We start from the raw sequence: 72,089 nt of genomic DNA on the forward strand, positions 1-72,089 counted from the left end.
CGATTCCTCAGCACCACATAAGCAAAAAAAAGAAAAAAGCCGGAAGTGGTGCTGTGGCTCAAGTGGTAGAACGCTAGCCTTGAGCTGAAGAGCTGAGGGACAGCGCCCAGGCCCAGAGTTCAGGCCCCAAGACCGGACCCCCCCCAAAAAAAAAAATCATGTGCATATGTTTTTACATTGCTCTAGAAAATATGTCCTTTTTCCTATTTCCCATTCCAAATGTTCTGAGTCCCCTCTTCCCTCACCATCATTCTGCCAGGTCCTGTCTTTCCCATCCAAAACCACTTTCTTCTCACTAGTTAGTGCCTCTCTAGTTATTATTCTGATTTGCAGTGAGAATATCAGTAGTGATACATTAATGCAAAGATAGAAGGGACTGTTGAAATCCAATGCACTGACATACAAAATAGCTCTTCACTGGGCTATTCATTCTTTAACATTTGCCTTCATGGGGCGGTGACCGATCTGTTTTATTTCTTCACTCTCAAAACGATCCATTTTACTTCTTAACTCCTAAACCAGAGGCACTAAACATCTTGTGTTATTTGCATAGAAGCTAAAGAATTTATGGCTTTATGAGGTACAGATAGACTTTTAGATTTCAATAGACTTGACCATGGAATAGCATATGCACTCAGTTTTTTTGTTTGTTTTTTGTTTTTTTGGTTTTTTTTTGGTCAGTCATGGGGCCTGAACTCTGAGCCTGGGCACTGTCCCTCAGCTCTTCAGCTGTAGACTAGAGCTCTACCACTTGAACCTCAGCCTCACTTCCAGATTTTTCTGCTTATGTGGTGTTGAGGAATTGAACTCAGGGCCTCATGCATGCAAGGCAAGCACTCTACCACTGAGCCACTTTCCCAGTGCCTGCACTCAGCTTTTAAACAGCTTCTAAGTCCATGTAGCCAGAAAGAGAGAGAAGAGAGAAAAATTCCTTCATCTGTCTAGATGATTATAAATCTTGCAGCACATGAGACACCCCATATTTAGGTCCTTCCCTGAGAGTCCCTGAAAGAATCTTAGTTAGTCTAGCAAGTTGCCCATGCTGAAAGCTATCTGAGTTGTTCTGATGGACATCCTGAGTTGAGATACACTAAGTGAAGACAAAACTTCAATCATTGCTTCTCAAAACTGGCCATTCAATAGACTTTTCCTGAAGAACTTTTTACAAAATATTGATTCCAAGACTCAATTAAATCAAGATCTCTGTAAGTAGGATCTAGCCACGGGTAATTTTTAAAGCTCCACAGGTGATTTTTGACATAGAGTCAAAGTTTGAAAATCATGCCACTAAAACAGTTATGTGGTCTACAGTTTAGGAAAACCAAAGAAATAAACAACAAGCTCCAGAAAGTTTGCTCTAATTGAAGACTTTCGGATCCTATCCCAAAGTTATTGAGTCTGAATCTGAATTCCCAGGTCCAGAGCACGCACAGTGAAGTATGAGAAATTCTGTTTTGAGCTGCTTTATTGAAGAGCTGAGAACAGAGGAAACATTGCCAAATTCCTGAGTTTCTTTCTGTCCTTTGACTCCTTTCTCATTTTCCATGTGAACATGTTTTACTGAGTAGGGTAATTGAGGTGAATTACTACTGTGTTAATCTGATTTGCCACACAGTGGCAAGAAACAACTGCTGCCACACAATTATCACTAAAACAGGTATCTACTAAGCAACTTCTGAGCCTATAGAATCTAGTACCCCACATAATCTCAACTGAGTCAACCTTTTTCTTCCCAGCATTTTCCATTCATTCTTACCTGATTACAGAATGCTTTGTTCTTTCAAGCATGAAACACCCCTTCTGGCCTTTTCCATACATAGCCATCTCTACATGGGCATGTTTTCTTCCATTGTTCAAGAATAGCACTTAGAATGCAGGCATTATAATTGCCCAGTAAATATTTCTCTGATTCCACGTGATCTCAAAATTGTAATAATCTTTCATGGCACAGAATAGTCATAGCATCCTACCATTGGGGCCATTTTACATTTTTCCCCATGTCAGTTTTCTAGGTTTGTTTTATATTCAGTGTCAGATAATAAGGTATAGTAGGAAACGATTCGTGCATAATTCACTTCTGCAAAGTTCACGCAGACCTTGTCAGAGTCATGTGTACAGTAGGGAAATTTTTATCTTTCCTCATATAAATTTTTAAGCTTAACTGGTTCAAGTCATTCTTAGCTAAACCAGTCTACTCATAAGCTTTCGGTCTTAGAGAGATTTAGATCAACATTTCCCAACCTGTGGTCTTCACAGAAATTGAACTGCAGTTCAAAAATATTTTTTTAAGCTCACCACAATCCTCATTGCTTTGCACACGATAAGCTAGGGGATAATGATAAATCATCCAAGACAATTTCAAGATGATAATGGCTTTGAGGCTTATCTGATACTATCAATAACATTTCCTCCTTTGCAATGAGAACATGAGAGTCTTGGCCAAGAAATAGAATACCATACAGCAATAGTCTCAGGCTTGACCGTACCAAGCCTTATCATAGGAAGAAAGCAAAATATAAAACCAAAACACTTTTTATTGTTTGGGAAACTACTGTATTATAGGTTAACTGGGGAGTCCTGATAAACAATCAAATATGCTAGAAAAATAAGGAAACACCTCTTTAGCCCCAGTTAATCTAGGAAAAACTTGCAATGGATATAATTTATTTTACTTGATTTCATAAAAATAAGAAAAATAGAAGTGAAAGTATACATATGTATATATAAATATAATATTTATAATTATATTTAAATAATATGTGTAAAATCATCTATAAGTACAATTAAAAGTATATTTAGATATTTATTTTGTATAAATGTAAATTTGAATAGTATATTTATATATACTTATATAGATATATGTGTGTATATAAGTATGTATACATGTTATATATGTGTATGCATATATGTGTATATAATTGTAATATAGACACACATACATATAATTATTTCCTCCAGAAGTTTAGAAGTCTTTCAGAGAAACAAAATAAGAAAGCCACAGAACCGACTTTAACAGATGGTACTAATTAATGTCTTAGAATTCATTGGGAACTATGTCAAAGGTGATTGGCTATTTGGGAAAATATTCAGGACCAAATGTCCTAAAAGTTCTTTTATAAGTATCTTAAGAGGCTCTTCATTTTGTCAATGTTTGAGTAATACAAAACAATGAGACATGGTGACCCAGGCAATTTTTTTATTATTTCCAGCAGTGTTGTATGCAGCACCCTTTACTTTTACTTCGTAGCTTCAGAATGGAATGGAGGGGATAAATAGTTTGGACTTTGCACCTGAATGTTAACAAGATGTCTTGTCTGTACATTCATATCTTTCCAACATTTTTAGCTTTGTAGTTCACATATTTCAGACAATCTCATTGGCTACACTCTTTGATTTCTGTTTTCTACATAAAAGATAAAAAGATACATCTACAATCTCTCTTCTTGGTGGTTACAAAAATCACACACGTATTAAAGTTATAGTATTCTTGGTATACTGACTTACTTGTGCATCATTGAATAAAAAAAAATAATAAAACCCTATAGTTCCATCTACTCTATAACACTGAAAAAAGTCTCACCTATAACAAAATTATCCCCAGACATAAATTGTTTAAGTATTCATAAATATCTTGAATATTTCATTGAATTTTCAGAGTATTTAACAACATTTTATCATTAGTCTAAATTATTTTAATTTTTTTCTCCTTAATATGGTTTATTTATTATATATATATATATATATATATCATTGTAAAAATACTGTATAGAGGAGTTATAGTGACATGAGTAAGGTAATGAGTACATTTCCTATAGAGCATTATTACCTCCTCCTTTGGTTTTCCCCTACCATCCCTTCCCCCTCCAACTCTCCAAATCCTCCCTTCTCCTTCCCTCTCACAAAATTATAAAGTTCATTTTCAACATAGTGTCTTATACATCTCATTGTTACCATGGGTCAACCTGTATCCTTATTTAATTACAATTTCTAAACTTGCCTGTATATAGAACTTACCTGATGTCTCACAAGAATACTGACTTGGGTTTTACCTTCAAGAGTAGATATGTAATTTATCTTATATATGGCCTGGGGATAAGTACTTTCAATCTAGTCCTACATACTTCTACCATGTAAATAGTATGGAATGTAAAAAGTTTTTACCAAACAAGTAATGAACGGATTTCAATAACCTTATACAGCTTCAGTGTAAGGACATCAACAATGACTCGCTCCCCATAGCCACTTTATTTTCATATGTCATAATCAGACACTCAAGTTCAGGATATCCTCTGAACATTAGACAACAAATCTAAATACATGAGCTTTCCCTAACAGGACTTTCATAAAGAATATTTACAAGCTTTTCTTAGGAAGGGAATGAAACAGAAAAGTACAGTTTTCATCACATAAATGATGATGCTACTCTTATTACCTCCCAAAGCTATCTTCAGGGCTAACTACTTCTTCCCATTTATGGTAGACAGAGCCTAATAGTCACCACTTGCCTCTATCATTAGTATTTTTTTGGCCTATTCTGGGGCTTGAACTCAGGGTGTGGGCACTATCCCTGAGCCTCTTTGTGCTCAAGGCTAGCATTCTACCACTTGAGCTACAGCACCACTTTTAGCTTTCTTTGATTAGTTTATTGGAGATAAGAGTTTGGTGAACATTCCTGCCCCAGCCAGACTCAAACTGTAATCCTCAGATCTCAGCCTCCTGAGTAGCTAGGATTACAGGTGTGCACTACCGGCACCTTACTTTCTGACACACCTGCCTGTGCTGCATACTATTATGAAGTACATATTTCCTTCTTTCCTTGCCTTATGTATTTCTACAGAAGTCATCTTGGTAAAAACTGGATTTGGATAACTGCATTGTAACTAATACAGGCATGAATTTGAAAATCAAATTGTAAAGCTTATTTATAAGGCTAATAAATTTTTTAAATGTATAAAACTGTAATTTAATGGCAAAATCAATTAGCTCAATGTCACATTCATGTAAATTCTTCTTCTGGACTCCATGTTCTCCATACATTAACTGTATTATACACCACATGGAAAATAGCCAAGGTAGATGTCATGTAAGAAATAGCTGTATCTGCCAGGAAATAACTCTCAATTGTTGAAACCAGTTCCAAAAAGTGAGAAAAGCCATTCATCAGATCTAGGAGAAATAACATAATGAGAACATAATCATGAAATAAGGTATTTCTTGTGCCTGAATATGCATCCATTCTCATGCTTAATTATTCTCTCCTTCACACTGTAGATGATGCTATTGTTAGCTCTCCTAAGCTTGTCTTTCTTACCCAAGTCCAGGGTCTCTCGTTAGTTAATAGTAGGTCCATAAACATTTACATTTGACAAGCTATCAGTCAATACTTGGATAACAACAATAAAGAAAAGTTCAAGCAAATTTTACCTACATAAAATATTTATTAACTAAATATTTATTAGCAAATTAACAGCAGATAAATTATTCAAGATGTTCTGGAGCTTAAGGAATTCCAGCCTTCTTGCTCATTTAGGTATTTATAAACCTCACTGCATTAAAAATTCACTAGAGATAATCATATCAAGATTCCAAAGAGGATATTTTTTAACCCTTAAGTTTGTGCCCTTATACTTTTTGGTGGTTAATCAGAAGTCAGAATTTACAACCAGATCCTGGACCTTTTAAACTTCAGCTAAATAGAGGTTTCTTTCTGGATTCTTAAATACTAGTTATCTAAGTATATGGAATACCTCAAGTATTTAGGCACTTTTTGGAACTGGTTTCAACAATTGAGAGTTATTTCATTATCTTGCCCATGTAATTGTAACCCCTCTGTACAGTATGTTCACAAAAAATAAATACAACAAAGCATAAAAAAAAACAATTGAGAGTTATTTCCTGGCAGATACAGCTATTTCTTACAGGGCCATCTACCTTGGCTATTGTCCATGTGGTATACAATACAGTTAATGTATGGAGAACATGGAGTCCAGAAGGAGAATTTACATGATGTGACATTGAGCTAATTGATTTTGCCATTACTTTCAGAAAGTTTAATTTTACCAATAAAGGACTATTAGTATTCCTGTGCTCATCCCATTAAGTAACTTCAATTATTTGTGTTCAGCTACTCACCTTATTAACTAACACCAACTTCATCAATAAAAATCTATTTCTGATGTTCAGAACAAAAATTAAGAAAAGTTGGACTATTTCTCAAGCTTATACCTCAAGTTAAAAGCTTCTGCTAGGGCTGGGAAGGTGGCTCAGTGGTAGAGCACCTGCCTTGCATGCATGAGGCCCTGGGTTCAATTCCTCAGCACCACATAAGCAAAAAGAAAAAAGCCAGAAGTGGTGCTGTGGCTCAAGTGGTAGAGCACTAGCCTTGAGCTGAGGAACAGTGCCCAGGCCCAGAGTTCAGGATCCACAACCGGATCCCCAAAAAAGCTTCTGATAAGAATCAGTGTCAAAACCACCATAATCAAGACCACTGCCACAAACAAAAGCTGGTGAGGAATTGGGAATTGAGATCCTTTATACATTGTTAATGGGAATGTAAACTGCTGTAACGACTATAGAAATCAGTATAGAGATTTCTTAAAGGAATACAAGAATTACCATGTGATCAAGAAAACTACTGTTGGGCAATACACCCAAAGAAATGTAAGCCAGGATACAATAAAGGTACCCTACACGCCATATTTATTACAGAATTATTGGCAAATAGATAAGCTAGGGAAGTAGGCTAGATGGTGTACAGCTAATGAGCAGAGAGAGAGAAAGTGATATATACAGTGAAGTAGAAGTAAAAAGAATATGTGTGTGTACATATTCATATATAGAGAGAAATATATGCATATATGTTTATGTATGTACATTTATACTTGTACATATGATCATTTTCTATATGGAATTATTTGAAATGTGTTAGTAATTACAATAATTCTGCTTTAAAATCCATTCTGGAAAGTAGTTTTCTTCTTTTTGGTATCAAGAAAAAAGGAGTGGGTAACAATGTTCCACAAGAAATGCACTCATTACCTTACTCATGCAACTGTAACCCCTCTGTACAGCACCTTTACAATAAAATAAAAATTTAAAAAACAATAATTTTACAAGCATTTTTCTGCTACTAAATTAAAAGATGCTTGAGGAAATGTGTTGCTTCTACGTTCTCCTCTACATTTTTAACTTGATATGTTATATGCAAATAATGTTAAATAACTATTTTGATAAAGTATTTTCCACAAGTTCTCATGTATGTAATATAATTTTAGATTTTTGTCTTTCAAAAAATTATCTTCATTGAAATTACTACTTGAAATTTTATCCAAAGGGAAACAAAAAGGACAGTAAATGTAGAATTGTTCATTTTATCTAAAAAAAAAAAGAAACTAGAAACAACTTTGAAGCCATTAGACTTTAGAAATTAAATTTATCACTCTACCTTTTTATGAAAAATAAATGCAAGCAACTTCACATGATCCAAGAATCCAATATGTAATTCATTTCCAAACCTAGACCATACTGTTGTCATCTCTAACAAACAACCCCATGGTAATCTCGATTCTAGCCACTTTGTGAGGAAAATAAAAGATGAATTGGAAGGATGCAATGGTCATTTCTCATCTACTTTGCCAGGGTTTGCATCTTCTTTTGCTTTCATTTCTTCCTTGCCCACATGTGGGAAGATAGATGAGAGATGGTTTGCTTGATTCATTTTGAGAATTCACTGATTGGGAGATGAAAACTGACATTTTTGCTTTCATAAAATAAAACCCAGAAATACCTAATCATTAAGCTATGTGAAAAGGATAACTCCTAAATGTCCCTGACCATTTGTGAGGCTCATTGTGTCACCCACCTTTTTACTCAGAACCTAAACTTGGCAAAGTAGACAGCTGTTCTCAGAAATATTCTAAAGAGACACAGAGTACCAATCATTAAGCATATGTGCGTGTGTGGTCATCCAAACTTCGCTGTAGGCCAACATTACTGGATAACTAGACAAGCGATGAGGACCTTGTTTCCGAATGCGGGATGGTCCCGTCTTCACATACCCTCACTGGGTGAGCAGTTGTTTCAGAGTTAGATTTCAAGGTCACTTTGTCAATAGTGTAAGTTATCTAGTTGTGCCTAAAGAGGAATGCATCGGGAACAAAAAGAGATAGCAAGTTTGGCTCAATATTTTGACTGTTTCTATTTCCAACAGGTAGGTTTTATTTCATCCTTGAAAACTGGAGGCTTCAAGCTCCCCAGGGTGGGCATGAAAATGAGCACCCTTGGGGCTGGGAAGATGGCTCAGTGGTAGAGCGCTTGCCTTGCATGCATGAGGCCCTGGGTTTGATTTCTCAGCACCACATAAGCAAAAAGAAAAAAGCCGAAAGTGGCGCTGTGGCTCAAGTGGTAGAGTGCTATCCTTGAGCTGAAGAGCTGAGGGACAGCACCCAGGCCCAGAGTTCAGGCCCCATACCGGACCCCCCAAAAAAAAGAAAATGAGCATCCTGAGGACTCAAGAAGTTAGCAAAATGATTAAATTTGTACTCTTTGTAAAGCTTCTGGAGTTTTTCATTATTGCTATGCACTATATGTAGAATCTCAGGCTCAGTTATTTAGATAGAACAATAAATGTGCCTGGAAATGACTTTCTGTGAATTATCCCCTGGTCTCATTTACCTTTCTAGAACATCTTCCTTCTGTTGATGTTTAAATACTATAACCCTAAAAGGTGTTGTATAGGAGACAAATTGATAGACCAAAGCAATCCTTCTAGTAGAAAAGATACAAACAGTTATAAAAAATTAAATGATTATGATGACATGCAGAAGAAGATAGGTGAAAATTTTGTAATCACCCTAATTATAGGACTCGCTATATAGAATCTCAAATAGATTATGACAATAAATATTAGAAAAGAAAAAATGATGATACTGGATAATCAAAGCTGTTATTCAGTTAGTTCTAAACAGATAATGCAGAGAAGCAGAGTGTTGTATATGTTCATTCAGGTCAAATATAATTGACTTCTGAAAACATTCAAACTGTTAAAACTGCTTTCAACTACTGAGTCATACCATACATGACTCATTTTGCAACACTTGTGAACTTTGTTGCAAGTAATTTGTGCACAATAATAACTAAAGTATAGGAGCTTTTTTGGTATGCCTTTATTTTATAAACTGGAGTAGATGCAAAGCTTCCCTTTTAGAAACTTCAGTCACACTTCCTGTCCTGGCCATTTGCTATGTCATATGAGAGTCAAAGGGAGAGCATCTTCCTGGAGGTTGTACAGCCTCATCTATCAGAGGTAGTAGAGCAAAACAAAGGAAGCAAACAAACCAATGAACCAGGAGAAAAGGTTGAAGACTCCTCCTTGTCAATACTCACTGAGGCAGAGACTAGACCTACTGGAGAGTAATTAGCAGTAGTGGTAGCTGTGTCTTGCATGCCCAATAGTTCAGGCCTATTCTCTCTTCAGAAACCTTGGTGGTGTTAATTTTTAGCCACAGAGTGGTGCTACAAATGATTCATCTTTAAAAACTAACTTAAGAAGCTAGTGTTTAAGAAATGAAGTACACACTAGGTACATTTTACTGAGCATTCTCACCCCCACCCCTCATCTGTACTAAATTCAGTTATGTTGGGCAATCATCGTGAAACTCCTGCTAGGATTATATGTTCTATGAATTAATGATGTTAGACTTTAAGAATTTGAGGACACTTACTTAATATTATGTAAATACTGGTCAGAGAATGGAGATTACATAGCAAATCTATCTAACATCCAAGCCAATGATATTTTCTGTATTGCTTCAGATAACAATAATGGAATTGGATGATGATAAAAATACCATGAGTGGATCATAAATTAAGAAATTTTGGGTTGAATGAAGAAGGAGGCCTCTCCAATATGGATCTGTGGAAAGCTTTAAAATATAGTTGTACATATGAGTATTTATATGTACTACTAAGAGTTCTGAGAGGGTATATAATACTTAGAGTTCTCCAATGATAAAGAACCAATTATCAATAGTATAAATAGGAGACAGGGAAATATATGTATACATATATGTATTTATTGGTTGTAAGGATTTGGTTCCCTGATCTACCAAAGAACAAGTTGGACTCCAGGACAAATAAGGAACAGTTCTAGTTTGAGCCCTGGATATAAATCACAGGCAAAGGACAGGAGTTGTCCTACCATCCAGCAGAGAAACTGAGTTCTTCCTCTCTACAACCCTTTGCTCTAGTGAGATCCTCCAAGAATTGGATGCTGCTCACCCACACAAGGGTTCACCTCAGTCTACAAATTCAAATGCTAACCTCATCTAGAAATTCTCACAGACAGTTCCAGAAATAATATTTAACCAAGTTTATAGTCTTTACCTGATTTCCCAGTCAAGTTAATGCATAAAATGTACCACTAAAGGTATAAGCCAAACAATCATAAACCACAGAATCTCTCTATGTATCATTAGGGAATTTTTTCCAATTCATCCAGCCTGTCTTTGGGCTGGCCAGATTACCAACTGAGTTATGAGTGTTGCACTGCCTCCGGGAATTACACACATTAGCTGAGAAGATAAAAACATTTTCTCCAAGAATGGCAAAAATCTGTAAATTTTATCTGAAACTCAGGAATCTATTTATAATGTGTTTTCCTACTCTCTTTGACTTGAAGGAACACTTCATTTGCATTATTGATCAGGATGTAATTTAAATGACCTCTGCACTAATGTGACTTTTGAGGGCAGTATAATTTTTTAAGATTGTCTTAAAAACACAAAATATCCTGGGATCCACACTGAGTTTTGCCGTTTTTCTGAGGGTGTTAAAATCTTTCTTATTTGTGAAGATTATGACTCATTCCATGATCAAAGTAAAATTAAACCCTATATTCTTTTACTTTTAGTTTATTTAAAGTTGAAGACTATACATATATATACATATATATACCTTATTTTATTCTCTCTACTTTAAATATATTGATCTATTTTTGTTTTCTTCTTGGATTTGGGTGCCTTTTCTTAACATTGACAACTTGAACTTGGTTTTTTAGAGTACACACAATAATTTTGTAATTTGATTTGTCACACAGTGACACTGTTTTCTAGGTCACTAAATAGATTTAATTATCATTTTAATGACAAGGGCTTATCATTTATTGAGTCACTTAATGTTTTACAGGAAGATTGTATTTAAATTTGTGTCAAGACAAATATAATATGCAATGTTATTACGGTATCAGATTTTTTTAATAATTATTCTATTTTAGTTCTCTATGTGATTTCTGGAACCTACATTGCTATTTATACTTCTTTCATATATATAGAGAGAGAGATAGATACATATATATATATATATATGAAATATGTACTTGAAGTAGTATTCTTAAATATTTCCTGAATGCTTGACAGACATACCCAGTTAATAAGATAATGAAAGAAATGTCCATTTCCTGAAGCTTGAGTTTTGTTTTAGTGGAAGGACAAGGAAAGAGGCAGACAAAATGTCAGAAAGGATCATTATTCTTTTCATTCTATAGTCTTCTCTCTAGTTTCATCTCCTGGTTTTCCTGTTCTCATTTGATCCTGAAACAAGTGTCTGCTTTAGCCTATAGTGCGAAGAGCAACTATGACAAAGGGTTGATTTCTTTTTTTTGGGGGGGTGGGGGAGGGTCCGGTCATGGGGCCTGAACTCTGGGCCTGGGTGCTGTTCCTCAGCTCTTCAGCTCAGGGCTAACGCTCTACCACTTGAGCCACAGCGCCACTTCCGGCTTTTTTTTTCTTTTTGCTTATGTGGTGCTGAGGAATCGAACCCAGGACCTCAGGCATGCAAGGCAAGCGCTCTACCACTGAGCCACCTTCCCAGCCCCAAAGGGTTGATTTCTAATAAAAAAAAAAATACCAACAAGATATTTTCATGAGAAAATCCTTTATGAGAAATTTTTTCCACCACTGAGATTTTGCAAAATATTTTGTGTGAATTACTCTTCAGGTGTCTTGGTATGAGGAGAACAGGAAGGTTTTCAAAGACTAGGCATTTCTCAAAACACAATTCTCAATGATACTCTGGTCTGCCTTATTTTTAGTCTAGCTGTAACAAGATGAAGTTCACATTAACTCTATTTACTTCTAGATTTTTTAAATAACATCCATTTATCTATTGCTCATGTCCAATATTTTCATCTACTATAAATGCATTTTCCATATCTTATTAATCATCTTCTAGTCATAGCTTTACACTACTTACCTGCTTATTCTCGCATTTAAACTATATCAGGGTTGGCCTACATTGTTCTCTTGAGCTTGGGTCACATTTACCTTTCCAAAAAATGTTGACACTTTTTCTTCAGAAGGCAAGTACTTGTGTAGGGAATTCTGGAGCTGAGCTGTGAGACCAGGAGAGGGGTAAGAGGTTGGAATGAGGCTCCTACAGTACTCAGAAGACTGAGTGAGAACCAGACCCTTGCCAAACAGGCAAGGGAAGATAAACCTGTAAGTTATAACTAACTGGACCCACTGGTGTGTAAGTCACAATTGATGGGCCCTTATGACGCTTGAGAAAATGGAAATACAAGGAATGTGTTACACTCACTGCTTTTCACTGCTTGCTAACTGTAGGGAGTTAGTCTTTATGATGTACATGGGTTATGTCTTATGTTAATGACTATAACCACAAGGTCGGCTGATACTCTGTTTTCTACATGTTTCTATAATAACCTTCCCTGTACTGAACTGGATACATACACTCACTTATGGGAGCTCGAGGTTTAGAAGCTGGTGACTGCTGGACCCCTTGCTACCCCATTTTTCTATCTTCTGTCTCTTTCTCATTTCCTCAGTGCAGATATTCCATTGTACTGTACCTGGTTGTGGTTAGAAAGAACTTAGTTGGATATAAGCAGTAAATTTTATCTCACATGCATTCATTTAGTTGTAGTTTATTTTGTCTGCTTTGAATTTGGCATGGTTCTGGGGTCATCCCAGGATCTGAACAAAGTTTATATACAGGTTTAGAGTCCTCCTCCATCCCAGGATTCTACTATCACCATCTAGAAGTTCTCATTATCCTCAACGTGGCCCACTGATTCTTCAGAAAGTGGAAATTATTACAGTTGTAGACTTTATTAATGACATTAAGTGATACTTAATATGTTGCCACTGGTAAAGTCACCTTGTGCATTTGGACTTATAATTCTCCTCAAGCGCATAGATTTTTGTTGTTGCAGTTGTTATCTGTGGGAAACGAATCCATCATGAGCTCACCTAATCATTTCAGAAGCAGAATTTTGCCTGACTGATAAAACAATTTGGCAGAAGAAAATTAGAATACCCAGAATGAAAAGTGGGTTATTCTTGGGTTCATTCCCAGTTTAGGAATGAGGAGGCTCCCCATAAACAAAAAGCAACATCTTGGATGGTAACTTGAAGACATTCTAAGAACTAACCACCTGTAGCCTGACTATGTTCTTCCAGAACATCCAGTGTAGATTACAGTCACAGTAACAGGGATTTCTGCAGTGGAATTCTAATTTATATCTCCTCTTACAGTATTTCCCACCTTCCAGTCCAAACTTAACATTAAGTTTCACTATTAATCTTTGCCCAAAATTTCAGTGGCCCGTTGTTTATTTAATTTCAAATCTCTTTCGCTCTTTTCACAATGATTCTTTCACTTTTCTTAATTTGTACTTTTTGTCTGTGTATGTGCCAGTACCAGGGCTTGAACTCAGGGTCTAAGTGTTATCCCTGAGCCTTTTCACTCCAAGCTAGCTGTCACTTGAAATATCTCTCCACTTCGGGATTTTTGCTGGTAAATTAGAGATAAGATTCACAAACTTTCCTGACCTGTCTGGGTTTTTAACATTAATACTCAGATCTCAGCCCCCTGATTAGATAGTTGTAAACTACTGGCACTCTACTATAATAGGTATTTTAAGAAGAAAAATGGCCAAAGACTAGAACTACAATAGAGTACTCTACATATATGAGTTCAGAGAACCAATTTATATAATAAAGGAATAGAGCCATCCAAGCCAGTTCAAATACGTTTTAACTAGAAAAGTAGTCAAGTTTTCTAATCTCAGTGTGTTTTATTTCCTGCTAAGGCTAATGTAGAATTTCTCCAGAAGGTTGTTTAATACAATAAGCATGATACACTGGTAGGCCTGGTAACTGGTAACTGTATTGCCATTGTCTATGTCTGTCTTTTTCTTTGTGATATAGCTGATGAAGTTCTATTTGAAGTCTTGATAGTTCACATGAAACAAAGGATTGCTTAAATTTTAAAACACTTAACAGTAACTCAGCTTCAGCCAAAGAAAAGTATTTGCTCTGTAAAACATACAGTGTATACTCGCTCTGTAAAACATACAGTTTTTGTCTTTTATGCTGAGATGGAATTTATATGTGAAATGGCCATCTTCCCTTTAAATCTACTGAAATTCTTGCCTTTCTTTAAGGCCAAGAACATATCAACTTACCTAAAACTATGTCTGATCTTGCCTATCAATAATGTTTATTTTCGCTCACCTTTTTTGCATTATGATAATAACTATGGAAAATAAATCCAGAAGCATCTATATTTCTTTCAGGAAAAAAGTATGGACCACTATATGAATTGGAATATTCCTTAAGTGAGCACTCAAATTGGTGATATCATCTTCAATAAAGCAAGATTTCTCTCCAGAGCATATTTTAAGATATGGTGAACATTCAATTGAATTTCATGGCATAGTAATGATGCTATTTCAAATTCTGAAGTCCAGCCATGGGGTCCCTTTGGCTCAACACAATTCACAGCTAGCAAAAAGTGCTTAGTGCTGAATATCACACCTGGTCCCATGAGATGCCATGGAGGTGAGGTAAGTAGTACTGAGAAAGATTACATGGATGTCTGGAAACCATCTGTGCACTGTGGTGTAAATGACAAACCAAAGCATTTCATCTGTCACCCCCCAAAGTTAACCTCCTACCACAGGGACTAAGACATCAACGGAAGCAGAAGTAGAGTTTTTTGCTGAACTGACAGAGCTTGGCCTTTCTATCTAACTGAAGGCAAAGGCAAAGTATGCATGCAAATAAAGCTGGCTCATTATGGAAAGCATGTCTCTGCTGCCTTTGGCTGATTCTGTAAGGCTGGCCTTTCAAGCTGTTTATACCTGACATCCATCTGGAATTGTTTACACAAGGACAAAACTTATTTGTTTACTTCTAAGCCGTTGCTACTTGTCCTTTATCTAGTCTAAATGCTGTTCTGCAGATTCTGATAAGTAAGAGGCTGCGTTAGTGGCTGAAGGAAAATGAAACACTTTCTACTCCTCAAAAAGCCTTCCAGTGTTCAGCTAGAGATGCTCAGAAATATGATGTTATCTCTATTGCTTTGTTTTGTATTTTTGAAAATATGTTTTTAGGCTGCCATAGGCCTCCAAATAAAGATCAACAAGGGAAAGGTCATATTTAGTTTCTCCCATGTACCAGCCAGTGGTTGCTGTCTTTATAACTGGATTTTGCTATTGTCATTTGTTAAGTATATTCTTGAGTATTTGAAAGTTAATCTACCTTTACTTTCCTGTCAATAATCTGTGATTTAAAAACAAAATCAATCCACAAACAAATGAAAAAATATTTATAATGGTGTTGAATTTGGAGCCAGAACAATTCAAAATCTCAGCATTTCCCTTTCTTTGTTTTCTAACTTTGGAAAAGTCATTCAAACTCAGTTTTCTTATATGTAAATTGGTTGTAAGGATAGCACACTTACCTCCTGGCAATGACAAGATTATAAATAGATTTAATTATGAATAATTATAAAGTTGGACAGTGTTCAGCATCTGTAGTTATATTTACATTAATTCAGCTGTTGCACCTTGTCAGTCGCTTTAGAAATGTTGGGGTTTTTTGTTGTTGTTTTGGATTTTTTTTTGGTTGGTTGTGGGGCTTGAACTCTGGGCCTGAGCGCTTTTCCTCAGCTCTTCAGCTTAAGGCTGCTAGTAGTCTACCACTTGAGCCACAGTGCCACTTCTGGTTTTCTGATGGTTAATTGGAGATAAGAGTCTCATGGACTTTCCTGCCCAGGCTGGCTTGGAACTGCAATCCTTAGATCTCATCCTCCTGAGTAGCTAGGATTACCGGTGTGAGCCACCAGCACCCAGTTGGAAATGTTTTTTATAGTTTGTAAATATTCTTTTGATTCCTCTGTAATTAAAAAAAATGGTCTCATCTTTTTTCCTCTCTTTGAATTCTTAACTACATAAATATATTATCTGGGACTTCCAATATAGTGTTGAACCGAAGAAAATTACCACAGAAATTTTGTCTTTTTCCTGACATTCTGATTAACCATTCTAATATGTATTTTTTAAATCAAACTTTTGAGACTTTGATAGATACATTTTATCAAGCCCCCAAAAAAGTTTCCTTCCACTTTTATTCCATATTTGCTCAACAAAGTTTTCCATGTTAATCCTTAAAACTATTTCTTCAAAATCTAGTTCTTGAAATTTAAGAGAAATTATATATATATATTAAGTGAAGTAAGCCAGGCCCAAAGAAACATAGGTCCTATGGTTTCCCTTATTTGCAATATCTAGTATATGTCTGAGTCAAGCAGAAAAGTTCAGAAAAAGTGATGTTAGGGAAATGAACCCTAAGATATGTATTCAAATGTTTTTTTCTTTCATGTGATTGTTCCTAACACATTTATAAGATTATTTCTTTGTTGTTTTGTATGTCCCTCCCACACAGTATAACCCCTGCTTTCACTGTATTTCATGTGGGTATAATTTGTGGAGGGGAAGGGGAAAAACAAATCGTTTAAATAGGGATACAGGTGGACCCATTGCAACAATGAGATGTACAAGTCATTATGTCAAAAATGAACTTTACAACTTTGGTGGGGGGGGCAGATTAAGTGGGGGGGAAGATGGGAAGGGATGGGAAGGGGAAACAAAGGAGGAGGCTACAATGCTTGGTAAGAAATGTACTCATTATCTTGCCCATGTAATTGTAACCCCTCTGTACAGTATTTTCACAAAAATAAAAAATAAAATAAAAAAGAAATTTAAGAGAAATTACAAAGCTAGACCTACTGCTATCTGGTCCTTGATTTTTTTTTCCTAGACCATGTAATATGTTTTAATTGCCCCTGAAATTTCTTGTATTTCTGTGGTTTGTTCCCTTCTCCAAACTTTTCTTGAATGTTTATGTTTAAATTATTTTCTTCAGATGTAATTTTAAAGAAGAAGTGGAGGCTGGGCATGGTGGGGCATGCCTGTAATTGCGGTGACTCAGAAGGTAGAGATCAGGAGTTTGGAAAAATTGCTGAACTGGAAGCAGTGAACTGATGTGGTAGCGAGGTCATGTGTCAGGGTAAAAGAGTGACTTGTAAGAACCCCGAACAACCTCCAGCAGATAACCAAGAAGAAAGAGAAGTTCTGAGCTCTAACATCAAAAGACTACATCCTGACAATGTCTGTTGAGCTTAGAAAAAAAGTGGAACTCCAGATTAAATTTCACTTCTGGCCAACACCTTAAATTGCCAAGGAGCAGAGAACACGCCCTTGCTCAAAGACTTCCTCCTATTTTTGTTCCATCTAAGCCTCTGTGGTGTTTGCTTTCAGGGTGAGTCTTCTCCACTTCACTAATTACCTCACAATGACTTCACAGACATATTCGCAGTTACACTTTACTAGTCTCTTACATGGCTATAAATCCATTCAATTTGACAATCATGATAAACCATTGAAAGACCCCAGACTCACTGGGATGCTTTCTTCAACGGGAGGGCACCCCAAGAACCAAGACTCCAAACCAGCAGATGCAATAAGCAAGAGGAGTTTATTAGGCGTTTGCGCAAATGGGCTCCCTGTCCAAGGCAGACTGGAAGCCCGGAGCAGCGGTTACAGGCACTTTTAAAGACAAAAACCACAGGATTAGCATAAGACCCCAGGCTCCCCAGGATTGGCTCAGGTTAACACTTGTTGAAAACTGGTTGGCTCTCTAGGGGGAGGCTTCCCTGGGGGGGAGTCCACATAGTTACAGGCTCGTGATTGATTGACATTTGACCTAGTTTGCTGGGCTGGCCAGATGGTCCTTGTCTTGAGTCCCTTGCTGAGAGTTTCTAAACAGGAATTTAGAAGAACATATTCTTTTGTTCTTTATCTATGTTTGCAGACCTTGTCCCAGGGCCGGCCTGCATCTGGACTTTGTAACTTTTTAACTTATTTCTGGGAGGGGAAGAGTCAGTGTTAACGCAAGGAGGTTTACAGAAGCAGAATTAGCAGTTAGCATATTGTAAAATGAACATAGCCCCAATTTCAATCTTTCACCATCACATATCAAGTTACCTACCCTTCATACTGAAAATTGTTTTTATAATTGTCTTTTGCCAGCCATAATGGATTCATCTATTCCATAACAATGTTTCAATCTTTGAAATTCTGTTTCTCTATTGCTCTCAACATGAAGTGGCTAGTGGAATTCCCACCCTAAATCTTCATAAAACAGAAGTTTAGGATTCTGTATGCCCTCCAAACAATTGATTTTATACCAAAAGACACGGACAGATAATAATGTTTGACTAAATATTTCCAGTAGATGACAATGGTGGTGATGATGATGATGATGATGGAGGATACCTCTTGCAGATTTCATGTTGGAAGGGAGCCTGGTTCAAAACTAACTAACCAGAATATTTGATGTGGCTTATGTGGTACAATACCTTTCTAGCAAGTGGGAATCTACAGTTCAAATTACAGTATTGTTATATAAATATGTGTATATTTGTGTATAGATATAGATAGTTAAAATAACAAAATATTGGTAACCATGATGGCTTTTTTCTTATGTAGCATATGAAATGAAAGTTATGTATTCATCATTCCTACCTAAAACTTTCACATTCCTTCTTAGTTCACAGAATCGCTTTGCTGTATTAGGGAATTGAACTCAGGTCCTCATGCTTGCTAGGCAGGTACTCTGTCACTTGAGCCACAACTCCAGCTCTTCATGTTGCTGTGAATTGAAGCTTATTTCATTGTTGATTGCAAGTAGTATGCAGTGCTAAAAAGTGTAAAGAGAAAACTTTTTGAACAAGTGACATACCACATTTTAATCTTTTCTCCTTTGTCTAACAATACCACTGGTGTAGAAAAGCTGTAATTCTTTCCATTACTGCCTGGGATAGGTCATGGAACAGACAGTTATTTACCACAGATGACTGAGGCAATAATTTGTTTTTCTGTAGCGAATTAGATGAGGCTCCTTAAACTTCTGCCTACTGATCTGAAGTTGGGTTATGCTGAGGCATTTTGTAAGGTTACATAATGTGTGTCCTTATCCCTTTGCAGCTTTTGTGACTTTGAGGAAGTGACATTTGTCCAGGGTCCTAGTGTTATCGTCTGTAAAATGAGATACGGATAACATCATCTCTCAGCTTTAAACTTCTTATAGTTGTATGACTATCACTTTGCTGCAGTTATTTTTATTTAAGGAACTATTTTAAAAGAAGTCTGACTCTTGAACTGCTGACTGAAACACTTCTATGTTTTTTCATGCCCATAAAGTATATTAAGCATTGAGGGGAAAAAAAGCGGGGGGGAGGTTGGGGGCGGAGGGGGGGAGGGGACTTCTCTGACCATGTGCTTATATGTTATACTCATCTAGTGCTAGTATAAATTCAGACCTTGTACATAGCATCTCAGCTTGAAAGTTTGGACTGCCTTTAAACTGAAGACCAAGAAAGCAGACATTTTTTTGCACTATTGACCCTAAGGATTAGTTTATATTGGTAAGCATTACATATCTGGGGTCTAAGAGGAAGATGATCCATTTTCAGCAAACTACTTACACATGCCTCTATTGCAACGAGGCCTAAATATCTCCTTTGTTCTCCACTCTCCCAACTAGAATAAAATATGCTGGATGAGAGTATTGCTATTTACATACACACATACACACATATGTATGAAAATTTTAGTTTGTGTCATTGTCCTGACCTATTAACAAAACACAGCATGTTAAATATTACCAGGATTATCTACCAACTACTTCTTTTTAAGGCCCCAATTTCACATATGATAAAGTGAAAGAACAGAGAAGCTTGAGCAAGTTACTCAAGTAATTTAGCTGGTAGGAACAAAATTCTTATTTTACTATACTTTACCATAAGACCTGAGCCTTAGTTACCATAAACTTCTTCCTTTTCTGTATTTTATGAAAGGTAGTTTATATGTATGTAAGTTTATTATCCTAGCAAATGACCTATCATTTAAATGGAAATGGATTTGGAATCTCACTCAATTTAATGAAAAAAAAAAAAAATAAGATCTGTGCACCTGCCTGGAGTCAAGTACTTTGCTAGGCCATTGGGAAGCTACTAACAGAAACAGAAGACTGTTTGTATGTACAGGGCTCACAGTCTCCAGGAATGTGTAAGATGAAACACAAATGATGTTTCCTGGGCCAGAAAGGAAGTTGGTAAAGAAAGTGCCAAGTGCTTTGGAGATTCAAGTGAAGGAGAAACGGCATTCCTCAGAATAGACTTCAAAGGGGAGAGAACATTCGGAAAAAAAAAAAAACAGAAGACAGACCAAAAGATCATACACGAGATAGATCATAAGCAAATTTTTATTAATAAAAAGTTGGGTGGTGCAGTGTCACATACCTATAAGCCCAGTATTCATAAGGGTGGGACTAGAAGATGACGAGTTTGAAGACAGCCTGAGATACATAGGGAGACATGGTTAGAGAAAGAAGGAAAGGAAGGAAGGAAGGAGGAAAGAAAGAAAGAAAGAAAGAAAGAAAGAAAGAAAGAAAGAAAGAAAGAAAGAAAGAATGCACAAAGAAGCTGGGTATCAAAGGCTCATATCTATCATCCTAGCTACTCAGAGGGCTGAGATGTGAGGACCAATGCTCAGAGCTGGACTACGCCAACAAATTCTTGAGAATCCAACGAGTCAGCAAGGAAACCAGAGCTAAAGGTGTGGCTCAACTGGTAAAGTGCCAGGCATGAGTGAAAAAGCCAAACAAAAACATGAGGTGCTGATTTCCTAAAGAAGCAAAGGAGAAAAGAGAGAGACAGAGACATTATTGGGGTAAAGAACAAAGGTGGCCCACGTCATACTTACAGGCATGTACATAAGTAATAGTTTTGGTCCTGACCAGGATTTCTGTACAAATTTAAGTGCCTAGTAAGACTTAAAAAAGATAGCCAAGGGTATCTAGTCTTTATTTTCCTATCTCCCCCCCCAATATAGAGGTTTCCTGGTGACAGTAGCATTTCACCCGAAGAACTTATTTTAGTTGTGCCATGAATAGAATTGAGATGTGATCTTTGCTGTTCAAGAATGGTCTACTATAACCATTACCAGTGTTATTAGAAAATGTGTTGTTTTGCTGGGTGACTTGCTTTCCTGAGGATTTCTCAAAGAAAAAAATTCAGATCTTGCTCTCATCCAAGTACTCTAATAGCTTAAAAGAGAGAACTAGGGTAAGAGAAAGTAATAGAGCTGACCTCAAGGAACCAAACACTCAGGTCAGGGTGAATAGCACTCTGAAAATCTTCCAGTCAGTTCCTGTTTTAAAACTTCCAGGAAGTGAGTCTATGTTTTAACTAAATGAGTTCTCATAGTTCCTTGGAGGAAAAGACTCTCTAAGGCATCTTTCCTTCTAATACATTTATTCCTTACTTTCATATAGAAATGGTCCCATTGCCTGGACCTTTATCCTCTACATATTTACAAATGACACCACGAGAATCAGGAAGGATAATGGCATCCTTGTAATCTAGGGACAAATGGAGTACACAATTCACAATAGCAGGAGTTGTAAGGAATGAAAGAACGTGGGGTTGTAATTTTCAGAATTTTTTTTTCTCTTCGTAATGACAAGGGACTCAACTGATTGAGGCCTGAATTGTCTCCAAAATGGGAAACTTGACTTCTGTAGGACAAAATTCTTTCAGATTCTTCCTTAACTTAAAATACAAGAAAAATGTAAATTGTGCAGCAATAAAAATATAAATCATTCACCAAAAATGCTACTGGTTTATGTGGATATGGTTTATTTTGTACTCTTTGCTTACTTGTCATTTCCTAACCAGAGTATGGTTTTCAACTGGATAGAAACTTACCTGAAAGAAGGCTCTTTATTCTTGGCTTCTACCACAAGCTCTGATTGTACCTCACTTTCTCCCACCAAAAACAAACAAGCAAATGTTAACAAATTGAATTTTGTGCAATTTACCTCGCCAGAATTGGCATTTACAAAGCTTTTTATTAAATTTGCATTCCATTATTTAATTTTATTATGTAACTTTCCATGATTGCATCATTAGTTGGCTGTAAAGCCATGATTTAATTGTAGAATAAATGTCAAAAATATTTTTTCCTCACAAAAAAATTTTTAAGTTTCTCATCTTCATGATGATTTAGAAATGCACTGGAAGCTAGGATGTAAACAAGTAGTTTAACACGTTATCCATAAACACAATACACACACACACACACACACACACACAGAAGCAATTTGTTCCCTACAATTAAATAATGTCTCCTTGAAAATAGATTGTATAGCAAACCAGTAAGACAAATGTGCTAACCAAAATATCACAGCCCAGAAAAGAAAGAGGTTTTGCAATGTTTAAACTATATGTGTTTTCTAGGGCACCAAAAGATTTGGTTTTTTGAAACCAGCACTTGCCCCTTTTTACCTGCTCAGGAAATGGTGCATATTTACATTAAATTGATATTGTGATACTAAAAGGCAATGATAGAATACATGTATTATCTTCATTTGTATATTCTAAAACTCTATCCTTGGTAAAAACAATAACAATGCCAATGGATATAAATAAAGAAGCCTACAGTTAGTTCTCAGCCTCTCAAGACAGTTCCCAGAAGAAGCCTCTTTCCTGCTTGAATCTCCTGCCCTGCATTGAAGGAATTCATCAAGGAAAATTGTCTTAGTAGCAAATTCCTGATAATACTTCCTTTATGAACTAAGTCAAATAAATGATTCTAGTGTCCAAAGCTGCTACTTTTGTGTTATTCAAAAAGATGATCCCTTGTTTAAATGGCTGCTTTGGGATTTACACTATCTTGGAATCATTCGTTGCTTATCTATAGAAAAATCACTTTCATCAACAAAGGAGGACGCAACAATGCTTGGTAAGAAATGTATTCCTTACCTTGCTCGTGTAATTGTAACCCCTCTGTACGGTATTTTCACAATAAATTTTAAAAAAGAAACAGGACAAATATAGATACATTCAAATATGGGGAAAAAAGAATTCTAAAGAACTTTATAAATACAAAACACATTCCAATGGGGGAATGTTAAGAGGCACTAACCCTCTCCCATCTTTTTCCTATGCAATGGTTGGAAGTGATCCAGATGCACAAGGCAGCTCCAGTCTGTCCAGAAATAAGCATTTCATTTAAGAAGCCTGTTGTCCCATGGTTTTCCTTATTTGCAATAACTAGTATATGTCTGAGTCAAGCAAAAAAGGTCAGATAAGGTGATGTTAGGGAAATGAACCCTCAGGTATGTATTCAAATGTTTTTTTTTTCTTTCATGCGATTGTTTCTAACACATTTATAAGATTATTTCTTTGTTGCTTTGTATGTCCCTTCCCCACAATATAACCGCTGCTTTCACTGTATTTGATGTTGGTATAATTTGTGGAGGGGAAGGGAAAAACAAATCGTTTAAATAGGGATACAGGTGGACCTATTGCAACAATGAGACTTACAAGTCCTTACAAAGAAAACGAACTTTACAACTTTGGTAGGGGGGGGAAGGAGGGCTTGGTGGGGGCGCGGGGGGGGGGGGGGGGGGGGGAGGATGGGATGGGAAGGGGAAACAAAGGAGGAGGCTACAATGCTTAATAAGAAATGTACTCATTATCTTGCTCATGTAATTGTACCCCTCTGGACAGTATTTTCACAATAATAAAAAAGAAAAAAAAGGAAATAAAAAGAAGCCTGTTGTAACCTGTGTCTGGTTAGCAAGCCCAAGAAGCTAGGAGCACACCACGGTTGCGATAAGGAAACAAGGAATAAATAACCTCCAAAGCCTAGGGCCCTAAAGATGTGAGATGCCTCCATCTCTGGACATAATGTCAAATGATAGCTAATGACAGGAACTGACAGGGCTTTTTGAAATGCACATGCATTTTTATATCAGTTGATTTGCATTAAACAACAATACAACCTAATGTTGTTAATAGTGATGGTCTCTGAATGGTAGGGTCAAAATTGCCTTTGATTTTCTTATGTATCCTTTTTTATTTTAATGTTCTCCAGCAAAAAAAACAACAACAACAACTTATTTTGAAAAACAATAGTGAATAGCAGTGAGGGGGCCCAGACAATGAGTTCGATTACTTGATTCCAATACTTACCAGCTGTTTATCAAATTTAAATAGATAATGTAATTAAAACACTGGCATAAAGTATTTTATAAATGCTCACAATAGTTCCTTTAAAAAAATTTTAATAAAGCTGGTGCTGGTGGCTCATGCCTGTAATCCTAGCTACTCAGGAGGCTGAGATCTGAGGATTGTGGTTCAAAGCCAGCCTGAGTAAGAAAGTCTATGAGACTCTTATCTCCAATTACCTACCAAGTGGTACTGTGGTTCAAGTGGTAGATCACTTGTGTTGAGCTGAAGAGCTCAGGGACACAGCCCAGGTCAGAGTTCAAGCTCCACAACCAACAAAAGAAAAACAAAAATAAAAAACATTTCAGCAATTATGTTCATCCATAGCATGACATTGCCATGACTTTCATGGTACATTTCAGACTCTGAATCAAAACAAACCTCTCCAATTTGGATAATATATTAAATCATGTTTCAATTCTGAGTGTTGTTCTATTTCCAAGGAAAGGCTCATGGCATACTGGATACAACATATTAAATACAGGCTTGAAACGACTTCAGGAGATCAGGATGGCACAGATCAACGACCATCAAAACTGAAAGAAGAATATCTCCTCTTTGGTGTCATTTCTACTGCTAATTGTGCCTGTTGTCCCAGGCCAGGCATTTTGCTTTCTTTGGTTCTTTGCTTCCTTATCTGCACTATTGTGTATGTAAGAAATCTTCTTCATTTCCTCTGCTTCTATACCTGGCTTGCTGAGAACACAGTGAGTCATGAAATGTTTAATGTAATAGTATTTCAATGCAAAATAGTTTAGTCTTATACTATAAAAGCTGATCCTCAAAACACATAATGGAGCTAATACTACTCTTTCCAACCTTAGAAGTTAAGTAACTTTCAAGTTACGATGTAAATTGAAATTTAAATATGATATACCTCTCATTAAAAATAGAGTGTGAAAAAGAGCAGTTGGAGTGGGACATGGGAGGATCATACCTGTAATCCTAGCTACTCAGGAGTGTGAGATGTGAGGATAGTGGTTCAAGCCAGCCTGGGCAAGACGTCTATGAAATTCTTATCTCCACTAAACTCCACTCTTATCTCCACTAAGGTGGAGCTGTAGTCCAAGTGGTAGAGCTCTAGCCTTGAGCAAAAAGAAGCTTGGGAACAGAACACAGGCCTTATGTTCAAGCCCTAGGACCAACACATACACACACACACACACACACACACACACACACACACACACACACACAGACACAGTAGTTGTATATCAGTCTGGTGAAAGATGGGAGCATTTCCCTTCATCCATAGGAAATGAAAATGATGCGCTGTCTTTGCCAGGTATCTATCACTAGATAACCCTATCGTTTTCCTGGAAAATGTCTAATAAGTCAACAAGAGATTATCTTGTTGTTATCTAAATTGTTGATCTAAAATCTAAATCTAGATTGTTGTTAACTTGGAAAAAATTAATATTAAGTGAAGTAAGCCAGGCCCAAAGAAACATAGGTCCCATCGATTCCCTTATTTGCAATAACTAGTACTTGTGTAGGACAAGCAGAAAAGGTCAAAAGCTATGTACATATGACCATATAAGATGATGCTATGCAAAATGAACCCCAAGATAGGGACACAAATATTTTTTTCTTTCTTGCTATTGTTTCTAATGTATTTATAATGTTCTATGTAATTTTTTTGTTTGTTTCTTTGTATGTTCCTCCCCCATGATATAACTCCTGTTTTCATTGTATTTGATGTCAGTGCCCTGCATCTTGTATATACAGTTCTCTAATTTTGGGAGGGGAAGGGAAAACACAAAATGCTTAAATAGGGATACAGGTTGACACATTGTAACAATGAGATATACAAGACAGTATGTTGAAAACAAACTTTACAACTTCAGCTGGGGTGGGGGTGGAGAGGAGAAGTTGTGGAGGTGGGGAGGGAAGGGATGGTAGGGAAAAAACAAAGGAGGAGGCAACAATGCTTGACAGGAAATGTACTCATTACCTTGCTCATGTAACTGTAACCCCTCTGTACAGTATTTTCACAATAAAAAATGTACAAAAAAAGTAAACATATACTAATAAAAGGAGAACATTCAGAGATGATCTTGACCTTGAAGAACCTAGAATATAGTAAGCAAGGTAGACAGATGCACCAAAGACCAGAGACCAACTTACAAAAGTCAAACATGGAATGTGCTATATGACCTGTGAGAATCTGGAGAGTCTAGAAGTCTGAAAAGAAAAAAAAAGTTTTTGGTTCAATTTACTAAAATGACTTTAGTTCATTATTATCTTCTAAAATAATTTATTTCTATAGTGAAGCCAACATTCAAAACATACATCATAGAGGAATGCTTTTGTCAAATATGACGTAAATGAAACCTTATACAATGAAGGAAAGAAAGCAAGAACATATTTATAATAATAAAAAAGCATTTATTAACCTGGTGCTGGTAGCTCACATCTGTAATCTTAGCTACTCAGGAGGCTGAGATTTGAAGACTCCAGTTTGAAGTCAGCCTGTGGGGGATGGAGGGAGTCTATAGGACTCTTACCTGTAATAAACCAAAATGTCAAAAAGTGGAGCTGTGGCTCAAGTTGTAAAGTGTCATCTTTGAGTGAAAAAAATGCTCAGTATTATATAATCCGTCACCTTCATTTTGAAAATAGGTGGCCACATTATAAATGAAAAAAATGGTGTTTAAATTCTTTTTTTTTTTTTTTTGCCAGATAATTGTTGCATACATACAGACCTCTCAAAAGGACAGATACAAAAGTCTGATATTTTCTTTTCTTCTTAAGAGTTTTGAAATTTGGTTCTGTTTTTGTTTCTTTGCACTAGTATCTTTATGGTCCCACTGCTGAAACTCTACCATGGGAGCCATGCCTCCAGGTCAGCTTTGTGCTGGTTAATTGGAGATAGAATCTGGCAGCTTTGCTCAGGCTAGTTTTGAATGGCAATCCTCCAGGTCTCAGGCTCCTGAGTAAATAGTGTTATAAGCATGAGACACCAGAATCTAACTAGTTTTGGAGATTTTTATTATCTCCCCTAGGTATTTTGTTATGTATCCTCAATCTTTCCTTCAGAAAATTGATATTAAGAGACTGTTTTTTTTTCCTTGTTTTCACTCATGGATGTTTGTTCCTTTGATAAAAATCAAGGAGAGTTCCGGGAAGATGGCGGAGGAGAAGCTAGAATCTGAACAAGCTCTTGCATAGAAAACAGTTTCAGAGTTCCAGTGAACAGTCCCAAGCCAGAGAATCACACCAAGTGTGCCATCACAGGACAGAGAGTTAGTCAAGAGAGGGGAAGCCAAGCAGACACGTCTGAGCAGCTGCCGCTGCGGCGGCAGGGTCGCAGCGGCGACCACCGCCGCAGAGGCATACCTGAGACGCAGTCCGGGACGAAGGACCCAGACGCAGCGGACGAGCGGATTCTACTCAACACCAGCAAGAACCGACAAGGAGCGGACAACTTCATCCTGCACTTTGCAGACCAGAGACGACCCGGGATCCAAGACTCCGCGTGAGTAGAAGCCCCACTTCCTCACTCCTTCTCTGGGAGCAGAGGAGGGAAGGCCACCCCTCCCCCCCCAGCACCGGTGATCTCCATCTTGGATACCGACAAAGCTCGGAGGAGCGGCTAGCTCCAGCTCAGGCCTTGGAATAAAACGAGTCATTTAGCAGGTCACAAGAACTTAACGGCGAAGTGACCTCACAGACTCAGTTCCATCCAGGGAAAAGTCACCCAGCTCAGGCGCCAGCCATTGGAGTGGCTCTCCTCACTGGGTAACCAGAGCCAGAGGCTGCCCCTCCCTCTAGCAGCCACCACAATCAATTGAAAAACAGAAACCCTGAGAATGGCTCCAGGCTGGGTGCTGTGAGTTTTTTTCACAAAATAGCCCCAGGGAAAAGCTACTGTTTGTTGAAAGGCCTCAACTCTACCCAGAACCTAGCCTCATCACTGCATCCCCCTCTTTTGTGATTCTCAAAGCAGATCACCCTCCCAGTAAACTAACCTGGGAGGGGGATCTCAAAATCTTGGGTAAAGCAGAACATTTTTCTGCCTGTTCCAACAAACTGACTTAAGAAACCAATCAAGCCACAGGACCTCAAGCTGACCAGAGACTCCAACCAGACTCTGGTTACAGACAAAAGGGAGATACAGGACTCTTCCCACCCCTCCCAAAAAAAAAAAAAAAAAAAAAATCAAAGAACTTTTTTTTTCTTCTTCTTCTTTTCTTCTTTTTTTCTTTTTCTTGTTTTGTTTTTTTTCGTTTTTTGTTACCTTATATATATATATATAAATTTTTTTTTGCTTTTCTAAAACTTTTATTAATCTTTAATTTTTGCCTCTTCTGAAAAAATAATTGTTTTCCATTAACTTTTTTTTTTTTCTCCTCATAATTTTTATTTTAGGAATACGTGAATGTGTGTTTTCTTTTCTTTTCTTGTCTTCTTTCTCTTTTTCTTTCATTCTTAATTATCTTTTTGTTTTTTTTTCTAGCTCTACTGAACTTCTGATCTTTTCTTCTCACTTTCCTATCCTTTCCATCTTTTCCTCTTTGTTCATCTTTATGTGACTTAACTCTTGTCCTGCACATCCTCAGATAAACCCGTAGTTAACCAGTAGACCCTATCCCCCATTGTGTACACACTTAATCCACAAACTTATTACTCAATTCAAAACCTCTGAGACTTAAATTCATTAATAGCAGTACTACCTCTTTATACCTATATAATATTTTAAGCATTTTTTTAAAGTTTTTCTCATCTCCTCTATGTCCCTCCCTTTCTCTCAACATATTCATATTCCTCTATAAATAGATGGTCTTTTAATTTCTAAAATAACATTAATTTTTACGTTTCTATTTTTTTTTCTGGTCTCTTTTCATTCCCCTTTCCCTTTCTTCTTTTTCTCTCTCTCTCTACTTACACCCTACCCAACCTATTTCCTGCATTGTGATTAGGACATAGTTAACTCTCCCTGTGCCTCCCCACACCAATCTATTCCTATTTTTTACCCACATCTCTCCCTAACCCTAATAATTTCTGGTTTTCCAAATTCTTCTCTGCGGTTCGAAGTCCTTTAACATATAGTTGTTTGATGTCGAATAGATGTATCTGTTGAACTAGATTGTATCTGTAGACTATTGACTGTACAAATGCAAACTTTGGTTGATGGTTGCCTTAAGATAGTGTTCTAGCACAAAACTGGTGCTATCTTCATCTCAAATGGGCAGAGTAAGCCGGAAAAACACAAGAAAAATGGCAAATTCAGGTATCTCAATTCCCAATCCTGATAATCAGGGGTTAGAACAGATAATGAATAATCCAGAGGAGAGTTCCCAAACAGCTCTACAAACACTGCTGGCAAACATGATAAATGAAAAGTTTGACAACGTACAAAGGACTCTGTATGAGCGTGATAGGGAGAGAGAGGAGGCATCCCAGAAGTTTATACAGGAATATCATAAGCGTGAGGAAGCTACTCAAAAACTGATACAGGATTTGCGTGAACAACTTGAGAATACTCAAAGAGAAAGGGAGGAATGGCGTGAGCAGGCTGAGAACACTCAAAGAGATCTGCAGGAATCCCACGAACGGGAGGAAGCTAATCAAAGAGTAATACAGGAATTGAGAGACCAGGTAGAGAACACACAAAGATCACTAAAGGCATTCATGGAATCTATTAACAAAGAGCTGAAGGAAGTCAGGGAGACCACAAAGGGAATGCTGAATGGAACCCAACAGAAGGAATGGGAGCCCAAAGAAACCATAACCAATCAACTAAGTGATTTGAGGACAAACACTGAACACCAAATTAAGGAAGTAAAGAAATTCATACAAGACCTAAAACAGAGCTTCAGCAAAGAACTTGAAGCCATCAAAGCTGACCAACTAGAAGGAAAAGAGATAAAAAACAAAGTAGAGAGTCTTGACAGCAGGTTAGACCATGCAGAAGATCGAATCTCAGGGATTGAAGACAGCCTAGATATTATAGAGAAAGAACATACAACCATCCAAGACAAGTCCAAGAACTATGATAGATCTATCCAACACCTGGAAGACACCATCAGAAGGCCTAATCTAAGGATAATGGGTGTAGAGGAGCACCTAGAAACAGAAGTTAATGGTCTAGAAAATCTGTTTAACAGGATCCTAGCAGAGAACTTCCCAAACATGCAAAAAGATAGGCCTGTCCAGATACAAGAAGCCTTTAGAACCCCAAATAGACCAGACCAGAATAGGACATCCCACCGTCACATTATAATCCACACAGGATCAACTCAGAACAAGGAAAAGATCCTTAAAGCTGTCAGAGAGAAAAGGGTAATCACTTATAAAGGGAAACCAATTAGAATCACCTCAGATTTCTCAGCAGAGACAATCAAAGCAAGAAGAGCCTGGAATGATGTATGCCATGCCCTAAAAACAAACAACTATCAACCAAGAATACTGTACCCAGCTAAACTCTCCTTCATAACTGAAGGCCAAATAAAAACCTTCCATAGCAAAGAAAAATTGAAACAATACATCTCCACCAAACCAGCCCTACAAAAGATTCTTAAAGATGTCCTACGCATAGAAAACCAACAAGACCGCAATAAAGGCCAAGAAAGTGCACCCAAACTGAGAATCCAAGAACCATAGGAAGAACCCAGTTTTCGCATCCCCCAAGAAGGTAGATAACATGGCAGGAACTCCCAAATACCTCTCAGTCCTATCTGTTAATGTTAACGGTCTGAACTCTCCAATTAAGCGACATAGACTGTCTAGTTGGATTAAAAAACAAGACCCTTCTATCTGCTGCCTGCAGGAGTCACATCTTGCCCGTAAAAACAAACACATTTTCAATGTTAAATGCTGGAACAAAATCTACCAAGCAAACGGACCGCATAAACAGGCGGGAGTTGCAATCCTAATATCAGATAAAATAGACTTCAAATTATAATTCGTGAAAAGAGATAAAGAAGGTCGCTACATACTAATTAAAGGATCTCTCCTTCAGGAGGATATTACAATTCTAAATATCTATTCGCCAAACAATGGAGCACCCAAATTTATCAAAGAAACACTACTTTCCCTCAAATCCCATATAGATCCAAAGACATTAATCGTTGGGGATTTTAACACACCACTCTCCCCACTAGATAGATCAACTCGGCAAAAACTCAACAGAGAAACCGCAGATCTAAACAGCTGCATAGATCAACTAGACTTAACAGACATTTACCGAACATTTCACCCAGCAGCATCAGAATACACGTTTTTCTCAGCAGCACATGGAACGTTTTCTAAAATGACCACATTTTAGGCCACAAAGCAAACTTGTCTAAATTCAGAAACATTGAAGTTATACCTTGCATTCTCTCTGACCACAAGGGAATAAAGTTAGAACTCAACACCAAAAGCCACCAAAGAAAGTCCGGTATCACATGGAGGCTGAACAACACACTGCTGAATCATGAGTGGGTCATGGAAGAGATTAGAAAGGAAATTCAAATGTTCATGCTATTCAACAAAAATGAACACACAAAATACCAGCTCCTCTGGGACACAGCAAAGGCAGTACTCAGAGGCAAGTTTATAGCTCTGAGCTCCTACATCAACAAATTGGAGAGATCTGAAACTAACAATTTAATGACACATCTAAACCTCCTTGAAAAAGAGCAGCAACATAAACCCCAATCCAGTAGACGGAAAGAAATAATCAAAATTAAATCAGAATGAAATGAATTAGAATCCAAAAAACTATAAACAGAATCAACAAAACAAAGAGTTGGTTCTTCGAAAAACTTAACAAAATTGACAGACCCTTAGCAAATCTTATCAGAAAAAGAAGAGAACACACCCAAATTAATAAACTCAGAGATGAGAATGGAAACATCACCACGGAAACAAGCAAGATTCAGAACATTATAAGGGAATACTTCTCAAAACTCTATGCTAATAAGTTTGAGAACTTGACAGAAATGGACCTCTTCCTAGCAAATATTGACATGCCAAAACTAAACCAAGATGAGGTAAACTATCTTAACAGGCCCATATCAAGCATTGAAATAGAAACAGCAATAAGAGACCTCCCAGCTAAGAAAAGTCCAGGACCAGATGGTTTTACAGCGGAATTTTACAAGGCCTTCAAAGCAGAGCTCACACCAATTCTCCTCCAACTCTTCAATGAAATTGAAAGAGAAAGCTCACTACCGAACACATTCTATGAAGCCATCATAACCCTCATCCCAAAACCAGGCAGGGACTCATCAAAGAAAGAGAACTATAGACCCATTTCTTTGATGAACATTGATGCAAAACTTCTCAACAAAATTTTGGCCAACCGACTTCAACAATTCATCCAAAAAATCATACACCACGATCAAACAGGATTCATTTCAGGGATGCAAAGCTGGTTCAATATACGCAAATCAATTAATATTATTCATCACATCAACAGGAGCAAGAATAAGAACCACATGGTTATCTCAATAGACACAGAAAAAGCATTCGACAAGATCCAACACCCCTTTATGATGAAGGTTTTGGAAAAATTAGGAATCCATGGAACATTCCTCAATACAATAAAGGCTGTATATGACAAACCTACAGCCAGCATTATACTCAATGGTGAAAAACTAAAGCCATTTCCTCTTAACTCAGGAACAAGACAAGGATGCCCACTCTCTCCACTTCTCTTCAATCTAGTATTAGAATGCCTAGCTTACAGCAATAAGACAAGATGCAGACATAAAGGGGATCCAAATAGGGAAAGAAGAAATAAAACTCTCCCTCTTTGCAGATGACATGATCTTGTATTTAAAGAATCCCATAGACTCCACTCCCAAATTACTCAAGCTGATTCAAAACTTTGGCAAAGTAGCAGGTTATAAAATTAACCCCCAAAAATCAATGGCTTTTCTGTATGCCAACAATGAGAAAAGTGTGGCTGAAATTAGGAAAGCAACTCCATTTGTAATAGCCCCACAAAAAATAAAATACCTAGGAATTAACTTAACTAAAGAAGTGAAGGACCTCTATGATGAAAACTTTAAAATCTTGAAAAAGGAAATCAACACAGAACTTAAAAAATGGCAAAACCTCCCATGCTCCTGGATTGGAAAGATTAACATCGTGAAAATGGCAATACTTCCCAAGGCTATCTACAAATTCAACGCAATACCTATCAAAATTCCACCCTCATTCTTCAAGGAAATAGAAGAGGCAATCCAAAAATTCATATGGAACAATAAAAGACCCCGAATAGCAAAAACGCTCCTCAACGGAAAGAACACTGCTGGAGGAATATCAATACCAAATTTCAAACTCTACTATAAAGCCATAGTAATCAAAACAGCTTGGTATTGGCATAAGAACAGACCTCAGGACCAATGGAATAGAATTGAAAACCCAGAAATGAACCTACAGACCTATAGCCATCTAATCTTCGATAAGGGAGCTAAAACAATAGAATGGAAGACAGACAGCCTCTTCAGTAAATGGTGCTGGCAAAACTGGTTAACTACATGTAGAAAACTAAAGCTAGATCCTTATATATCACCCTGCACCAGAATCAACTCCAAATGGATCAAAGACCTTGAACTCAAAGCAGACACTCTGAAAACATTACAGGATGGAATAGGAGAAACCCTGGGTCTCCTTGGCTCAGGCCGAAATTTTCTGAATAGAGACCCGGAAACACAACAAATCAAAGAAAGGCTGGACAAATGGGATTGTATAAGGTTGCAGAGCTTCTGCAGGGCAAATGACATAGCTAGCAAGATCAATAGAAAGCCCACGGACTGGGAGAAGATCTTTACTAGCCATACAACGGACAAGGGTCTCATATCTAAAATATACTTGGAACTCAAAAAATTAAACCACCCAACAACAAATCCTCAAAGAAACAACTGCCCAATAAGTAAGTGGGCGAAAGACTTAAAGAGAAGCTTCTCTGAAGAAGAAAGAAGGATGGCCAATAGACACATGAAGAAATGTTCAACATCCCTAGCCATAAAAGAAATGCAAATCAAAACAACATTGAGATATCACCTCACTCCAGTTAGAACAGCAAAAATCTAGAACTCTAACAACAACAGATGCTGGAGGGGATGTGGACAGAAAGGAACCTTACTTCATTGTTGGTGGGAATGTAAACTTGTTCAACCACTTTGGAAAGCAGTATGGAGGTTCCTCAAAAGACTCCACATAGAGCTCCCCAATGACCCAGCAACCCCACTTTTGGGCATTTACCCAAATGATCACAAACAAGGCCACACTAAAGCTACCAGCACAACTATGTTTATTGCAGCATTATTTACCATAGCTAAGACATGGAACCAACCCAGATGCCCCTCAGTAGATGAATGGATCAAGAAGATGTGGTATATATACACAATGGAATTCTATGCCTCCATCAGAAAGAATGACATTTCCCCATTTGTTAGGAAATGGAAAGGCTTGGAAAAAATTATATTAAGTGAAGTAAGCCAGGCCCAAAGAAACATAGGTCCCATGGTTTCCCTTATTTGCAATATCTAGTATAGGTATGAGTCAAGCGGAAAAAGTCAGATAATGTGATGTTAGGAAAACGAACCCTCAAATATGTATTTTAAATTTTTGTTTCTTTCATGCATGTGTTTCTAACGCATTTATAAGATTATTTCTTTGTTGCTTTGTATGTCCCTCCCCCACAGTGTAACCCCCGCTTTCACTATATTTGATGTCAGTATAACATGTGGAGGAGATGGGGACAAACAAGTCGTTTAAGGATTCAGGTGGACCTGTTGCAACAATGAGAAGTACAAAAAGTCATGTCAAAACCAGCTTTACAATGTCGGTGGGGGGAGGGGGGGTATGATTGGGTGGGAGGGATGGGGGAGGCTGGGAAGGGAGGTGAAGGGTAAACAAAGGAGGAGGCTGCAATGCTTGGTAAGAAATGTATGCATTATCCTGCCCATGTAATTGTAACCCCTCTGTACAGTATGTTCTCAAATAAAATAAAATAAAATTAAAAAAAAAAATCAAAATCTTACTGAAAAAAAAAGCTTTTATTCATGCCTATTTTAGCCTTCATGGTCATTTACTAATGTTGATTCGTCTACGTTACACTGACTTTTAAAGGGAGAAAGGGAAAAGTAAATTCAACACTGCACACTGCAACCATTTCTTATCTCTTACCCTTTTAATTGCTCACATAAGTCAATAGGAATAATCACAGTAATTCTATACAAAGGAAACAAAATTACAAAACCATGACTATGCCTTCTAAAAGGTAGCCATGTCTCTGAGTGATATTACTATTCCTTCATAATTCCATGTGTAATATTCCTTTTGATATTGGGGGCTTAATTTCCATTTTAGAAAATACAGGAGCCACAGTCCTTTCCTGACATTACACCAAGGGCATGTCAACTCAACATGGAAACTGGTATTATCACTAAGGCAAACATATTTAGCAGATTTGTTCTTAATCCTGGGTTTCTACAAACTCTCTCTCTCTCCTTCCTTCCCTTCCTTCCTTCCTTCCTTCGTTCGTTCCTTCCTTCCTTCTTCCCTTCTTCCCTTCCTCCCTCCCTCCCTCCCTTCTTTCTTTCTTTCTTTCTTTCTTTCTTTCTTTCTTTCTTTCCTTCTTTCTTTCTTTCTTTTTCTTTCTTTCATTCTCTCTTTCTCTCTTTTTCCTTGGCTGGTCCTGAGACTGGATCATAGGGCCTAGATGCTATTCTTTAGCATTTTTTATGCCTAAGGGTCTTTATGTGTGCATGGTGCTTAACTGGAGATGAAAGTATCATGGACTTTCTTATCTAGGCTGGCTCTGAACCACTATCCTTAGACCTCAGCCTGCTGAGTAACTAGGATTACAGGCGTAAGCCACTGGGGCCCAGCAAAAACCTGATTTTTGTTTCATATATGGGCTGTCTTCTTTCTTCATCCTCACATGATGGTGATGTGAGTAGCTTTTGTTTCTAAGGGCACTAAATGCATCAATGAAGACAACTTTCAAGACCTATTCACCTCCAAAAGGCCCCTTCTCCAATCCCCATCATATTGGGGATTAGGTTTTTATATATGAATTTGGAGGAAATGCAGACATTTAGTCTATGGCATCTGGTCTTCCTGAATATGTTCCTAAAACCTACCAAATAATGTATTCTGCATGGAAGGATAATAGTAAATCTAATCTCATGAACTCTTAGTGCAGTTTCCTTGTGATTATTTGGTTTTACTTTTAATATTTTTTGATTAACATACCTTGGAAATCTAAGGAGGTCTCCTTGTGACATTTCCATACATGTGCACACTGAACTTTGAACAAATTTATCCCTTCCACCATTGCTTCCTTCTCCTCCCCAGTTTTTCAAACGGCATTTGATTGATTTCAGCCTTCTCCAAATTTTCCCTATATGACATTCCATATCCATATACAATGAAAAAGGAAGATACTCATTGCCATTAATTTTGAACCTCCTTTTGGGAGGAGATACTATGTAAATCATGCAGAGAAAATATAGTGTGGAACTAGTTCTAAAAATTCCTTCTTTCCTTAAAAAGTTCATACAGCTTAGAGAAGTTAATACTTGGCCATTCAGCCAACACTAGGTCCCTTCTTTGAAATTACCCTTCTTTGAAATTACCATCCTCCTGATCCCTAAATCTGCACTTATATTTATGGCCACTAAATGCAACGTCCAAGAGAAAATCTGAAAGTTATATTCTAAGCTATAGAGTTAACTGCAGTAAATGTGATGATTGTTCTTTTTTTCTGAGCATTATCCATCCTATTATTTTTCGTTGTAGCATGTATTTTGCCTGTAGTCCACTTCTCTATATTGAATCTTCAATGCACTTCCAGTTAAACTATATAAGCAATTTTAGACTAACCAGGAAGATATACTGAACTATAGCCCCAGAAATAGGTGAAGTGGAATCTGTGTTGCTAAATCTGCTTAGAGCAAATACAGATGGGAAAAAAATTCCATTGTTGCCATGACGATGCCACAATGCCTTTGATTTTTATTTCCTAGAGCAAGCAAATGTGCACTTAATAAAGATGCCTACTTGTCTTTCACTCTGGTTTTTGATCAACAACATAACAACATGCTTTTTCACCAACCATCACAGTACTGAAGTTGTCCTGCTACCTACTATTGTTCACCTACAGTTTATACTTATGCCTTGCATAAATTTTGAAAAATATTTTCAGTTGAATTTCCCAACTATGCCCTTAATTTATATTTGAGGCAGAAAAATGTTCAGTAAATATAAACTGATTAATTTAAAATAGATTTATTGCCATTTATTCAACTAAGAGTATATCATTTCATGACCCTCTTCTAAGGTACCAAACCATCATACCAACACACCTTTTCCTACTTGAATTTAAGAATCGATACATTAAGGTGCTCTAAGGATTTTCTTGCGACTAAGAATGTGACTATTTTGATTTCCCCAAGCATTTAGTGACACTTTATAAAATGAGGGTTAGAATTCTGTTAGTTCCAACAGCCAAACCAATAATGGTTATGGTGAACCATCTTATAAAATGAGTGTCAACACATAGACATTTCCTTCCAAGTCTGGGCAGTTCCAATTGTCCATTTGAGCAGCTACTTAGGAAGGTGAGACCTGGAGCATGGAGGTTCAAAGCCAGATCAGGTAGAGAAACTCAATCTTTAGTTCACAAGCAAAAATGCTGCACTGGGGGCATGGCTCAAGTGGTAGAGTCTATCTGTGAGTCAAAAAGATGAACAATGATAATCCCTGGTATTGACATGCTCAAACAAAAGGTCTTCATTTAAGCTATAATTTGTCATATGTAATTCTTATGAATAGTCTTAAAATCCAAAGCTTTATCCATTTAAGAAAGTTCTCAGGTCCCTCATAAAATAAACCTTTCCAGGTACAAACAATACTCCCTTCAACACGTTCCCCTTTATTCTCATCTATTTTTAAGTAGAAGCTAGTATTCATATGTAGTAAGAGCAAGCTATGGTTCCATATCTTCACACCATAATCCAGCTCTTCCAGAAAACACTCCTATGGCAATATCATCATGACACATGAAGACAATATCCTCTTGAGACAAGATTCAGTTAAAATAATAATAATCCCCATGAAACAGAAACCGAGCCAAAGAAAAATATTTTCTACTGAAAGTCTAGAGTAATTACAGCTGAGAATTCCTACATATTTTATGGAATAAACATAGAAAAGCATAGTATGTAGTAAACTCCTCTTAGTGCTTTAGTTCATACACTGATTTCTTTTAACTGTCTCATGGTCATAATTATTTGAGTATCATACAAAATTCAAGCTCAGGTCTATGATTTTAAAGCCTGTGCCCTTTTTGTTATACCCAGCTTCCTTAAAGAGTAAAATACATAATAAACTCCACCATAAGCTAAGGAATTTTCTCCTGTATCTATAATTTGGGTTGAAGCATCAGCTCACCTTACAAGGTAAGACATGAGACTATCTCTACCATGAAATTCTGTGTAAGGCCTGTCTTTGACCAGAGCCTAAGGATAGAATGCAGGTCACCAGTAAGACATGAGACTATCTCTACCATGAAATTCTGTGTAAGGCCTGTCTTTGACCAGAGCCTAAGGATAGAATGCAGGTCACCAGAGGTCTTTGGTTGGTGATGAGCTATGATTTTACCATTAGCTTAGTATCTTCTGATACTTTCCCTTTTTCATTATGGGTATCACCATTCTTTCCATCGAACTCTAAATAGCACACGTTGAGAAATTCAGGCATATAATTTTTAAATGACAGTGGGTCCACTTGCTCCATTCTCCATAAGCCTGGTCCAGCCACATAGCCACAGAATAAGATGTATGTGGTTTCATTGCCCTGGCTACTTCATTTCCAGGGTATACTTCACTAAAGGAACAGGTTTAGAATGTATCCTCAGCACATGCCCATTATCTAGCATCTGGATTTCCTGTTGCCTATAAGGTTATAATTTCCTTGTTATATGAAGAGCTCTATAGCATGCTTCACTTTCATTTTCCTAGTTTCATTTCATATAATCTTGCATGTATACCATATATTTCTGCCAAGCTGCCATGCATAAGGTTCCAATCAGCATTGGATAGTCTTGACTTTAGACCATTACCCTAAGGTAAAGATGACTCTTCTAATCCATGACCTTTAATTGATGATTAAATGACTCTGAAACTTATCCTTATTTTGCAGCAAGATGTATACTGAGATCTTAGCCTCCTTTAATTTTTCATGGAATTGTACTTAAAATATTGTTAGTTTACAAACTTTCTGTTAGTGTCTTTCTGTCTCTGTCTTTCACTTTCTCTTTCTTCTTTCTCTCTCTCACACACACATACACACGAATATCCTGCATATCTTCTCAATTCAATTATTCATTTCTATATTCCTCATTGCAAAGGGCTTTGAAAACAATATGCATTCCATTATTGTTACTTGAAACATTTTTTAAATTAAGTGCTTACTGTTAAAGGTGGAAAAGCTGTTGCAGTGTTTTCTTACCAGAAGGCTGAGTAGTACATACTGCAGGGCTTTTCCACAATAGCATAAGTGCCTCACACCATTAATTTGAGGTCATGGTTACAGGCAGGCTTGGTACATTGAGTACCTCCACATCCTCCTCCTTCCCACTCCAGCACACACCTACAGACAGTTTTTCTAACAAGTCACAGATGGCCCAAGAGAGAAATGGGAGAACAGCTGGTAGTTCCACAAAGTACCTTGGGCTCTCTCAAGCTCAGTTCGTACTGTCCCCATCTCCAGAACAAAGCAACCAAAGAAGCAAAAAACAATTTATTTCATTGAACTTCCTGAATAATAGCCTCTAGCCTCTGTTTAACTTTCACTCAGGTGACCTGACAACTCCAGCATGGTGAGCTCCCAATAACAGACAAAGACATCATCCCTGACCACTTGCAACAGCGATTATCTCTAGGTATGGCTGGACAGAAAGCACAGGGAGGGAGAAACAACTCAGGTATAAAAAGATGGAGAAAGTACCAGGTGCTGCTGGCTCATGCCTGTAACCCTAGCTACTCAGGAGATTGAGATATGAAGATCAGGGTTCAAAGCCAGCTCGGACAAGAAAGTCTGTGAGGCTCTTATTTCCAGTTACTGACCAAAAAAGCCAGAAGTGGAGCTGTGGCTCAAAGTGGTGGAGCTGTGGCACAAATGGTAGAACACTAGCCTTGAGCAAAAAAGCTCAGGGACAATTCCCAGGCCCTGAATTCAAGCCCCAAGACAGCCTCAAAAATAAACAAAGAAATAAATGATAGAGAAAGAAAATCAAGACAATGGAAAAGAGCATACTGTGGAATGCCCCAGACTCACTCCTTTTCAAAACAATCCTACTTTAGGAGATGTCCTGTTTAAATGAACTTTATGGTTTCCAACTGAAGCAGAAGAAAGAAAAATAATGAGCCACTCAGTGGAAAATGTATTTTATGTTTATGTACCATATGCACCAGACTTGGAGATTGAGGGAGTAGTTCTCCAATAATATGCAATATGCTCTCCTCTCAGAAGCACCTCTGGTTAGAGAGCTATCTTCTTCAGTGTAACTTCCTAATTGATGCTTTAATGTGACCCTCCTAGAAAACACATATCTACAGATTAAGCAGAAGGACTTTGCTATATATCAGGCAGGCAATAATCTTCAACATTGTGAATACAACCATCAAAAAGAGATACAGAATCTCCAGAACTCATGAGCTCTATAGATAACAGCAAACACTGAGTAAGTTGAAGAGAGAAGAGTGAGACTTAGATAAGCAAGGTGTTTCACAGAATATTAAATAACCCAAGGAAGATAAAAATTATATGCTAGAGAAGGACCATGCAAATGTAGGTGAGATGCTGCATGAAAGATCATCAGGGAAAAAAATGTTCTACAAAAAGGGTCTGTTTGTATTGCTATGTGACTTAGAGTATATAACTAAACAGATGAGAAGAGAATGAGGAAAGAAGAGAAAAAATGCATTTGGACAAAAAATAATAATGTAAACCCAGAGTAAACCAGTAAACAATCCAGTAAGCCAGGTATTTCTGGTCCAATGTATTCCAGGATTCAGAGTTCCTCAGAAAGAAATTGGAAGTAATGAGCTTGGCTGCTTCTGACAAGTGTGGAAAAAGCCACTGGGTTAGAGCACCATGAGCAAAGTAGAAATTGCTAAGAGGAGAGCCAAACTCCAAACTTGTAGGAAGGTCACAGACTGCAGGGTATTTTAGGCCCTAAGAGAAGGACTGAGTTTTCTTCTATGCTTAGGAAGATCATGGATTACTATTAAGGATCTGACATATAGAAATAACTTGATTCAATTTCTATTTCAAAAGGCTGACTCCACCTTGCTAAGAAAGAACATTGTACATAAAGAACAAAGAAAAGAAAAGAGATAAAGTTCAGAAGGGAGCTAATGGTGGCTTGAACCCAAACAACGCTACTTTCATTGTGTTCCTGAAGCACTGTGAATGAACTTGCATTATTAAATTAACATAATATGATATTCTTATTTTATGTTTACCTGCTACCTATACTAGTGAGGAAACCATTGGAAAATTGTGAGTGCATCTATTTACCTTTGTAGTTGCCACCATACAATGAGTGGATCTATTCTTGGTGACCTTGATCACAGTACAGTAGTCTTTTCCAGTGATCCTGAGAGGTGGCACTGATGGAAAGCAATTTCTACTCCTCCCTAAATGTCCCAGTCATCTGCATTCTTCTCCCCCAAGAACACTGGGCTCAACTAGCATGACAAACAGAAATATATACAAAAATGTGCAATTCATGGCAGTATAGTAAAAAGGAATGGTCATTGGAATTATAGTCAAGAAACCTCAGTCCCTTGACCATTGGGTAACCTCCTAGTATCTATGGTATCATAATTTTAGATGTTCTACTTACCAAGCCTTGGTTTTAAACTTCCATTTGTATTGAGTATGGAAATAGGGAATTTATTCAAGACCAAAATCACAGCATACTGTAGAACACCCCATGCTTTCTCCTTTTCAAAACAACCATATTTTTTTAATTGGCCTCGACGCTCTCAGGAGTGGAACCCTACTGCATTGTTGGTGGGAGTGTAAACTGTAAGGTCTACTCCTGGATGGCAAGCAGACCCCACCCAGAACCTGTGTTGCCTAGGCAACTGGGACACCTGGAAGAGGTCACATCCGGATCTGATGTGGCCACACCTTTCTCCCACCAGGTCCCACCTCCCTTCACCTGGCCACACCTTTCCCCGCCCCTACCCTAGATAAGACCTAGCCCAGGGCCAGACTCTCTCTTTGCCAGCCACGTGGAGTGCCAACCTGGCCTGGTCCCAGCAGGTCTACTGAATAAACCTACCCCTTACCTAAATACCACGTGCATGGTGTGGTTCTTACTCGGCTCCCTCTTTTTAAAAACCTAACATAAACTTGTTCAACCACTTTGGAAAGTAGTATGGAGATTCCTGAAAAGATTCCACATAGAGCTCCCCTATGACCCAGCAATCCTACTTTTGGGCATTTACCTGCATGATCACAAATAAGGCCATACTAAAGCTACCAGCACAACTGTTTATTGCAGCATTATTTACCATAGCTAAGATATGTTTCTTTCTTTCTCTTTCTTTCTTTCTTCCTTTCTTTCTTTCTTTCTTTCTTTCTTTCTTTCTTTCTTTCTTTCTTTCTTTCTTTCTTTCTTTCTTTCTTTCTTTCTTTCTTTCTTTCTTTCTTTCTTTCTTTCTTTCTTTTTTGCCAGTCGTGGAGCCTGAACTCTGGGCCTGGGCGCTGTCCCTCAGCTCTTCAGCTGCCGACTAGTACTCAACCACTTGAACCTCAGCCCCAATTACGGCTTTTTCTGCTTATGTGGTGCTGAGGAATCGAACCCAGGGCCTCATGCATGCAAGGCAAGCACTCTACCACTGAGCCACCTTCCCAGCCCCCATAGCTAAGATATGTTTAAATGAACTGTATGATTTCCAACTGACGCAGAAGAAAGAAAAATAATGTTCCAAGAACCACCTCTCCACTTCTCTGCACCAACGTGGTGTCTAACAACTCCATTTGATTCTGTTGTCAGTGTTGTGAAGTTAGAACAGATCGCACTGGTAGAGACTCAGTCTACTTTGGATGTCAGATACAATGGGTCAGTAGCCTGCTCACACTTCTTTCAGGCAAACTATATATTTGAACAATTTCAGGTTCACTAATTTATTAATGACTCATATAACTCAGTATAGTTATAATTGCAGTTTTGGAATAAGGAATTCAGTCCAGGGAAACAGTCAAATGGAAAAGATGGTAAGGAGTATGTATAGATCTTCTATACCCTTTCTGAGCTCACACCTTCCAGCCAACCTTGATGCTCCTTTAGCCTCCTTGTTTCAGACATAATTGAGTAAAAATTACTGGCTATTAAACTCAATCTCAAGCTTAGCTCCCATCCCTGGAAGGTGGAAATAGGGCTGATAGTCACAGTTCTTGATCCAGGTGGATGATTTTTTTTTCTAGTCACTAGTTTTTATCCTAAAGTTATGTCGTTGACCTACAAAAATCACCTCACCAGTATAAACTCAGGAATGGTCCAAAAGGGCTCATCATTCCTGTCACTTAGGAAGGTCTAAGAATAGTCAGAGAATAAAGAGAAAAATAGAAGTATGTATATACATACATAGGATAAATAAGTCTATGTCCCATGTATGTATATATATATATATATATATGTCCTATGTATGCATATATATATATATATATATTACTATATGGATAAATCAGTTCAATTACTGCTATTCTCCTTCCAGACTTAAACATTCTTCTGTTGTTTGTAATGTCAAATTTTATATAAAAATCACAGGTGTAGATGTATAAGAACTATAACCATTTAATACAACACTAAGATCAAAATAATCAAGTCTGGGACTGGGAATGTGGTAGAGTGCTTGCCTAGCATGCATGAAGCCCTGGGTTCAATTCCTCAGTACCACATAAACAGAAAAAGCCAGAAGTGACACTATGGCTGAAGTGGTAGAGCACTAGCCTTGAATACAGAGAGACTCAAGGGCAGTGCCAGGCCCTGAGTTCAAGCCCCAAGACTGGCAAAAAAGAAAAGCAAGCCTATGTTATTTGCTAAATATCAACATCAATAATACAAAATTAGGTAAAAGAAAAAACTCAACTATTTAAAAGGTAAAAAATAAGTAATAAGTAATAAATGAATAAGTAATAAATTATAAGCAATTCTCATTAATTCTAACATCCATGTAGGACTTACCATATACCAGACTATACCTAATGGGAAATATTATTCTCACCAGTAATTCAATTAAATAAGGAAAAATGCATTCTAAAATTAATATTTCAAATTTATTTAAGATAATTGAATCATATATTCATGGTTGCAAAATATAAATCATTTTTAAGTAATTTTGCTATCATTACTACAAATTCCCAAAGGACCACATTAATTCAGATTTTCTAAAAGTTTACTATTTTCTAAGAGTTTGTATAGATTTCATTAATTCTGTTAGCTATGCAATTCTAAAATAAAGGAAAAAGAAGAAATTTGGGTTGGCTGCAGGGTTTCAGGGGTGTAATGTTTATCTAACAAGAGCAAGGTCACAAGTTCAAACCCAATGCAAGACAAATCAACCAAAAGAAGAAAGGAATTGGAATTAGTCCCAATAAATCAAAATGAAGACCTTTGTGTTCTCATGTTTTGACCCAATTATTGTGCTTGTGTGAATTGTAACTAGAGATTTATCACTTTGAGATAGACAGGTAGCTATAATGGGTATTTCCCTGCCTTGAGAGCAAAGTAAATGTCATATTTTTCTTCACAATATTTCCTGTACATTCTCTTATGGCCAATAACAAATGATCAGAAAGTCACCGACAAATCTTTTTTTTTGTTACTGCAACCATCACAAAGCCATAGAACAGAAATCAAGACAGGCTGTACTTCAGTTATTTCAAAATGTATCGAAGGCATCTTATTTTCCAGTCACATATATAGTGCCACCTTGTGAAAGAATGAAGAACTGGCTTGCCAAGGTACGGTGTAAAAACTGTTCAAACTCACTAAAAGAAATTGGTTTAAAAAATTAGTTTCCTTTGAATTGTCTTTGTATTCTCTCATGATACTCAATTGTGATATATTTTATTGTATAGATACTGTACAGAGGGGTTACAGTTACATGAGCAAGATAATGAGTCCATTTCCTATCGAGCATTGTTACCTCCTCCTTTGTCTTTCCCCTACCATCTCTTCCCACCCCACCTTCCCAACTCCTCCCTCCCCCCCCAACTTGTAAAGTTCGTTTTCAACATAGTATCTTGTACCTCTCATTGTTATAATGAGTCATCCTGTATCCTTATTTCAGCATTTTGTTATTTCCCTTCTCCTCCCCAAATTAGAAAAATGTATAGACAAGATGCAGGACACAGGAATCAAATACAGTGACAACAGGGGTTATACCATGGGGGAAGAATGTACAAAGAAACATATATATATATGTATATATACATATATATATATGTATATATATATATGTATATATACATATATATATATATATTGCACATTGTAAGTGCATTAAAAAAGAACAGCAAGAAAGATAAATTCTCTGTGCCCCTATCTTGGGGTTCATTTCATTTAGCATCAAGTTATCCGGTCATATGTACATAGCTTTTGACCTTTTCTGCTTGTCCCAGATATATACTAATTACTGCAGAGAAGGGAAACCTATGTTTCTTTGGGTCTGGCTTACTTCACTTAACAAATGTTTTCCAAGTCTTTCCATTTGAACATTTTTTTCTACTCCTTTTCAATATTTTTCTCTAAGCATAATTAAGTCCTCAGGACATTAATCCTTATAGCCAGCGGCCCAAAATACAACTAGGTGTTGTGTTGAAACAAGTATGATTATTTATTCAGGGAATATATTTCTCACAATCCTTTCTTGTCTGAGTGTTCCCTACTTTTAACCTCTTTCCTCATCTCTCCAGAGATAACAGGCCACTGAATCTTCTTAAATAAATGGAAGAATTCGAGGTTGGTGAGTTCAGTTTGCATAGTTTCTCATAGCTAGGCTTGAATCAGAGCAACACAAACAGCACGTGTATGATCTAGTATTCCAGTCAATATTTGTTTTACAAATTGAAAACGGAAAATGTCTGCGTGCTGTGCTGCCTATAAGCACTGAGTCATACTCTTTTATGAGTAAGACTCTTGAGATGCCTTACTGATTAACTCATATTATGTGACTCCTGATATTTCCTTTTTCTAATGATTTTTTCAATGTGTACCATTATCTCTTCCAGACCTCAGTATCCCTGAGGTCTAGATCCCTGTTCTTCACTATCAATCAGGAAGCTAAGCCATTCCCAGGCTTTGATTTCAGAGACTTGAAGTTACAGCCTTATCTATAATCTACATTTCAACCAATACAACAGCAATTCTAGAGTGGGTGGCTGATGGCCACTATGAGACATAAGGGCCTGATTCTGTTTCATCTCATTATTTAAAATGATAGCCTTTATCCCATATTCATCTCCTGGGAAACCCTTGCTTTGCATTTACTTATCCTTTCTCTCATTTAGTCAATTATCTTCTACCCTATTTTCCATAGAGGCTCTGGGTCTACTGCCGATCTTCATTGTTCCTTCTTCTGAATTCCTCGGTATAATGCAATATTGTTTGACTTTGGATGAGAGGGCAGTTTTTTAATGTCTAGAAAGTAGGAAGTATTTAGTAGCACAATAACTTAAGATATTTTGGCTGGGTGATTGTGGCTCATGTCTATAATCCTAGCTGCTCAGGAGGCTGAGATCTGAGGATTCTGGTTTGAAACCAGCCCAGGCAGACAAATCTGAGAGACTCTATCTCCAATTACTCAAAAACTAGAAATAGAAGTATGACTCAAGGGGTAGAGGGTCATCCTTGAGTAAAAAAGCTAGAAGACAATACCCCGGCCCTCAGTTCAAGCCCCTGCACTAGCAAAGGAAAAAAAAAAACTCTTCTGACAAGATTTGTATATGTTATTCATTACAATATACCTAAGCTCATAATAGGCAGTCAATAAATCTTCATTAAATAATGACTAATTGAATAAGTACACATGGTAACAATATAGCTTGAAATTACTACACAAGCCATCAGTTACTGATACTGTTCCTTAAAAATTATTGATTCTAGCTTTCCCAATGTATAGAAAAGCTACACAGGGTCCCCATCTTCAATGAGCCAATTATGGAAAGACTTGTCCTGCCTTCTGACTACCAGAGGAAATGCAGGTCATGTAGGGTTCTGATGCTAAATAACCTTGTTTCAACTAGTGTGCAACTCTATCTAGGTCATTTCTTTCCTAAAACACTTACGATTTCTGAGCACTGATATTTTTTTCCCTTCTGTTCTCTGACCTACAACCTCCAAAATGTAATTATTTCCAACTTCAAAGTCAGCTTGAGTGAAATTTGTAAGTAGAAAGAACAGGCACAGCTGTATTCTAACGACAGCTCTATTTACTGCAATCGTTTTAACTTTTCTAATTAAAGTTCTATAGTCAGACCATTATAGTGTTGCACAGTAATTTTTTCCAGGTAGCTCATTATTCCCTATGGTTTGAGTCAGGAAGAGTAAATAGGTGGGGGGAATAAATATGACTGTGTGTTACATATTCACTTATAGAAATAATCATAGATATATAGAGCCATTGGTATGGTAGAAAAAGTCTGTATGGCACATTCTAGGGAAACAGGAGTCTAAACCTTGATTTTCTGTTCCTAGGTTTACAATATTCCTTTCCTGTGCTAATTCATATTCTACACTCCATTTATACAGGAAGGACTCATCTCTCTGCTTCATGAATTCAGTGTAGAACTTTTTATTTTCCAGTCCTGGGACTTGAACTCAGGGCCTGGACACTGAACTTTGAGTTTCTTTTCCTCAAGGCTAGCACTCTACCACTTGAGCCATATTGCCACTTCTGGCTTTTTCTGTGTATGTGGTACTGTGCAATTGAACCCAGGGTTTTATGCATGTGAGGCAAGCACTCTACCACTAAGCCACATTCCCAGCCCAGTGTAATCTTGCAAAAGTTTATTCTTCAATCCTGAAACTGGCCTTCCAAATTTTTCTAAACTGATTATAAAAGCATACCTGGAGGTAGACCCCATCCCTGAGTTTTATTGTAGCTCCACCTGACAAAATTGGTGTTAGCATCAAAGATGATGGAATGTACAGAATCTATCCCAAAGCTTAGCAGCATCATGAGTAACTAAGAAACTCATTAATTCTATGGAAGCCCTTTTCAGTCCTCACCTATCAAAGGGATGTGTATGAGATGAATCCCATTGTATAAGATCTGTAAAAAGGTTGTCACTATTATTTGGAAAACAAAGTTTACTGCTGTGCAAAGAACACCAAATATGCCCATGTCCATCCTGTCACTTGGAAAGCAGTTTTAATTTTCCATTGTTGAAAGAAGAAGGGGGCACAGTGAAGATGATGATGGAGATGATGGTGGTGGTGGTGGATGATGTCATGCACCTGATTTCAACTTGAATTCTGGCTTGATGTGTGCAGACATTGCTTGTCTGCTCTGGGTGTCCAGAATGCCTATATGCAATGTGGGAAAGGAGCTGGGCGACCTCTATGTGTCCTTGCTGCTCGGATTGCAGTGGCAAAGTGAGATACAGGCTCTGCCTTCACCAGCAAGGGCTGGCAGGCACTGAGCCAGGACACATCCTCCCCCGGGGAAGGAAGGGCTTCCCTGGGTTGGTGGAAGCAGCTGCGCCAAGCAGGCTTGCAGGCAGGAGCGGGGTGACTCTCCCACGCTGCTCCTCCCAAACCCGGCTTGCACTGCCTTCCAACTATCAATAATGCAGTCTTTTGTCAGCAATAAATTCCCTCCAAAATTAATGAAACCGCCCTTTTAAATTCTCCTGCCACTGCCTCCTAGCAGAGCCGGGCAAGGCCTCCTGCTCTCTAAATAAATATAAAAGCTGTATAAATTGTCTGGAGGCGGTTGCTAGCTTGCTGGGCCACAATCTAATCTCCTCAACCGCCTACAGAAACAAGGAGAAAGATGGAACTCCAGCGCTGATTGTTTGATCTCTTATTGCAAAAAGCACTCAGCATGCAGTGTTTGCCAAGCCCCATGGCCCCAAGTTCCAGCTCTCTCCTTTCCCGTTTTCTGCAGCTTGAACTAGAAGAGCAAACCCGGACTATTACAGCCTAGAGGACTTTAGATATTACTCAGAGATAGGCCTTCTTCACTTTAGATAATACCCGGACTTCCCCTCTCCCTGTGAAAGAATACAAATGTAATCCACATGATCATGGTAATTCGGAAGACTCTAAGTATTTTAAATCAGGACTTCACAATGTGTATCCTAACATCTCCAAGGAGGACCAAACAGCATTATTTTCTAGACAGTTCCCAAGTTCTTTTGCTACTGGTGCAGTGTCTAAAAATAGCAAGTGTCTACAAAGATCACCAACTCCATTAGGGCAATGAGTTTAATTGTGTTTCCAGAGCCTAACCACCACGTTAATGCTGTAGATTTTAATAAAGGTTTGAGGAAGAAGTGAATGGTACACACAAGAGGCAGTGTTTCATGGAGAGGAAAGAGATGGAGTTTGCAACCATGACTAACCACCTTTCCTTCCTGAGGACTCCACTAATGAGCTGTCTGCCTTGGACAAATAATGAGATGCCATACACCTCAGTTTTCTCGATTGTAGAATTGCGTTTCTAATACTGTATGTCTTACAGGCTTCTGAGAGAGAGAGAGAGAAAGAGAGAGAGAGAGAGAGAGAGAGAAATGGACCAATAGATATGAAGTTCTCAGAGAGTATGTAAAAAGTGGTTAAGAAGAATGTATCATTACTTACATTTCATTCAGTATCATCAGTCATTCCTAGAAGAATCTGTTCCTGTTTATTTATTTAGTGAAGGATGGCATCTCCACTCTGCAACCTTTAAAGTTAGGAAATGTGAGGGTCCTACAAAGACAACTCTTTTGACTGAAGCAAATAATTGAAGGTACGCATTTGAGCCAATAAGAAACTCACATAAATATGAATGAGTAATGAGAAAGAGCCAGTGTGTCACCAATCTGACTTTTAAAACCCTGGTGATCACCAACAGAACACAGTCTCTCCAAATGATGATTACAAACTGAGGAAGACAGACAAATAACTAAATTAGAAGGCTGATACACAAATAAATGGAAGAGTGTATGTCAGATATAAAATGATGCTTTGAACTTAGTAAAAACTCAAGAAACAATAGCTACTAGTGGTGTGGTGCTAAAACCATAAAATATATATATCAGAGGTATAGGCTTGGAAATTCAACAGCTTATGTGTTCCACAAGAATGTGGACTTGTAGATTGTTCACAGGTCTGGTACTGATGTGAGATAGTATGTAGCTTAATCTCCAAAACAATAGATGGCTTACAACATAGGCTGGAGGCTGTTTTAGACCAGAGGAAAGCCTGACAGAATCATGAAAGAGGAACACACACTTAACATGTGTGAGTCGAACCAGATTCTAGACAGAAAAAAAATAGTTTCAAATTTTGAATCTTATGATATTCTCTCAATTTAACTTTAGCAAATTGAGACATGGACTGTTTTTTGCCTGTAAAATTTAAATATACATGAGTCAATAAGCAACCTAAAGCTTGCCAAAAAGTAGTACATGTCCTAAAGTTCAAAAACCTTTGTGAAAGGAAACTTCTGGAATCAGCTTGCACAGGTAAAGGGTTTAGAAGTCATCAATGTAAAATCTGAGCAAACTGAAAAATCAGGGAGTTTTCTTAGACTTGTCACAAAACTAAGAGCAAACGTTAGATAATGTTAGGACTTCATACAAAGCTTCAGCGACGAAGACAGCATAGTACTGGTTAGAAAATGAACATGTGTATATGAATAGAGATTCAACATAGACACACAGAAATATAGTTAACTGATTCTGAAAAAAAGCTAAAAATGCAATTCAATGGAGAAAGTCTACTCAATAAATTGTGATATGCTAATAGAGTGAAATTAAGGAAATTGAGAATGAGAGAGAGAGAGGGAAAGAGAGAGAAAGAGAACGAACATACCTGTAGACAGGAGCCTACACACCACACAAAAAATGATCTAACAAAGAACTATACTAAAATGAAAAAAACATATAAATCTTTTAGTAAGAAAAACACAAATGACTTTGAATTTGGTGACAACTTTTAAATGTAACACCAAATAAAAGTCTGATTCATGCAGGAAATTCTTAGTGTGAACTTATTAAAACCTAAACCTATTTTGTGAAAAATACTATGAGTTGACAAGAGATAGTATAAACTAAAGACTGTAAGAAAATATTTTCAATATAAACACTTAATAAAGGACTTGTATCCAAAACATAAAATTGAACCTAGCACTCTTTAATACTCAAAACTAAAATATAATTTAAAAAATAACAATATGCAAACACACCAACCAAACCAGGTTTTTAAATGGGCAAAAGTTCTGAGTAGACACCTCACCAAAGCATATATGTCAGATAAGCTTATGAAAATATTCTCAAACCATTTGTCCTCAGGCAAATGCACATTAAAAGTGAAGCATATTAGTGCAGTTCAATTTGAGTAGCTAACATCTTAAATAAAAAGAATACCAACAGATATAGGATAGAAAGCCATAGGACCATTCAGATATTGTTAATAGCATTACAATTGCAAGTTCCTCTGACAAGACAAAATAGACGTTTCTCACAGTTAAATGTAGTCTGGCCATATTATGTGCAATTGCAGGCTCCCAAACTTACCCAGCTGACTGGAAGAGGAATACTGCCACAAGATCCACACAGGATCTCCCCATCAAGAAGTCCATCCATCCAAGAGTAAATGTGTGAACAAGGTGTGGCACACAACGCTTCATCGATTAAAAAAAGATGTGAGCTAGAAAGGCATAGGTAAGCATAGATAAGCCTGAAATCTGCATTTCTAAGCAAAAATACATATACATTCTCTGTTATTCCAAGTCTATGATATTCTTGGAGAAAGGCAAATATAAACATAAATATAAGTGAAAGAGGAATGGCTGAAGAGAGGAAGTCTGATGGTTCAATAGATGAAGAATGGGGAATTTTAAAAGGTGGTGAAAACATTCATTTTTATGCATTTAATGGGTTTCAGAACCTTTTATACATGTATATAGTAGGCTTTACTCATGCTATGCTTTATAAGATTGTAATGATGGTTACATGACTTTATTCAATTAACAAAAGCCATAGACATAAATAGAGAAAAAAAATGAGTCTTCATCTAAAAATTTAAGAAGAAAACTATCACCAGACATATGGCTCACAGCTCTAACTGCAGCTATTCAAGAGGCAGACGTCAGAAGGATTCTGGTTTGAGACCAATGCATAGCAATATATGGACTTGGTATGGTGGCATGTGCCTACAGTTCTAGCAACTGGAGTCAGAAACAAGGATTGAAGCTCAAGGTCATGCAGGACAAAAGTTAGCAAGATGTTATATATACATATGTGTGTGGGGGGATAGTTTTGGTACTACATACCTGTAATACCACCTACTCCAGAGGTAGGTATGTTCTAGGCCAGCAAAGGTAAAAATACAAGGCCCTTCCTACCTGAGAAAAATATACAAAAAGCAAAAAAGGATAGGGGCTGCAGCTCAAGTGGTAGAGCACGCAGTCAGCAAGTGTGAGACATGGAGTTCAACATCCAATACTGCTGAATTATCATAATATTGAGCTTTATCCTAAAGACCTGAACTGTTGATATTTTAAAACCTTGATAAAAAATACACTCATTTCCTTGCCCATGTAATTGTAACCCCTCTGTACGGTATTTTTACAATAAAATAAATAAAAATAAAACCTATATTTAGCCTTTCTAGAAAATGATGTAGTCTACGCATTTGTCGAATGCTTGGAAATAATATTCTGTATTTCCAAAATGTACATGAACTCGTTTAGAGGACTTTCAGTCCATATTGGAGGGAATTCATCATTTCAACTAGCTGAGCTTTGCTGGTATATGCATCCTTATGAAAGGATAATGTCATATATAATGACTTTAAGAAGAGGGCTGCTTCTTAAGACAATCTATAAAGGTACAGCACTTAGTTAACTTAGACAAAAATATAATGGTCCCAACCAGGAGAAGAGACGATAGAATGGGAGATGTTGAAAAGCCAGGGGGAAAAATAGAATCAAGGTTGTAGATTCCCAGGGCATTATTGAACTTATGAGAGAGAGAGGGGGACCAGCTGCCCCGAGTCCTCAAAGTCCTCTCTGACTTGGTGAAAATGTTGACTCAGCTCTTAGTTGTGTGACCTACCTTCCTTATAGGAACTATCCATAGTAAGTAAATGACAAGACTTTAAAGCACACAAAGCTCTGTCAGAACAGTTTGTGAAGTTGAAGCAATGAAAAAATTAAAAAATAAAGTAAAAAATAATTACATATGTATATATCTATCTACCTATGTATGAAATTTCAATTGAGTATAATTGAAGACACCAATGACATATTTAGAAAGGATACCAATATCATTTGCTGTTGCTTTGTAGATTTTGATTCTACTTTAGCTAGAGTTCTATTTTCTGAGAAATAAGGTCCTGTCATCCTGTAACCCTCCAGAGCCTTTGATGAGGCTCAGTGTAGCTAGAGAGTCAGTAGTTATTGCTATAACAAATGTCAGTTGTGTTTTCTCTTGTCATTCTAGAATAGCTATAATAGACATTAGCGAATATCTTTTGTGCCTTAGTTTGTTTCAGGCACATAAAAAAGACAAAGCCAAGCCGGGCGCTGGTGGCTCATGCCTGTAATCCTAGCTACTCAGGGAGCTGAGATCTGAGGATCGTGGTTCAAACCCAGCCCGGGCAGGAAAGTCCATGAAATTCTTATCTCCAGTAAACCACCAGAAAACTGGAAGTGGCTCTATGGCTCAAGTGGTAGAGCACTAGCCTTGAGCTAAAGAGCTGAGGTACAGCACCCAGGCCCAGGGTTCAAGTCCCATGACTGAAAGCAGAAAAAAAAAGACAAAGCCATGTGTGTTCAGCCCCAGTCAACCTCCCCCCCCCCCACCATAAGCCTCCATTCTAACATTAAGCATTATGTAAATTAGTATCCAATACAAAACTTAATTTCTCATTGCAACATTCTAACCCATCCTTATAATGATTTTCCATTAATGTACTCTGTTTCAAAAAAATTACTTGGGAAAAATACTAAATGGGAACAAGGGAAATATTTTCCAATGTTACATTACTACTGATTTTGCTTGGAAATTCTATAAGCATATTGTTCTTATATACATACCAACATGTTATTAGATACACGTATACATATTATAAATACATTTTTCTTATATACATATATATGCATGTTCTTATATACATATATACATGTTATAAACCATACTGTCCTTAGTTTCCCCTTCAAAAATGTGGTGGTTTGAAAAATGATTTCTTCTAACATCAACAACATAGGATTTAATGGCTTGGTTAATTAAGTCATTCTGCTAAACATTTGACTCTGCAAAGTCAAAGGCATTTCAGACGATAGCAATTCAGACAGACACATTTTGATGACTAGAAAAAGCTAATTTAGTGAAAAGCACCCAATGAGTAGGCAGCATCTTAATAATTATTAACTTCAGAGTCTCTGTTTCTTTCTTTCTTCCTTCCTTCCTTATTTTCATTCTTTTTTTTTTTTTTTTTTGGTGCAAACAGATCTAGTTCTTCTTGGTGATAAAACCAGAGATGGTGGCACCTATGAATAGTATTACAAGTGATTCTGCTTCCAGCTACCTTGAGAGATTGCTGAGGTTAGCAAGGCAGTGCAATGGACAATAAATTGATTTTCAGACAGACGGATGTATTTTATTTCCTATCACAAGTCTGCTTAATAAGTGAGTCTCTTGAGTGTAAGTTGGCTTCCTTGAGGTGTTATTTAATCTTCGCATTTCATCATTTTAATTTAAATAATACTCCACATTTTTCTTTTTCTAGAGATAGCCAAGCTTTGTCATTGTAACCACTTCTAAATAAGCTGTCATTTCTTTTTTATTTATTTATTTATTTATTTTTATTGTGAGAATGAAGTTGTCATTTCTATCAGATGAGCACCTATCAGATACATCTCTTGGCTTTGTACAGGGATAACTTGTATATATATATATATGCTTTTGTCTTACATCCAAATATCAATGATTATGGGAAAGGAGAACAATTTGTGGCTATGTCTTTGCTTTTCTGAGTTCCTGGAAATTAATCAGTGTACACAAAGGTTGCTGTAATTAGTGTGCAAGTTATTTGCATGTTTAGGCAATATGTGTCTGTGTGCAGATGTATATGAATATATATATATGTATATATATATATATATATATATATATATATATCTTTCAGATCCTCATGCTTGCCTGCTATAAACTACATCCATGAATTTCCATTGCATGTGTTTGTAACTACTGCACATGTGATAATACACATAAAAAAGTAATTAAAATTCCTTCCACTCTGAGACTATTTGCTTATAAATTTTGTTGTGATTTGTATTTCTTCCCAGCCTTTGCTCATGGCAGACATAATTTACAAAGCTGGAGTTACCGTACCGATACAATTTTACATTTGGCCTTTTTTACATTGCATAATAGGAAACATTTCTCATTCTGCCTCATAGTCATTATTATGTAAAATGGCTGCTTAATGTTTAATTTCTCATGCTCAAAGCCCAGCTAAATGATGCTCATTTACCATTTTCTGTGCATAGCCTGATTTTGACCTCAAAAGCTTTACATGGACAGTTTCTATGGCTTAGAATGTAACTTCATCTACATAAAAGTTCTGGAATGTATTTCTGACCTTACCCTGCCCTTCCACTTGCAAAAATTACTTCCCCTTTCTCTAGATGGCTGTTACCTACAATCTTTTCATACTTACCTTTCCTCTTGACTTGCAGCTTTGCATAGCAAAGCATTGCCTCATTCACTACAAGATTGTTGGAGAGAAATTACATATCTCATTCTTTGTGTCCTCTGTGGCAATTAGTTCATATGGCGATAAATAAACCCCAATAATGAGTGTGAATGCTATATTTGTTTTCTCAAGCTATGTGATCCGTTATCACCAAATTGGTGCCTTAAAACAACATAGATGTATCATCAAGGGATCAGATGGGCCAGGCTCCTTTCAGGAGTATCCAGGAATAGTCTATCTCCTTACTTAGCCTTTCTCCCTTAACTATGTCTCATTCTCACTCTACTTAAAGTTACTCTGATTGTAAGATCCTATATGATTAGGTCAGGCTCACATAGATAACATATGGTAAAATCTCAATCTCCAATCCTTTAGTCACACCCATAAAGCTTTTTTGTATTTGGGGGGGGGGGGGTTGTTTTGTTTTTTGCTATGTAAGGTACAAATTAACAGGCTCTGGGATAAAGAGATAGATATTTGGGGAACTTTACTCTTTTTCCTACCTAGATTATTCACATAGATTGCAAAGTGTTCTAACAATGACTGGGAGAATCCCTAGTTAATGTCAATAAGAAAACTGCCATTCAAACAAGAAAGACGTGCCCAAATCATCAAATACAGTAAAGCAAGAACATAGATCTTGATTCACCATGTGGTAGTGATTCTTTTCAGAATTTTCCTCAGTTTTCCAGGAAGGAATTCATTTGTATGTATAGGTAAAATTTTCTCAGAATTACACAGATAAAAGAGTGTTTAAAATAAATTCTTTCAGTCATTTTGTAATATATATCATTTTAATTATAATCCAAATGCTTTGCAACATATTACCTCAGCTTATTCCTCCCATCCTACTCAAATTCCTTTTGGGCAATACTTCCACTTTCACCTCCCAGTCTCTTGTAACAGAAGTTTACCCTAAGTTTCAATGAATTTAACTTTTTTACATTCAACATTCAGTTGTTTCAGTAAAAAAATATAATTTAAATATTCTCATCACACACAACTAAGTAGGTGAGGTGGTACATACATTCATTAGCTTCATTGATCTTGTCTAAAAGGTACACATTTATCAAAATGTCACAAGCAAGATACCCCATACAATTGTAAATAAAATTAAATAAATGGATAAATAGCTAGATAGAGAGATACGTCTCCAATGAAAGAGAAAGAAGTAAGCATAAGAACTAAGCATAACTAAGTCTCCTGTCTCTTTCAACTCTATTCTAGTATTCTTCCTCCACATAGTAGACATTCTTGCCCCACATAAATCCAACAAGAAATATTGAAGTCAATACAAATATTGATCACAATGCAAAAAATAAATTTCATCAAAAATTATTGGCAATAAGGAAAGTATAAATAATTTCAACTCATTTAGATTCATCATACAGACATTACACTGTCACCTCAAGAGGAAAGTTAGCCCCAGACAGTCCAGACAATAAGTACATCCTTTTTTCAAGATTATCACATATCAGTCTGGGAAGTATTCTTGGAAGAAGTCAAAACATTGCATTTATCCCTAGAGCAGACCACACAAGCTAACTACACTGGTGAGGGGACTGAAGATTACATTTATCATCACTGCCCTACTGAGCAAGAAGATTTGTCTAAGCTCCAGAAGTTTGAGAAAGCATCCAGAGGAGAGTATTTTTCAAACTAGATTTTTGTGAAGAAGAAAAGCTAACATTTCTATAACCTGCTAGAGTTTATATATAATTTCACATCTCACCACTATATATATGTATATGTGTATATATATATATATATATATATATATACATATATATATATTCTTATAACAGTTTGTGAGGAACATGGGTTTTGTGTTGTTTTCTACCTCCATGTTATAGTTTAGAAACAGGAGGTTCAGGTTGCTTGGAGGGTCTTGTGTAAGTTATAAAACATAGTTCTTCTGGCCACATTTTCATACTTTTCCTAGTAATGTCATATAATCTCTCTCTGTTGTATGTCCTTCTGTCTCTCTGTGTCTTTGTCTCTGTCTCTATTATCTGTTTGTCTCGGTGCTTCTCTCTCTTTTTCCCTTTCTCTCACTCTGTTTCTCTCTCCCTCCTCCCTGATTGTCATACATTCCTATGTTTTATTATGCCCATGAACTGTCTAGTCTCCATTAGACCCTTTGCCATTAACTTTGACCATTGTTGAGGTTTTGATGATTTCACAATTGGTTTGAACTCAGACCTTGTGGTTGGCTCAGCTGGTGCTCTACAACTTGAAGCATGCCTTGTGATAGTTATTTTGAAGATAGAATTTTACAGACTTTTCTGCCTGGGCTAGCTACAAATCATAATTCTCTAGATCTCAGCTTCCTGAGATGCTAGGCTTCCAGGAATGAGCCACTGATGTTTGGCCTTAGTGATATCTTATTTCTATAAGGAAATGTCACATAAAATTTCAATAATTACAACATATATCAAGAACCTATAGGAAAGATGATGAATTAGCATAATTGCTTTTGACTAGTCATTCCAGTTTCCTCCTCTCTCCTAAATCTGTCCTCAGGGAGTTGTAATAAATGTCACTTACGTAACACCCACTGGATTTTCTATCTTCTAACCCCATTTTCCATTTTTGTAAATTCTTGCATCTACTGGGCATAACCACTTCCATGGAATGCTACCATTGCTCCTAGAAATGAATTGCTTTCATTAGATGCCATAGGTGTTTCTAGGTATGACTACTTTTGCCAAGTCTACATTTACATATGTTTAGGGCAATGGAGATCAACTCCAGAGCTTTGCATAAGCTATGCAAACCTCCTACCACTGAGCTGTATCACCAGCCCAACATCTGCTACTTGATAGGTCAATGTCTACTGCACATAGTAAATCGTTTCCCCACATTGTGCCATGACCAGTCACTCTTGTATATTATTATGCCTATAAATACTAAGTAACCATTAGACTCTTCTCCAGTATCTTTGACTGTTGTTGAGGTCCTGGCTATTCCACATTTGGTAGAGGTCTGGAATTATTCCTTTTGCCCTTTTTCATTTTTTATAAGTTGGCAACCTATTATAAATTACCAAAGCAGTAATACCCTGGGCCTTAGTTGTCTTATAAAAATTTCAATAAAAATTAGCTTCTTTGGTTTTATTTACTTCTTCTCTAGTAGACAGACACATATGAGAGACTTCTTCGCTCTAAAAATTAAATCTTTGCAGCTGGTCAAACTGCCCTGACCTAATTCTTTTGCCTTAGTGTTTTTCTACAAGACTCCTCAGTCTCCCAGGAGGCTTTCTGAAAAGTTTATATCTTCATGCTGTAGACATGAATTCATCACAAATATTGTGTGACACTGAATAATTAATGGATTATAAGAAAAAGAATTTGGCCTTGACTTGTAGAAAATTCTCTTTGATTCAGATTTAATACTTTAGGATTAATTTTCTTCTCTCTACAGATCCAATTACACTAGTTGGTTCTGCAATGAATAACATTTACATGATCCTAATAATGTTAAAACTGTTGGATTTTATTTGCTCAGTTTTATAAATAACACACAGAAATCTCAAGTCCATAAACCATGAAAAAATGTTAAAATTTTGTAAAACTCATAACTGAGAGAGACAAGAAGGAGAGAAGAGAGCAATACAAAAGGAAGTTTAAGGATGGGTATATAAGGTTCTTCTGGGAAATCAACTGGTACTACTGATAGTTAATTATAGTAATCCATTTTCCCTTATTATAATGAAATATTCAAGGCTAGCTCCTTTATAAAGAAAAGAGACATTTAGCTCATAGTTCTGGAGATTCTAGAGCTTAGTACCAACATTAGATTTGCTCTAAGGAGAGCTCCACTGGCCATGTTTGTCATATGACAGTTGCACCATGGAAGGAGTACCTGTCAGAAGGAAAAATCATACAAGAAATAGGAAGCAGAAGAGTGACCAAGGGCCAGGTTTGCTCTTCTATATCTGTCCCTTTCATGGAACTGACTCAAGGTCTCCTGGCAAAGGATGTAACCCCTTCAGAGGGAAGTGCTTGTAGGGACATAAACAACTTCCCTTCCACTAGACTTGGCCTTTTGACCTTTTGAAAGTCCTACCACTAATTCACATGATAACACTACACACCAAATCTCCACCACGTGAACTTTCAGGGGACAAATCACTGTATAGATGAATCAGGGAACAGAGTCATGGGTTTCTATCTCAAGTACAAAGGTGGTAAAGTCAGGAGTATCAGGTGCCCCCCCACACCTCAAAAAAAAAAAAACAGAGGAAGTCAAAAGATCACTTCTTTCAGTGGACCTGCTATGAGGAATTGAGTGAAAGACTTTTATCTTTGATTTTATGTCTTGTCTGCCCCACTATCAGAGTGTGTTTGAAGATCAAGTCCTGTGTTTAAAGTGATCAATTTATTTTCAATGATCATATGGAATTTGCCTATCCTAGGCATTATCCATGTACCACTGGCTGAGGAACAAGAACCGATGATAACACACTCCAGGGATCCTAAAATGTTTCTCCTCCTCCCACTCTTGGACAGATAAGAAAGATGAGCTCCTTGCTACTCAGAATGGACATAGAGACCATGAATTTAATCCTGTCTCGTTCCTACTTTCCCACCATGACCATCTTCTGCCTCCATAAGCCTCTTGTGATTTCTACATATGATAATTTTTAAATTTGTTATAACTACTTCTATTAAATTTGAGACCAGATCCTATGCTGTCCACAAAAGACATTTTTATAGACACACAACACAAGGTTGAGGAGGAAATACAGAAAGAAAGGGTGCTGCCATCTGCCATTTGCTGGAGAATGGCTCAGTCTTTCTGTGTGGAAATCTCATCTTGTTGTGCTTCATTTCTTAGGGGACTAACATGCCCCAGACCAGCCTTTGAGAGCAGTCTCACCTGCATATTAATACAACTGGAAAAAGAAATCTTTCTTCCAAAATGATAAAGGCAAAGGTTTGTTAAGCAGACTACACAATTTTCATGTCATAAAAACTAAAGTAAGAGCCTTAAAAATCACTGGTTAGAAGCAGAAACTATAAATGTACCATAAAAATAGTAAACTGAATCACCATAGAGATAAAGGTTTTGTTTTCTCCCTCCATAAAAAAAATATCTCACAAAATGAGTATGGAAAGAAAAAGCTATAGGTCCAACTGTCTGTCAGAATCTTTTCAACCTCTTTGCAAAGTAGGAATAGAAATCTAAATCACAACCTGCTAGTCACACCTATAAAGAATTGGGACATTTTGTACTATGACATTTTGTCACAACCCTTTTTTAAAAAGTCTGTAATTGAAAAGTATTTTTCACTGCTGGAAATTTTCTAAATTATCTGGACCATCTAAAGCTTAAAAAGCAACAAACTGTTCTTGCATTTTATTATTATTTTTTCCATGAAATAATTTCCCTAGCAATTAGGAAGCATTTGGGTACACTGATGATTTGGAGCTTGCAATGGTATATATATATAACTATAAATACTAAATTTTGGATGCTCCATTTTGTGCTTAATACTGATTCTAAGATCATCAGAGATTAAGTGAGTTTCAAAACTGCAGCTGACCAGACAAGGTCTACAGATTATATCGACCCATTTGTACTTAAACTGTGAAATCATTCAAGGGAAAAAAAAATTGCTACTGTCACTTCAAGCCTGGAAGTGAACCCTGATCATCTTTGACATTTTCAAAAACAGAATACTCTTTGGCTTTATTTTAAATGTCACTCCTCTGCAGGTGAAGGATGTCCTCACTTAGGAGATTGCAGGATGGAACAACTCGTGCTCAGGCATGTGGGCTACAGGAAACTTTAATAGAAATGACTACATCCTTGGAAAACAGAAGTAAGGATGTGCTGAGTCACATGGAGACAACAACCAAAAGGAATGTTTATGTTTCATCTTCAGAAGCCCAGGGTATAGAAAGAAGCATTCTAGTCTTACTGTCATAATGTAGGTTTTTAAAGTTCCAATTTTATCAATTAACTAACTCTGAGAATTTGATCAAAAACAACCAGTAAATCTCTGCTACCACATCTGTAACAGGGATGTTAACAATAACTCTGGTCACTCCTGGAGTTTTTGGATTCCTCAGGAATTTATTGAATAACTCATTTTCAGACTCCTCCTCTATAAAGCTGGCTAATTGCCATGCCCTGAAAATTTCGTGAACTATGGGAATGGGTGCTGCTGAATATACATACATGTATACACATATATATGAGCCCCCTTTGAAAACCATGGAAGTTTACTACATTTCAGAAATTCATTGGGTATTGCAGATATTTGAAAAATAATCACATACTGGAAAAGACTACCCCTCTATTTTCCTAAGATATTTACTTATTTACCCTTTTTAAGTAGAAAAGAGTTGAAGCTACATGCTAATTCATTTGGATCGGTTGTCTAGTTCTTATTTCTCCACTCAAGTGGACATTTTATCTCTCTGAAACAGATACTGTGTTTTCCTCTTTGGACAAGAACATGAAAAGGTGATGCGTGGACAACTCTTCTTCTAAGTCTGCATCATAAGGCTGCAGTATGGCACATGAGATAAAGGGAAAGTGTCAAGATGCAATTCTTCACTCTCTTGCTTGTCTCTGGAGCAGCATCAAACTAGTACCATCTAAGAGATGCAGTGTTTTCCCATCCAGGGAAAAACAAGGCCTTTGTGATGGTGAAGTAGTTTCATGCTTGGTTACTCTTGCTTCTTCATTGGGAATCTTCATTGTTCTACCTATCTGACGTTCTTTAGAGTTATAAGCTGGCATCACTTAAAAGAATTTTTTCAATGACTACCCTTTGGAAAGATATCTCCCCCAGTGTTTCTTTAACCATGCAAAATCTTTCTCTACAATCAATTCTGTTACCACAATTAAACTGAATTTCTCACTACTCACTATACCATCCTTTCTCTTCTACTTCTTTCAATTTGTTCCTCCACATTATCTTTGCATATTTGTTTCTTCCACAGACATAATGTGACCTCTTCTCCATCCTCCAAATTCTATTCGAAACACCAGCAATGTGGCAGGTCACTGTTGGTTTGTGCCTCTAATCTTAGCCACTTAGGATGCTGAGATCTGAAAATCAAGGCTCAAAGTCAGCCCAGGACAAAAGCTTCATAAGACTCTTATCTCCAATAAACCAGTAAAAAGACAAAAGTAGAGATGGGCATCAAGTGGTAACATGCTAACCTTGAGTGGATAAAGCTAAGGGAAAACTCAAAGCCCTGATTCCAGCACAAAAACAAACAAACAAACAAGCAAAAAAAAAAAACAACCCACCAACTCTGTGATGAAGATTTCTATGATGCTTTCAAAAGCTGAAATGTCTCCACCCTCAAAGATTCCATTGGCTTTCCCTCTGTAGTTTTCAACACTTCCATCAGTTCTGCTCTTACTTATTTTCTCTTGTCTTCAGTGTCTTTCTCTCTCTCTCTCTCTATATATATATATGCACATATATACACATATATGTGTAAATATGTATATATACATATATACACTATGATTGATTATATCTTTTTCATATATTGCAACAAGTAAAGCTAACTTTGACTTTATTGGACCCAGTGCACAGGGAGCAACAGCACATTGTAGAAAGGACAGGACTTCAGAAGGGTGAAAGAGCAGAACAAGCCAGAACAAAAACGTGTATTCCATGACCTTAACACTCTTGTCTTACTCTTACAATCGCAATCAGGAAGCTGAGATCTGAAGAAAATTTAAAGAAAAAAAACAATAATTCAGCGTATTGGGTCATGTATCTTGAAAATACAATCTAACAAAGTTTGCATTAAATATATGCAAGGAAAATTAAGAACAAAGAAGTAAAACTGACTGCCAGAAAAAGAAGTTGCCCAGAAAGTACACTGACATGCAACATATGAAAATTATAACTAGAAATCTACCACTCATTTTTACAGTTTAATAAAGCAATCTGGCAACAAAAGATTATATAATAGAAATGTAGGAATTCTGGAAATGGATGATAAAAAAGAGACAAAATGTAACATGCCAAATTAGAAGATGCACAATAAAGAAAAGAAAATTGAGAATATAAATAAGTGCATTAAATTTTAAATGAGATTCAAATAATTAATGAAAAATGATACATGTAAGGGGATGAAAATAGAATCACAAAAGAGATAAAAACAGGAAAAGCTACAGAGTCGACTGGCAAAGCAGATCCAATGTAAATGTAAAATGATCCCTGGAGAAAGACTGAAACAACAAAAGAGCAAACATTAAAAGGTAACTAAAGTAAGGGTTTTATTTTCTGGTCTAAAAAAACTGAAATTTAAATCTTGACAGAACCGATCAGGGTGTTGGGAGAAACGGGGGGGGGGGGGGGGGGGGGGAATGATGGAAAAGGTAATGTTGATAATGATGCATTGTACTCATAATTGTTATGATGAATTGAAACACTTTTGTGCAACTACTTAAGGAAATGGTTTAAAAATTTTAAAAACATTATGCATGCATCCAAAGAACAGCAGATCATATACTAAGAAAAGTGACTCAAACCAAGAGTTTTGAGTTATTCTGTATAGTTTTTTTGTTTTTTAAAAAAAGATCATCAGGAAAACTTTTAGCCACAATACCGCTGGAGAGATAGGGTGGCCCAGATTCCTCCACACCAACACTTTGGCAGTGATGGAAAAGCATCTCTTATTTAAGGAAATAAGATACTTTAAAAATATATATATTAAGAGTATGCTGGGCACTAGTGGCTCACATCTGTAATCCTCACTACTCAGGAGGCTGAGATCTGAAGATCTTGGTTCAAAGTCCAGGCAGGAAAGTCAGTGAGATTCTTTTTTTAAAAATTTTTAATATATCTTTATTGTAAAAACAAAGTACAGAAGGGTTACAATTACGTGAGTAAAGTAATGAGTACATTTTGAATCAGATTTTTATTGCGAAAATACCGTACAGAGGGGTTACAATCATATGAGCAAGGTAATGAGTAGTATATTTCTTATCAAGCATTGTTGCCTCCTCCTTTGTTTTTCCCCTACCATTCCTGCCCTCCCATCTTCATGACTACACTCCCCTCACCCTTCCACCCTCCTCGCCAAAGTTGTAAAGTTTGTTTTTCAACATAGCATTTTGTACATCTCATTGTTGCAATGGATCCACCTGTATCCCTATTTAAACAATTTGTTTTTCTTTCCTTCCCCTTCCCAAAATATACCAACATCAAATACAGTGAAAACAGGGGTTACCTTGGATGAGGGACATATAAAGCAACGAAACAATCACCTTATAAATATGCTACAAACAATAGTAAGAATGCAAAAAACCACTTGTGTCCTCATCTTGGGGTTCATTTCACTTAACATCATCTTATTGACCTTTTCTGCTTGTCCCAGACATATAATAGTTATTGCAAATAAGGGAAACCATGGGACCTATGTTTCTTTGGGCCTGGCTTACTTCACTTAACATAATTTTTTCTGGGCTGGGAAGTTGGCTCAGTGGTAGAGCCCTTGCCTTGCATACCTGAGGCCCTGGGTTCGATTCCTCAGCACCACATAAGCAAAAAGAAAAAAGACGAGGAAATGGCGCTGTAGCTCAAATGGTAGAGCGCTCGCCTTGAGCTGAAGAGCTGAGGGACAGTGCCCAGGCCCAGAGTTCAAGCCCCACGACTGACAAAAAAAAAAAAAAAGAAAAAAAGACGAAAGTGGCGCTGTGGCTCAAGTGGTATAGCGCTAGCCTTGAGCTGAAGAGCTGAGGGACAGCGCCCAGGCTCAGAGTTCAGGCCCCACGACCAGACCCAAAAAATAATAATAATAATTTTTCCAAGTCTTTCCATTTCCTAACAAATGGGGCAATGTCATTCTTTCTGATGGAGGCATAGAATTCCATTGTCTATATATACCACATTTTCTTGATCCATTCATCTACTGAGGGGCATCTGGGTTGGTTCCATATCTTAGCTATGGTAAATAATGCTGCAATAAACATAGTTGTGCTGGTAGCTTTAGTAGGGTTTTGTAAGTGATCATTCGGGTAAATGCCCCAAAGTGGGATTGCTGGGTCATAGTGGAGCTCTCTATGTGGAGTCTTTTGACGAAATTCCATACTGCTTTTCAAAGTGGTTGAACAAGTTTACACTCCCACCAACAATGAAGTAGGGTTTCCGTCTGTCCACATCCCCTCCAGCATCTGTTGTTACTAGAGTTCTTGATTATAGCCATTCTAACTGGGGTGAGGTGGAATCTCAATGTTGTTTTGATTTGCATTTCTTTTATGGCTAGAGAAGTTGAGCATTTCTTCATGTGTCTATTGGCCATCCTTCTTTCCTCTTCAGAGAAGTTTCTCTGTAAGTCTTTAGCACACTTGTTTATTGGGCAGTTGTTTCTTTGAGGATTTGTTGTTGGGGGATTTAATTTTTTGAGTTCCAGGTATATTTTAGATATGAGACCCTTGTCCATTTTATGACTAGTGAAGATCTTCTCCCAATCCATGGGCTTTCTATTGAGCTTGCTAGCTATGTCCTTTGCCATGCAGAAGCTCTGAAACCTTATGCAATCCCATTTGTCCAACCTTTCTTTGATTTGCTGTGTTTCTGGGTCTCTATTAAGAAAATTTCGGCTGTGCCAAGGAGACCTAGGGTTTCTCCTATTCCGCCCTGTAATGTTTTCGTGTGTCTGCTTTGACTCCAGGGTCTTTGATCCTGGAGTTGATCCTGGTGCAGGGTGATATATAAGGATCTAGCTTTAGTTTTCTACAAGTAGTTAACCAATTTTGCCAGCACCATTTACTGAAGAGGCTAGCTTTCTTCCATTCTATTTTTTAGCTTCCTTATGAAGATTAGATGGCTATAGGTCTGTGGGTTCATTTCTGGGTTTTCAATTCTATTCCATTGGTCCTGAGGTCTGTTCTTGTGCCAGTACCAAGCTGTTTTGATTAATATGGCTTTGTAGTAGAGTTTAAAATTTGGTACTGTTCTTTCTGTTAAGGATCATTTTTGCTATTTTGGGGTCTTTTATTGTTCCAAATGAATTTTTGGATTGCCTCTTCTATTTTCTTGAAGAATGAGATTGGAATATTGATAGGCATCACGTTGAATTTGTAGATAGCCTTGGGAAATATTGCCATCTTCAAGATGTTGATCCTTCCAATCCAGGAGCATGGGAGGTTTTTCCACTTTCTAAGTTCTGTTTTGATTTCTTTTTTCAGGTTTTTAAAGTTTTCATCATAGAGGTCCTTCACTTCTTTGATTAAGTTAATTCCTAGGTATTTTAATTTTTGTGGGTCTGTTAGGAATGGAGTTGCTTTCCTGATTTCAATTTTTTTTATGGAGCATTGTTGCCTCCTTCTTTGTTTTTCTCCTAGCATCCCTTCCTTCCCACCCCACCACCAAAGTTATAAAGTTTGTTTTCAACATAGTGTTACATCACATTGTTACATTGGGTCAACCTGTATCACTATTTAAGCATTTTGGGTTTTTCCCTTCCCTTTCCCAAATTAGAAAAAAATTATATACAAGATGCAGGACACCAGAATCAAACACAGTGAAAACATGGTTTATACCATGGGGGAGGAATATACCAAAGAAACAAAAAAAAAAAAAACATAGTACATTAGAAATACATTAGAAACACTAGCAAGAAAGAAAACAAACCACTTGTGTCCATATCTTGGGATTCATTTCACTTAACATCATCTTTTATGGTGATATGTACATAGCTTTTGACCTTTTCTGCTTGTCCTAAACTTATCCTAGTTATTGCAAATAAGGAAAACCATGGGACCCATGTTTCTTTGCACCTGGCTTACTTCACTTAATATAATTTTTTCCAAGTCTTTCCATTTCCTAACAAATGGGGCAGTGTCATTCTTTCTGATGGAGGCATAGAATTTCATTGTGTGTGTGTGTGTGTGTGTGTGTGTGTGTGTGTATACACCACATTTTCTTGATCCATTCATCTCAGTAGATGGGTTCCATATCTTAGCTATGGTGAAAAATGCTGTGATAAACATAGTTGTGCTGGGAGCTTTGGTATGGTCTTGTTTGTGATTATTTGGGTAAATGCCCCAAAGTGGGATTGCTGGGTCATAAGGGAGCTCTACGTGAAGTCTTTTGAGAAACCTCCATACTGCTTTCCAAAGTGGTTGAACAAGCTTACACTCCCACCAACAATGCTGTAGGGTTCCCTTCTGGCCACATCGCTCCCAGCATCTGTTATTAGATTTCTTGATTATAGTCATTCTAACTGGGGTGAGGTGGAATCTCAATGTTGTTTTGATTTGTATTTCTTTTTTGGCTAGAAAAGTTGAGCATTTCTTCATGTGTCTATTGGCCATTCTTATTTCCTCTTCAGTGAAGTTTCTCTTTAAGTCTTTGGCCCACTTATTTATAGGGCAATTGTTACTTTGAAGATTTGTTGTTGAGGGATTTAATTTTTTGAGTTCCAGGTATATTTTAGATATGAGACCCTTGTCCGTTGTATAGCTAGTGAAGATCTTCTCCCAATCCGTGGGCTTTCTATTGATCTTGCTAGCTATGTCCTTCGCCATGCAGAAGCTCTGCAGTTTCATGCAATCCCATGTGTCCAACCTTTCTTTGATTTGTTGTGTTTTTAGGTCTCTATTAAGAAAATTTCGCTAGCAGAAAAGGTCAGATAAGTTGGTGTTAGGGAAATGAACCCCAAGATAAGTATTCAAATGTTTTTTTCTTTCATAAGATTGTTTCTAACATATTTATAAGATGATTTCTTTGTTGCTTTGTATGTCCCTTCCCCACGGTATAACCCCTGCTTTCACTGTATTTGATGTTGGTATAATTTGTGGAGGGGAAGGGAAAAAACCAAATCCTTTAAATAGGGATACAGGTGGACCCATTGAAACAATGATATGTACAAGTCATTATGTTGAAAAACGAAATTTACAACTTTGGTGGGGGGGAGGGTTCGGTAAGGGGAAAGGATGGGAAGGGATGGGAAGGGGAAACAAAGGAGGAGGCAACAATGCTTGATAAGAAATGTTCTCATTACCTTGCCTATGTAATTGTAATCCCTCTATTCAGCATTTTCACAATAAAAATAAATAAATATAAAGTAAAATTTCGGCCTGTGCCAAGGAGCCCTAGAGTTTTTCATATTCCTTCCTGTAATGTTTTCAGTGTGTCTGCTTTGTCTTCGAGGTCTTTGATACATTTGGAGTTGATTCTGGTGCAGATTCTTATCTCCAATAAACCACCAGAAAACTGGAAGTGGCACTGTGGCCCAAGTGGTAGAGCACTAACCTTAAGCTGAAGAGCTCAGTGACAGCTCTCATGCCCAGAGTTCACCCCCATGACCAACAGAAAAAAAAAAATTAAGAGTAGATGTCAGGATAAAGCTGATAATAGCAGAAGAGGCATGTAATTAATGTAAAGGGTAGGGGGAAAGAATTTATTAGACAAAACATAGGAGATGTATTCCTGTTATTTATATCTGGAAGTTGCCCACATTTTTTTACAAGACAATAGTAAATTTTTAAGGAAGTTAATAATATAACTCAACTTGGTAAGAGGAGAAAGATACAAAGTATAATGGATGCTCTGTTGAGAGTTAAGGAATTGTAGGTGAGGACTGTTCCAACATTTGCATTCTCTTCTGGCATCTATTCTTAACTCGTTATATGTTTATAATGCAATTATGATGAAAGTAATGTTATCTTTCATGTGAGATGGATAACAAATACAGAAAAGAAAATGAGGAAGACTTTAAAATAGATAAAAATACACAACATATTGTAATATCATTGTACAACTAAGAACAAATGTATCCATATGCCAATAAATGTGACTTGTTCAGTTATTTATTTATAGAAAAAGAATTTGCATTGAGACACAATGCAAGATGTGAGAACATATACATTAATGAATATACTTAAAGAAAGTAATTCATGCAACCTTAATGTGAAGAATGTGAAAGAGTTTATAAGCACATGCAAGATAGGACAACATGAATCTTAATCCAAATACCAGACAGTTGTGACTGTTGGACCAAGGGTAGTCCAAGAACATCGGGGTGGGATAGGATGGGATATGACACAGTTTAAATCAATATAAATGAATATTCATATGCTAAAATGTTACAGTAGCTCTCACGAAATGAAAATGGCAGATGAAACAGAAGAAATGGATCAAAACATACTAAGAACAAGACACTGTGTTTCTTTCAGTCCACAGAGATCAATGTTATAAATATAAACAGCATAGTTTAAACAGCATCTGATTGGCATATATTAAGTTGTAAGCCTTGAAAATAAAGAATTTTATCCTCGATTTCTCTGGTTATAACCTGAAACTGATTAAGACAAAGAGAAAAATCTGAATACAATTTTAAAAGTGGAAATAATGTGGAACACATTTTAATGCCCATATAAATCTTCTAAACAGGGCTGGGAAGGTGGCTCAGTGGTAGAGCACTTGCCTTGCATGCATGAGGCCCTGGGTTCGATTCCTCAGCACCACATAAGCAAAAAGAAAAAAGCCGAAAGTGGCGCTGTGGCTCAAGTGGTAGAGCACTAGCCTTGAGCTTAAGAGCTGAGGGACAACGCCCAGGCCCAGAGTTCAGGCCCCACGACCAGAGCTTAAAAAAAAAAAATCTTCTAAACAATAACAGAAAAGAATTGTCTTTTTCCAAAAAAAATGCACCATTATCAAATATAGTTCATTCCAGAAATGAAAATATGCCTATTTCACAAATTGTAGCATGTTAATATATCTAAGGAGCAATGCCAATTTCTGATATCCAATCCAACGTTTAAATAAATTAAAGTATTTTCATAATATACACTATACACAAGATGAAGTAGTGGATATGAATATAAGGCAAAATCATGTTTTATTATAAGGGACATGTATTTCAGAATAAATCATGTTTTAAAGCGACCCAGGAAAGGGTTTTGCCCAAAACAAGCAAAACAAGAATTCCCAATAGAGCCTTTTTTTTAATATTGTGTGTTATTAACCAACATAAGGAAAAAGGAGATTGTTAGTCTAAAAAACAGGAAGTAAAGGCATAAATGGTACTTGCAAATTATATAATTATATTGCTTGAAAACACAAGCAACTAACTAAAAGTCTGATATAGACAGATAATTCAATCCTGCATCAGGGTATCAAATTTCACATCAGAAATCAAAAGAATCCATGTAGAAGAAAGTGCTGGAGGATACAATGGGGAAAATAACATTTATAACAGCAGCCAAAGAAAGGGGAAAATTAATAGGAAAATTTAAACTTAACAAAATTTTGTTTCTTAAATAAGGAAAACTTTACATATACTGAAGGTCTCAAAAAGACATCTTGGTTGTCTTCAATATAACCAATAGACAAAATGAAGCCTCTCTCTTTCTCTCTCTCTCTCTCTCTCGCTTTCTCTCTTTCTATACATATATATATACATATACATAATTTATCTTATAATATGATGCTTGATGCTTTAAAAATAAATATCAAGCCCTTGTCTTTTTCTATCTTTGCAATGATGGCCACTGTTTTGTATTTTGTTTATTTGAACTGGAATATTCTTTTTAAAGTATACAAATAAAACAAAGTAAGAAGGAGACAGAGAAAGGTCTTAAAAAGGAAAATCAAGGAAGTAAATTCTGCCTCCACTGAACACTATTCTAATAGACTTTTCTGCACAGAGCTTCTAGATTCCAAAAGGTTTGATGATGATGTGTGGACAGACAGACCAAGTTATCAGATAGAAAGTCCAGAAAT

This window comes from Dipodomys spectabilis, unplaced genomic scaffold (genome assembly GCF_019054845.1).
Source record: "Dipodomys spectabilis isolate Male_0828 unplaced genomic scaffold, ASM1905484v1 ptg000017l, whole genome shotgun sequence".
Lineage (NCBI taxonomy): Eukaryota > Metazoa > Chordata > Mammalia > Rodentia > Heteromyidae > Dipodomys > Dipodomys spectabilis.